At 36.7% G+C, this 50,546-nt stretch overlaps 5 protein-coding genes across 5 annotated transcripts; 3 read left to right on the top strand and 2 right to left on the bottom strand.

Moving 5' to 3' along the window:
• Positions 1 to 6,394: 6,394 nt before the first annotated feature.
• Positions 6,395 to 11,990, top strand: LOC126795991 (protein SET DOMAIN GROUP 40). The gene is made up of 6 exons (XM_050522769.1): positions 6,395 to 6,607; positions 6,675 to 6,825; positions 6,949 to 7,080; positions 7,173 to 7,313; positions 7,891 to 8,181; positions 10,563 to 11,990. The coding sequence occupies exons 1-6, from the start codon at positions 6,411 to 6,413 to the stop codon at positions 11,199 to 11,201; spliced, it is 1,551 nt and encodes a 516-aa protein (XP_050378726.1). The 5' UTR covers positions 6,395 to 6,410; the 3' UTR covers positions 11,202 to 11,990.
• A 448-nt stretch (positions 11,991 to 12,438) lies between these two features.
• LOC126782275 (polyamine oxidase 5-like) lies at positions 12,439 to 17,829 on the top strand. Its single transcript, XM_050507493.1, has 10 exons — positions 12,439 to 12,942; positions 13,077 to 13,201; positions 13,313 to 13,401; positions 13,844 to 13,957; positions 14,194 to 14,281; positions 14,382 to 14,467; positions 14,548 to 14,650; positions 15,440 to 15,537; positions 16,412 to 16,841; positions 17,209 to 17,829. Exons 1-10 carry the CDS (start codon positions 12,903 to 12,905, stop codon positions 17,521 to 17,523), a joined length of 1,488 nt encoding a protein of 495 aa, XP_050363450.1. The 5' UTR covers positions 12,439 to 12,902; the 3' UTR covers positions 17,524 to 17,829.
• A 6,641-nt stretch (positions 17,830 to 24,470) lies between these two features.
• Positions 24,471 to 26,322, bottom strand: LOC126790635 (trans-cinnamate:CoA ligase, peroxisomal-like). Its single transcript, XM_050516961.1, has 2 exons — positions 26,113 to 26,322; positions 24,471 to 26,032 (listed from the first exon to the last, which is right to left on the bottom strand). Exons 1-2 carry the CDS (start codon positions 26,320 to 26,322, stop codon positions 24,521 to 24,523), a joined length of 1,722 nt encoding a protein of 573 aa, XP_050372918.1. The 3' UTR covers positions 24,471 to 24,520.
• A 7,454-nt stretch (positions 26,323 to 33,776) lies between these two features.
• LOC126789579 (trans-cinnamate:CoA ligase, peroxisomal-like) lies at positions 33,777 to 36,025 on the bottom strand. The gene is made up of 2 exons (XM_050515781.1): positions 35,717 to 36,025; positions 33,777 to 35,580 (listed from the first exon to the last, which is right to left on the bottom strand). Exons 1-2 carry the CDS (start codon positions 35,924 to 35,926, stop codon positions 34,048 to 34,050), a joined length of 1,743 nt encoding a protein of 580 aa, XP_050371738.1. The 5' UTR covers positions 35,927 to 36,025; the 3' UTR covers positions 33,777 to 34,047.
• An 11,044-nt stretch (positions 36,026 to 47,069) lies between these two features.
• Positions 47,070 to 48,144, top strand: LOC126796699 (glutathione S-transferase F11-like). The gene is made up of 3 exons (XM_050523447.1): positions 47,070 to 47,216; positions 47,325 to 47,373; positions 47,696 to 48,144. The coding sequence occupies exons 1-3, from the start codon at positions 47,070 to 47,072 to the stop codon at positions 48,142 to 48,144; spliced, it is 645 nt and encodes a 214-aa protein (XP_050379404.1).
• The last annotated feature ends 2,402 nt before the right edge of the window (positions 48,145 to 50,546 follow it).

The raw sequence follows: 50,546 nt of genomic DNA, 5'->3' as shown, positions 1-50,546 counted from the left end.
TCGTGGCTTAATTATGTTGGTTGCACTATCATGGAGCAAATCAGAAGAAACTTCCTTCGGTCATGGCTACCCAGAAAATCTCAGATTACGAGTGGCGAATGAATGATAATGTTCGCTGTAATAACGAGTTGTTGGCTTCTCTGCACATCCCACCCATCAGTCCCCAACCCACTGCCCCATCCAAACGCCCACGGTTAAATGATGTTTCAAATTTAATGTTCTTTACAGTTGTTCATCAATCCTTCTTGATTCATATATTATTCATTTGCAGAAGTTCTTCAATTTCACGTATGGTCGAAGCTAATCGAGACACCACATGTTTGAATTTAGGATTTGGGATTTTGTTTCGGTTATTTGAATAACATCATATTGGTTTGACCTGTGAATTGTTTTTGATGATTGCCGACTTTAATTCATTGTTCTATTGTAATCGTTGTGAATTGTTTTCTTTTGCTTTCAATATCAAATTACAAGATACATATATACCTCTCTCTGTATATCTAGCTACCCTTTTAAAGATGTAAGGTTTCGCACTATGTGATAACTTTTGAAACTTGTGTATGAATTATATTCTTGTTATACACATGATATATAGCCTTAAACAAAGATAAATTTTCTTCTGAACACAAAAACAAAGATATATCATTGGAGAAATTGTATTAACAAATTGTCAACGAATAATAACCTACTGCGTTCAAACCACAAAGTTGTTAGAGATCAGATATTGTAGCGCTACAGTGTGCATCACTATGTCAAAAAGTAGTTAGTATCAATATTGTTAGATGAGTTATCTATTCATTGAAGCATATTAGGTGCATTGAACATGAGAAAGTAATTGGTTATGTCAAAAGTATGCATGAACAATGTTATTGGATGATTTACCTAATTTGAAAACCACTTGACGATGTATGGCTATATGAGATATACTTGGCTAGTTGTCTTTAGTCACTAGTGGTTGATAGTTTCCAGCATCCAACATTGTTTGCGAATTATACTTATATCAAGTTCATAAGAATATAGCCACATACCTTTAGTTGAGAGAGCGGCTTTTAGTAGCCAATGATGTCTGAATGCACTCCTCAACTCTGATATAGAATCTGCTTTCACGACCTACAAGAAAATAAAATAAAATGATGCCTTCTATCCAAAAATCATTCCATTTGTTTTGTTGTTTTGTTTTCTTATTATGAATCACCAGACTGCTTTTATTTAGTGAACGATAGTTATGTACCACTTAGAGTTTCTCTTTTGCTTTTAAATACAGACTATAGGCACATACACCAGAATTTTGACAGAAATATCTAGAAATTGAACCAGAACTTTGAAAATTTACTAGTATTTAGAGAAAATTGTTTTAAGGTGATTCCAAGTTTGAGAATTAATTTACTATGTGTTCTATAATTCTTCCTCAAAGTCTAAATCCAAACTGATTTGTTCATGAATAAATGTGAAAGTGAATGGTTCAGGTTACTGGAAGGTGTTTTTTCTGTTTTGTGTTACAGTTTTAGTTTAATGATTTATATAATACTGTAGAATCAGACGAAGATAATAAAACCTCTTTCACCATATACTTAAAATAATTTTATGATTTTGTAGTCATGACAAGGAAAGCTAGGGGAAAACAAATGGCGGCGAACCATTTATTTTCCCCTAGACGGGAAAACGTGTGTTTGAAGCTTATATCGAAAATAACTACAAAAATTGGATGAGTGCAATTCGGAATAGCGTTTGACATACATAAGAGTGTTGCAGCTAGATATGCCAACAACCTCTCGTATGTGACGCCTCATATCTGGACATTGATGGTTGATGACTGGCTTAAGCCAACTTGGCAGGTTATATTAAGTCTTTTTTGAAATCTGATTTTTTGCTGTAGTAATTTCAAAATTCGTAACATTGTTCTTCAATCATATTATATGCTTACAATGTCTGATGGAAATTCATTCTAATGTTATTATATGTATAGGAGACAAGTAACCAGAACAAGTTAAATCGTGACAAGCTAAAGTTAGTGCATATAACAGGTTCAATTCTGATGGCCAAGTACGTATATGAGGAGGTACGTGTACTGAAATTCTCCATGTACTGAAACATAATAAAAGTAAGCTATATCTACATAACTCCACTTAGAGCTGATAAGTATAATATGAGGATATATCTGCATAATATGAAAATGTTGCTTTCTGAGTTCAAGTTCCTACTGTATTAGTGTTGTACGACTAATTGTTTTTATCTTTCTCCATTGATAAGTAGCCTTGGTGTTTGAAAATGATAGAAATAGGAGACCGATTTGATTACTCCTTCATTGGTTTTATTTATTTATATGTGGCTAACTATGCCAGTCCTTGTTCATTGAAATTAGTTTAGATCTACTATGCTATCCTATTACATACTATATATATATATATATATATATAATCTGATAAGAATGATACTAGGATAAAACACATATATACACATACAATTGGGAGGTAATTGTAATAAACAAAATTGAGAAGAAGAAGATGAAGAACATATCTACAAGGCTTGAGGTGCGTATTGTTGTTTAGAAGCATAACCATTAACATGCACAAACTTCTACTTAGTTGTTCTTTGTCTTTTTATGGTTGCTTTGCAATATAAGAATTCCTCTGTAAATTCTTTTGGGGTCATGAATGAATATCACAACAGCCTTTTTGTCAATTACATTTACTACTTATGTTCTTTACTCTCAAGCTTTCAATTATGCAGATTACAATGTTATTGAACTAGAATCCTATTTAATTCCCCTTCGTACGTCTTCTATTATCATGGGTTAAAGCATAAATAATTGTGGCTATGAATGTTGTACTTATTATCATGAGTTTCTGTTGCAGGGTGAATCTTCAAATTCACCTCCAAATGATAGAATCATTTCACCTACTCATGGAGATTTTGAAGAGGAATGTGCACCTTGATTAGGAGTCGGTAGCTGTCGGACAACTTATATATCTATCTACTTATCACCTTTATATTTATCTAAAAATATTTATATGAGGCAATGTAGCCTCTAAGTGACTAAACTCTTTGCTATTGTTTTCTCATATCTCTTCACTATTTCTATTGTTATGGATGTTAAGGATGATGTCTTGCATTATTTGTACTAGTAAGGATATTATGGATAATTTGTTATGAATGAAATTTCGTTTGTCTAAATGTTCATTGTACATTTATTTTCTTCTTTATTTTGTTTGAAATATATTTATTTCAATATCATAATTAAAATTAATTGTAATTGAAAATAAGAAATCCATACGATCAATAGAGTTCCAACAATGCCGATCGATAAAACTGTGATCAGAAATAATCAGTGGAAAAAAGAATATCCGATGGAACACGGGGTCGGAACTAAATGGTCAGAAATAAATATTTTGATAATGGTGTGGTCGGAAATACTTTGTAGGAAATGATATTTTTCCCGACCATTTTCCGACGAGGGTTTTTTAGTCGGAAAAATTGACATTTACGACGGAGCTTCCGACCTTCATTTGGTCGTAAATGGCTATTATTTCCGACCAAAATGGTCAGAAAAGAGCATTTGTGACCAGGGTAGTACCGACCGAGCCTGACCAGATTTATTTGGTCGGAAAGAGTATTAACGACCAAATGAGAATTTTTTCGACCATTTTCAGAGTCGGAAATCATGTTTTGTGTTGAAGTGATTCATGTATTCATGTCATACTAATATTTTGTGAAGTTGCTTTACTTTATGCGGTACTTCGCAAAGGCAAAATATTAAAAATCGACCACGTATATCTCGATTAATATTCAAATTTTCTCATCATTTCATTAAGAAAAAGTCATAACCTTAATTGTATGTCAACGATTGCATCAAGGTCTTGTCCAATCCAAGTACTTCAATACCGAAGTTTAATGAAATTTTAGGCATATATAATAGCCATTACAATTATATCTTGGAAAATTAATGGCAGACTGTAATCGAAGTCTGAAACATTTTGAATTGACCTAGATTTGTACCGCTCTTAAAATTGAGAAGATGTCTCCTTATAGTTTGATATTGAATATACTTTTTCAAATCACTGTATCCTCATTATTCTATACTCTTTTTGTAAGAGGGTGTTCCATATTGCGCATGGTATATCCCCTATGCATATTTCAAACGTTACATTGTTATCAATTGTGATTGATCAGTTTGTATGAACCTACATGTTCATAATATTTTCCCTTTGCTTTAGGGTTATTACTTATTTATTATCCATAGTTTGTTATGAGAAAATTTCTTTGTCTTGAGAGACATTTCTTTGTCATTTAAAATTTTAAGTATGCTAGTTACGTGCATGAAAACATGTTTGCATAATTCGATCATGATTGAGCCCTGGTTCGCTTGTAGGGGAGGTTGGCACTCAAATTCTTTAGAGTCCAATATATGTTGTGTTGGTTTGACCAACTGTAGATATAATACGAGACTTATTAGTTTCGCAGTCTAAAATTCTAAATAGACTTACACAAAAATTAAACATCTCAAGATACATTATGGACACTATGGAGCTTTATGAAGTTAATTTTTCACAATAAAGATATACAATTTAATTAATTTCCAAGAAATACAAAGCGGATTGCAATACCAAAAATTGAAATAGTCGTATTTTTCGATGCTTCATGAAAATACTTTATCACAAAAATACGTTTGTCCTATCTTTGTTTTTTTTTTCATTATAAAATTCTCATGAAAATTCATTATCATGGCAATGCTCATATAATATGCTAAATAACATAATTGTAAAAATTATATAAATATAGCATATGCAACATAGAACATATCATTTAACATGGTTAAGCAATTTACAAAACTTAGGCAATTATCGTATACATGATACATGTATAAATATATAATGGTTAAAAATTTAAATCATAGCATCAAGATTGAATGACATGCTAAGCAATTAAATTTTGACAATAAGCATAACATATAACATGTTCAAAATTCGGAGAATACTTTACTCATGTAATATATATAATTTCATTTTATGAATCAAATTTAATAAAAAAGGACAACACTAATTTAGATCTTATTTGTAAGTTTGCCAAATAAATTGCATATTAAACGATCTTTGATCTCGTGATTTCATGTTGCTCGTCACATGGTTATGAATAAATCACATGCAGAAAACAACAATATTTACATGATTAGTCACTTTAATCATATGTAATGAAATTGTATTTTATTTTAATTTACCTTATACAAAGAAAGTAATAAATTATATATAAAAGGTAAAATAGATTTAATATTTACTATTTACGCAGTAATTGTTAAATTGTAGATCAGTAAATATGATTCATTGAGTAATAAAAGTAACAAAATAATTACATTTGACCCTTTATATTGACATAGGTAAAATTTTGGATTACCAAAGGTAAGATCCTCTTTTTTCGTGGGTTAGATCGACAAATCTGAGTTGGGAGTGACCAGGTTGAGGTTAGATCTACATTGGGTCGAGCTCGCGTTGCAGCATCGGGAGTCTCGACGAGGGTTGTCGGTTTCTGGCCCAAGAGGCTTCAGAGGCTGGTTTGGGCAAAAAGCACTCGACGATGATCTAAGAGTGGCTGAGACGCATTAGGTTGAAGCAGATATAGGGTGGCTGCGATTCCAAGCTCCCGATATGATGGCATCGCTTGATGTGCGAGAATCTGGGTTGGACGTCGTCGTTGCTTAGGATGATGTCGAGATATGGATCTAGTTCGGCGTCAATCGGTGTTCGTCGCTGGTGCCCTGGTCGGACGAGGAGGTGGCTTGAGACGCGTTGCCGACGATAGATCAACATCTGTAGATCTGGGAAGATTGGTCAATCCTTCGAACGCATGTCGATTCGACCATAGAGAGGAGCAGCAGTCTCTTGACAACAATCAAGACTGAGGCTAGATCGATTGGGGTCGGTGGCATCCGGAAATGACAATTTGATCAAGGAAAATCGGAGATGGGTGCCCAGATAAATTGTCTGTGTGCCGGGTATAATATTCTGTATTTGAGAAAAGAAATTTCTACTTTTTTCAATGAAACATAAGTTTTTCCTTGACCTATCAAAACAGTTCAATGTTGGAGCAAAGCGCTGATAACGTGTTGTCGGGAAAATGGAATGGTGTACTCATTTCATTGATAATTCACTTTATATAGGGGTCATGATTATAATAGAAGTAAATTGTAATTACAATGGTAATTAAGACTATATAATGGTGATTGATCAATTATATGCGTTGATCATAAACGTTATTAACTCATTCCGTTAATTACTTTAAGGAAGACACACTAATGATGTTTTTCCTTTAACACAAAATTAATAGAAATATAATTTCTAAATTGCCGGTATAACTGTACTAAATTATTTAAGTAGAATTTACGGTTTTCTGAGAGGTGGAAAGAGTTCATAAGTGGCATGTGTTTTGGGAACAAAAAAAGTGGCACCCTTTATTCATTTAACCACTTCCACAGTTTAACAATGGAGGAAGAAGAAGACAACCTCGAAAAGCTTCTGAAATGGGCAGCCGAGTTGGGGATATCAGACTCGAAAAACGGCGGGCATTCATGCTTGGGCCACTCTCTCGTCGTCTCCTACTTCCACGGCGCCGGCGGGTATGCACCTCCCTACTCATTTACCTCTCTTAAACTTGTATGAGTTTAACAATTCACGTTTCTGCAGGAGAGGTTTGGGCGCTGCTCGTCACCTTGAGAAAGGCGAGTTGGTTCTCTCAGTCCCCAAATCGGCTCTCATTACAACTCAAGCTCTGTTACTGAGAGATGATCGTCTCTCTCTCGCTGTCAGTGCTCATAGCTCTCTCTCTCCTACCCAGGTTTTTTGTTTTGCTCTGTTTAATATAAGGCTTTGGAACTAGTTACAAGTTACAACCCAGATGACCCAGTTCTCTGTTTTTGCTGAAACATGTGTTCGGTCGGTTTGTTTTCATTATGTGTAGAGATTGAGTGTTTGTTTGCTCTATGAAATGGGTAAGGGGAAGGCTTCATGGTGGCACCCTTACCTGATTAATTTGCCACGGAGCTACGACATTGTAGCAACATTTGGTGAATTTGAGAAGCAAGCTCTGCAGGTTCAAGTTTTTTTGTTTTGTTTCTTTGTTGGTTAGGATTGGAATTTGTGTTTGAAATGTTGGTTTTTGATGTATGTTATGTGCTTTTCTAGGTGGATGATGCTATCTGGGCTGCTGAGAAGGCCATTGCCAAGGCTGAGTTTGAGTGGAAAGAAACCAATGCGCTTATGGAACAACTTAAGCTCAAGCCACAACTTCGAACATTTAGGGCATGGCTTTGGGCTTCTGCAACTGTAAGTGAACCGTTTCTATTCTTTTGTGAATAATGCACATCATGCTTGTGTGCTTGGTCCTTGAACTTTATTGCACTGACACCTATGATGCTTACTTTTAAATTTAGTTTTTTCTATATTTGTCATTGTTTAATTACAATTTCGAGTTTCAATTATTAGACCATTGGTTCTAGTTATTCAAAAGTATGAATCTTTAATATTTATAGGTACTTAATGTTTTGGATAGCCTATTTGAGGAGTAATTGTGCATTGGGTTTGAGTTTTTCTATACTGTGTAGTAACAACTTTGACACAAAGTTGCTATAGTCATTTCCTTGTTGTGGGTCAGGTTACATATAGGTTAGATCATGGTGCTGACAATATAATGGCAAGATGACAAGAATTATTTTTCACAGTGATCTCGTACTAATAATCATTTCTTTTGTGCATCAGTTCTATTGCTTATTTCAGCGACTGGAATTTTCTACTTCCATTGTTTCTTAAATATGTTTTGATCCCCCCCCCCCTCTCCCCTCTCTATTATATAGAATATTTCAAAATATGTTTTTATGCTGTTAATCATATTTTTCCTTAATAGGTATCCTCGCGGACGATGCATATACCATGGGATAGAGCTGGATGTTTATGTCCTGTTGGAGACTTATTTAATTATTCCGCACCCTCAGAAGAATCAGATTTTGAAAATATAGAGCATAGAACACATGACTTGGCTTTAGAGGATATCTCTACAGTGAAAGAGGAAGCTTCGTGTATGCTTGATATGGAGCAGCTTGATTCTAATTCGGGAAGATTAACTGATGGAAGGTTTGAGGACAATCTTGGGGCGTATAGCTTCTATGCGAAAAAAAGTTACAGAAAAGGAGAGCAGGTATTATGGACTTTTGCTTTTTTATCTTGCATAAAATTTGTCTTTTGTTTTCATACGGTTGCGTGCTGGTTCCCATTTAATTAATCTAATTTCCGTAGCTTTATAGGCCACATCTATGAACACTAATGTCATACATTCTAATTCTTCAATGGAGTTCTTATCTCTAGTTTCTGGGTGTGGAGTTTGATTGTGGAGGAGAAATTCGTTGTATGATTGGGAAAATATCTTGTTTCCTCATGATTCTGTTCCAATAACTTCTGGGATTCAACTTCTATACCAATGAATCAAGAATTACCATAGTGACATCAACACTTAGGAAGATTCTGGTGGTAAAATATGATAATATCAATGCTGTTAAAAGGCTGTGCTGCTTTTTGAGGACAGGGTGAACCACCTGACGTGAGAGATATTCCGAACTTAAAATTTAAATATCCTACTGATGATCACATTTTGAAAAAGCAGATAGTATCTCACGAAGGAACTTTTGGAGGTAGGCGAGATAGAGGCTTTAAGAGGATGATGAGTTACAAGGAAGTTATGGTAGCTATACTGGAAGACTGGGAAGACAAAAAGGTGGGATTGATTAGATGTAGTCATACAAGGTTAGGGTTACCTTCGATATGTGGGGTTGTACACAGAAGAAAAATATGGTCACTATTACATGAGTGATAGAAGAAGATTTAGATGTAGGTTTCTACGTTTACATATAAATTTGACAGACAATAATGAGGGTAAGGTGAATAAAGTATGGAAGGTGATATCAGGGTACCGACTACCAAGTATTTTTTGTAATGATTAATATTCTTTAAGAGCATCGCATTCAAATAGATAGCCACTGCTTTATCTTTAGAAAAGCTCATTAACTGATCAGTGACCCACAAAATGTAAGAGAAATTGAATGAAGACTATTATGATATGTCGAATGAAGTAACAACTTGTAAGATATATCTAAGGTGACTAATAAATATTCGTCAGTTGCCTTCTCCTAAATGACATTACATTTTGAATTGATGTATGCAAGAGATGCATGGATTGTCTCGGTTTAGTACAATAAGCATTCCTTTTTTTTTTTAGTGTAGTGTCATTGATTGCAGATTTGGCCAACAAATTCAGGTCTTTGACTTCGAGAGTGGCTATATATTATAACAAAGCCATCCATCCTGCAATATGAATTAGGACTATTCTTGTTCCTTTATCTCTGATTCTTGTTTTCTTTCTTTAGAATATGTGCAACAGGCACTGGGTAATATGATTGCTCCGTTTAGGGTTGGTGAATTTCTTTGAAAAAGGTTCTGGTATTTAATCATCACTACATGTTGTTGTAGATAGATTTTTTTTCTTTGATTCTGCCATGATATACACAGGATATATTAGACCTATTCACAGGATATGTTAGACTGTACGTCATTTTCTTGTTAAGGCTCGGTGGTATGAGGTACCCAGGTGGTTATTACACACATAATCACCCTATTAAGTGAAGAGACGGATTTTACCGGGCAATGTAGGTCCCTGATCTTTGGATGTCCAAATGGCCATCTTTCTTGTAGCTATGCTGGCTGCATCCCATGTGTATTACAAATTTACAATTCAGTTGGTTTGACTGTTTGAGTTTCAGATTATATTTGGTACTGCTCTGTGAAAGACATTTTTTTATATGTGAAAAAACTTATTAAAGTCACTAAAATAGCTCTGTTCGGTGTTCTCTCGATTTATTAGTACCGATCTGTTCTGGAGATGGAGACATACCCTTACATCTCGATTCTGTACTTCAAATTGTATTCTCCTCAGAGTGCTGATATCGTTTAACTGGATTAAAGATGCATATTGACTAGTCCAGTGTAATTGTTTTAGATTCTGCAATGCTTTAGACATCTTTGTTCTTAACTGGTTGGCCTACCAACTTCTTGTGTGTGGGAAATCAATTATGCATATATTTATAGCAGCTCAAAGATAACAGTTTAGTTTAATGTATATTTGTTGAGCTATATAAAAAATTATTCCTAAGAAAATCTCCAACCTTATCATTTTTTTTTGTGATATCTAGTTGGGATTTCTGGACCAAGCTCTTCAAGTTTCATGGTCATGGTCATTTTTTGCGAGGCATGTGGCCCATAGTTTTTACATTTATATCATTTTGTTCACAATGAAATGTCCCTATACTGAATTCGCTTTTAATGTTGATTACTGTCAGTCTATTCCTGTTATTATGAGATTATGGCAGTCTATTCCAACAACCTTGTTGCAAGTTTCTCTATGCTGCTATATTTTAGCCATTTGATGTTTTGGGTACCTCTTAACTCTTAGGGTACTTAAATATTTTGAGCAACTTTTCATAAATTTGGAGAGCAAGAATGTATATAATTTTCGCATATTATTTGTAGGTACTTTTGAGCTATGGAACATACACAAATTTGGAGCTTCTTGAGCACTATGGCTTTCTTTTAATTGAAAATCCAAATGACAAAGTTTTTGTTCCCTTAGAACCAGAAATATATTCCTCTTGTTCATGGCCTAAGGAATCCCTGTATATCCATCAAAGTGGAAAACCGTCTTTCACTCTCCTCTCGGCTCTGCGATTATGGGCAACCCCAGTAAGCCAGCGAAGATCTGTTGGACACCTTGCTTATTCAGGGCACCAACTCTCAATTGAAAATGAGATGTTTATTATGAGATGGATATCAAAGAAGTGTGACAATACTATGAAGAATCTGCCTACAACTTTAAAAGAAGATGTTTTTCTATTAGCTGTCATTGACAAAATCCAAAATGTTGATGCTCCTTTTGAGTTTGGGAATCTTTCCTCTGTATCAGTAAATGAGATTTGTACTTTCAGGGCTACACTTTTGAAGAAGGGAGATTCTGAAGCACTGTCAAGGAAAACTATGCAGCGGTTGAGGGAGAGATGGAGATTAGCTATTGAGTGGAGACTCAGTCATAAGAAAATTCTGGTTGATTGTATGTCTTTCTGTGATGAAATGATACATGTTCTATCTTCTCAAATAGTCCATTCCCAAAGATGAAAAGATGTGATATCATGTTACTAGTGAAAACAGCGTATGGACTTGCTCTTTCACTCCAGCCATCTCATGTTTCTGTTATGGAAGCTATTATGGAGAATGATTAAAGGGGTATATCACTGAAATAGGTGTGGCATGCTTATATTCCAGCTTCGCTCATGTGATTGGAAAAGCACCTGATCAGTTCTTCCTAACTTGGCAGAAGATCCAGAGACTACTCTCCCTCCTTTGCTGCATTTATTTATTCATTCGAAAGATCATCACGGCACATGCAGAGCTTGCTCATAAGTGTTCCTTGAATTCAGTCACCTTCTGTTCATTTATGTCTTGGTTGTTATATTGTTTCTAAGCATTGTCAAAGGCAAGGTTCCAGTGTTCCATAATTTGGCGATTCTCATGTGGAGTATGGCCTGAAAGATATGCTCAAATTTGGGAGCATAAAAAACTACCACATGTGCTCTTTCTCATATGTGGAGTATGGTTATCAGTTTCCTCAGGTGAAACCTGAAGCCACATATCTTTGTCAAGGCTCATTTTGTTCGGAGTCTCCAACAGTCGGAACTAGGGAAGCTGTTCAATTGGTGCATGGAAACGGGTTGTCTCCAGTATGTTATAAAACTGATTCTCCTGACTTCAGCTACAGCTTCTAGCTCAAAGATTTGCCAACTACCAGGTGCATCTATCAGTTATGGGTTCACACAGACCATCAAATTATGGCTCTTGTTGAATGATATACAGATTTCATGAACTCTGCTCTTATCTTTTCTTTTCAATACACACAAAAGTTCAAGATATACTCTTCAAGTTCAAGTTCAAGTTCATAAACCCCTGGACTTCTTGAAGCTGAAAAAAACATAAACAGTCAAACTATCTAACAGGGTATGATTTCTCTTTAAAGTAAGCAACTTTTTCTGTTTGAAGGCTGAACTGTTGAGGAGTGTCATGTAGTGTAGGAAACTGCGTGGAAAAAATTAGAGGCTGCTGGCCAAAAGATATTATTGAATTCCGAAATGATTGAATATCACAAGAGGCGGCTGGGTTTGGGAAATCTTTATAAAAAAATAGAAAGAAAAAGGTAGGCATGACCATGCCAGCTTCACCATGAATCATTTGAATGTAAAACCAAATTGAAGAGACGTATTGGAATAGTTGATTACAAAATTAAATTAAATCAAATAATAATAGGGGTATATAAAATGTGTGAGAGAGAGTCTCACCGGGCTAAACATAGCAAGAGATAAACGGGTTGGATTCCTAAATAGGAGGAGAGGACATAGCCAAGTTGGAAATTGTTGGATCTGAGTGTTTTGGCAATTTGGCGACTTGGGTTTGAATCAAATTCATTAGCAGCTGTTTGTTGTTGTTATTCTCATTCCCTTATTCTTCTTCTTCTTCACCACAATTCCTGCAAGTGTGTTGTTTTGTTTTGTTTTGCTTTGTTTTGAGAGAGAGAGAGAGCATATGCGGCGAGTCTCATGATAAATGTCATGAAGAAACTGCCTTGCTATTCTTCTGCCAATCTCAGCCGCTTCATTGCTGGCCTTCTCATCTTCCTTCTTTATAATTCTTACCAGTTAGTCGCCAAGATTCCTATACACCCTTTTTCTTAGACCCATTTCAATTCCAATCCATTTTACAATCCAATCAAAACCCAATTCTTTTTCAACTGTTTCCTTTTAATCCTTTCGTTTTACCGAATTCCCAATGGACCCCAAAGATCCGTTCTTTACTGATTTGATTGAGGGTATGCGATCTTTGTCTCTGTCTGTTCGTTTACTGTTTGGTTTTATTTATTTATTTTTGGCTTATTGGGTTTCTGTTGTTGTTTTTATTCATGATTATTTATATTTATATATGTCTGTTATTTGTGATGAGCAGGCTCGGTCTCGACTTCTCACATTGAGAGGCAACACAATGCGTCATCATGGCCCTCTGTTATTGTTGTTGGCGGTGGTATTTCAGGTGTTGCAGCTGCTCGTGTTCTCCATGACGCATCTTTTAAGGTGAAACCACACACTTGTGTTGATATGTTGTTTTTTTGTTTGTTATGGTAATATTGTATTGAGGGGAATTCTTAGATTTTGTTTATTTATTTTATTTTCATTGTGTTTCAGGTGACATTGCTCGAATCACGCGATAGGCTCGGTGGCCGGATTCATACTGATTACTCGTTTGGTTGTCCCGTTGATATGGGAGCCTCATGGTAAACTCACATCTCTCGTTTACTTTGATTTGATTGATGTACATTGTAAACAAATCCTCATGAGCAGTTGTGTACATTTAGTTCCTGTTGGTTTTGTAGCCTTTTAAACTTGTTAACCGGTAATTTTAAATAGGGTGAATGCACTCGAGTCTTAAGTTGACAACTTATGCATATTTCATGAAGGATGCTTTGGAGTTGCATTGAGATGGCTATTAAATAGACACTTTCAAATTAATAAGATTCCCAAACCATAGTTAATTATTGTAAACTGGCTGTTAGACTACAGATGTTTGCTTTTGTTAATTCTGACAGGTACTTTCTTTAATGCCACAGTTTGTTTATAGACCTGTTACCACATGTAGTTTGTGCCTTGCGTATTGAAAATTAAAAGCAATCACCTTATCTTAGTTTCCTATTAATTAATTGTCTTGAAATGTTCCAGGCTACATGGAGTTTGCAATGAGAATCCCTTGGCTCCACTTATACGCCGTCTAGGACTCACCTTGTATCGCACTAGCGGCGACAACTCTGTGTTGTATGATCATGATTTGGAAAGGTACAATATCATTTCTTGAAAATGCATGAGGTTTATGTGTTTAATACTGTTCAACACATAATATTATTTGAGAAAAGAGTTGGGGTTTTAATATAAAATGTAGCACAATGAACTGGTATGCACGGTTTAATTCTTTTTTCATACTCCAAATTACAATCTCCTGATACATCCAGTATTGAGGATTGAAATATGAATTCAAATTTAACTGGTGTGCTGATTGTCTGAATGCTGTTTAGCTTTGCGCTTTTCTATATGGACGGAAAACAAGTTCCTCAGCAGATGGTCGTTGAAATTGGTGATGTATTCAAGAGAATTCTCAGCGAGGTACCTACCTATGAACTGTCCTCATGTATATTGTTGTTTTGTGAGTTATGAACTGGCTCTTTGGAGTCCTTAAAACTGACGTTTGTTTTGATCTCCGTAGACAGAGAAAGTAAGGAATGAAAATACTGATGACATGTCTGTTCAGCAAGCAATATCAATTGTGTTGGATAGGCATCCAGAGCTAAGGTATTGTACACATTTTTTCTGCATGATGTTTCAATTGTTGACCCTTAGTACAGTTGCTGATTATCATCCCAATGTTGCAGACAAGATGAACTTGCCCAACAGGTGTTACAATGGTACACGTGCAGAATGGAAGCATGGTTTGCTGCAGATGCAGATATGATATCTTTGAAAAACTGGGATCAGGTAGTAAACTATTTAAATTTTGTGGTTATTTCTTCTGGTGACCAATCAGGGAATATGTCTATAGTTCATAGAAATGCCTTCTAGCATGTTTTAGGATGTACAAGACTAGTATCACCCCAGGATGTTTAGAGTAAGCAAAGTGCTTGAAGTACAATTCCAGGAGGATATGCAGAAAAAAAAATGACCGCGTGTGTCCAGAACCTTACAATTCTTTTGAAACTAATTTTGTTTCTCTTATTTGCCCAAATTTTTCTTCTAGATTCTGGTACCAAGTATGAAATTGCATGGAATTGTCAGGCAGATGAGAAGTGTATACATTACTGATGAGCCAGACTTTCACTGAAATTTCTTTCATACTGCCAACAATACATCAATACTTTGGATAAAATACCCCCTTCTCCCTGATGGCACTACTGTCAAGGAATCATACCATAATGTATGAATTTGTGACAGTTTATCTTCTTAATCTCTTGAGATATAGCCTTGGAATGGGCCAAGCTTATTACATTTTTGTATCACACTGAGCACCACATGTGGCAGTAACGTGGCATTTCAAAATTTGTCTAATACCATATGGTCTCTTCAAAGTAGTCAGTTTCCAAAATCACATGAAATGACTTTTCAAAATGACATAAACTGCCCACCTAATATTGGTTTAGGGGTGCTACAAGGAAATAAATTATATTCCTGTTATTGGAAATTTCTGGTTGGATTTTAAACTGTCAGCTAGTATATTCAGTGTTCTATTAGTGAGGGCTTACACTGCTGTTGGTTCTTCTTGTCATGCAGGAGCACGTTCTTACTGGTGGTCATGGACTTATGGTGGAAGGTTTTGATCCCATAATAAAGACTCTTGCAAAAGATATCGATGTGCGGTTGAGTCACAGGTACTTACCCCTGCCCCATACTTAACATGCATTTACATATTCTTGTTTGGGCAAATGGAACAAGAAAGAAGCTAAAAAATACACCATTACAATCATTAATATTACATGTAAAGAGTGATTCCAATTTCAGAATATGAGCTATCATTGCCAAAAAGAGAGCCACAAACAGATTTTGTTTCAGAATATGATCTAAAATTTTAACCCAAGAACTGCCTCTTCATCCCTTGCTCCCTAAAAAAATCCTCCTATTAGCAGGCCAGACCTCAATACTACTGCACCGCCTCTATTTGCATAGTCATCAATACCATTTCTTGACTTAATGATCACATATAACTCTGGTTTGGCATTAACCCTCTTCCTCAATTCTGGGAATTATTACCATTCGTCTATTTCGATGTAGCACATACTGCTCATATGAAATTAATTAAGATAAAAGACAATTGGAATAATTACGTGTGAAATTGGCACTCCTGTTTTTACAAACTACTATCTCCTTGAGTTTTCTTCAGAATAGACGTGTGCATAACAGAAGACAGGGGCGTGGTTGTATCTGTGATGAAATATGTCTGGTTGCTTAACTTAGTGAAGTCATTTGTTTCTGATCTGTATTTTCTCTTTTTGTTCACAACATTTGGTTTCTCATAAAAAAAAAATTTGTAGCTGAGGTTGGTTTAATTAAGATGGCTTTTGTTGACTCTTATATTCAGTTTGAGTTCTGTGGTTGCAAGTTTGTATTACTTGTCCTATTGTGAACACATCCTTTTTGAACATCAGAGAAGGAAATAGACTGACAAAAGTAAATTTTGTGAAAAAGGTTTTGTTTGTCAGTTCATGTTTTCTGTTTGGGCTGAACTCTACTGTATATTTTGAGCAGGGTCACAAAGATATCAAATGGTTGTAATAAGGTGATGGTCACAATTGAAGATGGCAGAAATTTCATCGGGGATGCTGTCATCATCACTGTACCTCTTGGGGTTCTCAAAGCCAAGTTGATCGAGTTTGAACCTACTTTACCTGAGTGGAAAATGTCTGCTATTTCTGATCTTGGGGTAGGCAATGAAAATAAAATTGCCTTACGATTTGATAAAGTTTTCTGGCCGAATGTAGAGCTCTTGGGAGTTGTTGCACCTTCTTCGTATGGATGTGCTTATTTTCTTAATCTTCACAAGACAACAGGGCAACCAGTCCTTGTCTATATGTGTGCTGGAAGGTTTGCATATGACCTTGAAAAAGAAAATGATGTCGATGTTGTGAAATATGTGACAAAGCAACTCAAGAAGATGTTACCGGAAGCAACTGATCCAGTAAGTACATCTATCTGAAATTAGTTTCTTACTTTCAGTTAATCTATGCGTTATATCAATCTTGTACCTTCTATAAAATACAATTTAACCCTTACACCATAGACCATGTTGAAATAGATTTAAATAAACAAAGGACAAATGAGTAATATAAAAATAAATTTGTATTCCCCTAAACTCCCACTTTTTTCTCCACACCCACCCACGTTTTCTCCATTAAGTATTTTTTTTTTAAATTAATTGCGCACACATTGTGTATGCTTTGTTGCTAGTAATTATAGATGTAACAGGGCATTTTTGTCCATAGTGGGGATCACTATTTGTCTGATATTGGACTTATAAGACATACATTTGGTTGGCCGTGTAACAGGTTCAATATCTTGTATCACATTGGGGAACAGACCTGAATTCCCTTGGATGTTACTCTTTGGATTTGGTTGGAAAGCCTGCAGACATATATGAGAGGCTTCGAGCACCCTTGGGTAATCTTTTCTTTGGAGGGGAAGCTGTTAGCATGGACCATCAAGGATCTGTACATGGGGCTTATGCAGCAGGAGTAATGGCAGCTGAAAACTGTCAGAATCATCTCTTGGAGAAACTTGGTAGATTAGAAAAGCTGCAGCGGGCTTATGCCAGCGAGGAAGTGCCCGAAGCAATAATTCCATTGCAAATCTCAAGGATTTAAGTCCTTTTTGATAACCTGAGCACAGAGAAATAGGCATTGTCATTCGAATCTCCTATCCCTCTCCCTTGTTTCTACTCCTCATCAGTTTCACGATGTTTAGACTTGTTCTAAGTTTAGAATTGTTATCACCCTTGTTGAACATGAAAAAAAAGTGTTCTCAATCACTAACTATGCACCTTTATTTGCATCAAAGATGCAGTGTACCCTCAGGCTTAAGTTGTCAGCCAATTTCTTTATATCTTTTCGGCACAGTATTGGTGGCATTTCCTCTGATGCCTTTTTATTATTACTATTATTATTATTAATTCTTCCTCTAAATTCCCAAGTTTCATTTCTTTTTGAGATCAGATCACTTCAGTTCCAAGTAACAAACACTACTACGATGCCACCGACTCCCCTCGCCCAATTTTAGTTGAATGGATGTGGCCCTTGGCCGGTGTCCATAGCAGTAACACGGTTCAGGACTTGGACAAAAACGAGCTGCCATAGAACTAGCCTATAGTCGCCGGATCATTCTCGCCATCCTCGTCCTTTTTCAATCATTATGTAGGGCTGACACCAACGATGGTTTCCAGTCGTCCTCTCGGACTTCAAATTTCTGATGGGAATTCTCCCCAACGGCCTCTCTAGTTACAAGGTAATGGTGTGGACGACTGAAGTCGAAAGTTTTGGGAGGTGGAAGTGAATACAAGTGATCGATAGACATCGTATTATACATGCAACGTTGCATAACACGCATGTATAAAGACATCGTGATCTTTTGTCACACATCACCTTATAGGCAAGGTGCACCATTTCACACGTATCAAAAACATGCATCTGTCATGAGTGTCAACGACACACATTTTCAGTAGTCTTTCTTTCTTTCTTCAGATCACTCTCAAGGGTCTGAGCCACCCCGTTAGTCCGTTACTATATAACCATTATATCAACTTAGTAACCCTATAATCCATTTTATAACCATTATTTCTACATTTTATCACTGTATCACTATAATTCATCACCATTTTATTAATGAATTACAGTTGTGATCTTTTATTTATCACCTTCACTAATCATCCATATTCAATAGTCATTATTAGTGTGGGAGATAAAACGAAGTTATCAGCTGAGTCTCACATAACAACAATCACGACATCCTAATTGTGTTAAGGAGCTTCTATTCATACCTTTTAAAACGGCACTTATGACTTTTTTTTTTCAAGCTAGTTTTGACTTTATCAACACATGTTAAATTACAAAAAAAAACAAATAAAAGTAAACCATATATAGAAAAGAAAGAAATGATAATTCTCAACTTACGTATTTTAAAGTATGAATGTAGATGATTCTTCTTAATATTCATTGCAGCAAAATCCCAATTTGGAATAGTAAATCGAATATAATGATTTCAATAATTACTTTCTTTTAAAAAAAATATGTTATTCCTAATGTAACAATTTAAAAAATCTATGTAGAATTTTTCATGAGCTTCAGTTTGAGTGTAAGAAAACGTACAAAACTCGTTCATGAGATGGTAGAAACTTTCACGTTGATTCTACTGTTGGATATCAATGAATCCAAAGAAATTCAATTTTATTACGAATTAAGGGAATTAATGAAAGATAAAATTAATTTGAGGAGATAATCAGTGTAATTACCAAGCATTTTTTGTATTGTATAATAAATAAATTTGGAAAAAGTGTAGGAAAGACATTAATGAATAATAGTTTGATTGAATTAGAATATGGGCAATATAGAAAAATTAGGGAATTATAAATAGCGATTTAGTTTTTTGTAAAAGTAAAAAAGAGATTAATTGAGTAAGGAGGTACAAATAAAAGATTGTGTTAAATAAATAAAAAAGGCTAAATGATAATCAATGCCAGTTCCTCTCCTATCTTCTTCTTCGTCTTCGAAGTGCCATGCCATTGGTGGGTGATGATCCTTATATCCAATGTTTCTAACCCTTGTTTTTCACAGAAGCTATCTTTGGCAATAGTGTGTTCAGGTACCACATATACTTTGATTGCCACACTGAACGCCACTCCATTTGAGAATCATCTGTCTCTACTCTCTTGGATCTATGCATCCATACAATTTAACTCTAAATGATTAGTTCACCTATCATTATTCATGTAGTGGATGCTAGCACTTCTGTCCTTCATATTAGTACTTCTTTTTCCCCACAATCAGTACTGAAATCGATCAATCAATCTCGTGCAGCCTCTCATCAAATTAATATAACCCCCCTATATTCTGAAACTCCACAAGTTCTCTCCTAAAGAAGATAATAAAGTGTTAAACAGTGATAAACGTGATCCATGGACCAACTGTACCGATATTGTCTCAACTTAGCCACCTCACAATTGTTGAGTTTTAATCACAAAAGGCTTCGGTACAATTGTTCATTATCCACACATTTATAATCTCTATTTTATTTATCACTTCTTATATGTGAGATTTCTCTTCTCCAACACAAAGAACGAAAACAGATGACAATAATGTTAACTTAGTTGCACATGATGAGTGTAAGGGACCATTTCCATGCGAGTAATGTGAAAGATAATATATGTCAGATCGATCGCGATCACTTAATATGATGTTCCAACTTGCGGTACCATATATATCAAAGTATGATCAAACGCATTAAACGTGATCAATGTTTTAGAGAAAAGGTGCATTAGAACACATTTAACGTAATAACGTTTTAGAGTTTAAAACTTGCATTAGAAAATCCAAGATTTCTTCGAAAGTGTTCGTTTAGAGATCAAATCTCCTGGAAACTAATTATCTCCATCGAAAACAACGAACCGTTTGCTGCATTATTGAACCTATACAGCTGAGATGATGTGATGATGATTTGGACCTTGATCACATGCAAATAGCTAATTCTTGTCGATCAATGATGCAGATGGTTATACAACTAAGCCAGTTTAGGGAAAATGTCATTCTAAGACTGGGAAAATTTAATGTATTTTCCAATTTTACCTCAAATGGAAATAGTCTTTGAAGATTGAAAATATATTATGTGGTTTGCATGCATCGATCAGTGTTTTAGACATTTCTTTATCAACAAAAAGATGGTTACTTGTGAATTATATTTCGATCAGGATATGGCTACGAACCAAGTTAGCTTCACGTGTATCATCGGTGATGTATGTATTCTCACGTAGAAGTCGAAGCCGATTTTTCCACCATCTTTGGGCAAACACAACAACAAATTTAAGCTGGTTTTGCCACCGTCCTGTAAATTAAGGTTCGTCCAGTTCGAACCACACATTGATTGAAGGACATATATAACAGTTTCAGGTGTCCACGAAACCAAAAAGAAACACGGCGAGGCACCCAAATTAAACCCGCGATTGAAAGACACTTACCTGCTAATTAGGTTTCAATATATATGGATGATAGAGCAACCACTGTCGTAGTGATGTTTATTTCTACCAAGAAATGGAGGCTGGTTTTCCGCTCCAGGCTATTCTCTCCATTAATCTCTTTCACAAATTAGTACAAGCATATATAATCATCATATTGAATTGAGCACTCAAGCATAGTGATTAAGCTGGCTACTATAGGTCGTACGTGTGGTGTCGACATGCATTTTAAAATATCCTTTACTCGTAGTTAATTTGTGCCTCTGACATAAAGGCTGGTCGAAATTATTTTTCGCTTTTAAACTGGCCGGCCGGTCAGGATGGATGATCGCGATCGATCATGGAAATCAATTATTGGTTATCCATACTTGCATTACTGTGTCTCTGTTGGAACTTTTCATCGTTACAGATCACTATCGATGGATCAATGATTACCCGTAAGCAGATCCACAACTCGGAGAATAAAATCCAAAATGTCGATGAGTAGTAACATTTTGGTTGATGATTCGAATAATTAAGCAGCTATTAATATATGGAGATGGACATATTCAAATCTCATATATCATGAATGAGGTGAAATGAGATCACCTTATCCTTTTTAGAAAGATACGCATGTCGATCAACTTAGGTATGATCGGCAAAGTACGTACATAACAATCCCCTAAATAGAGTTGTCATAAAGAGCTGTTTGCATAACCTTTTAAGCTAACCAATGATTATTACAACTTTACAAGGTGGGATTCTGATGGTTTAATCTAAAACTCTCAAGATCGTGACATTATTCCGAGAGCTGTGTGTTTCATTCAGAGCATTGTTTTATGCATGTATGGCACGAGAACAATTTGTTGTTCAAGTACGTACACATTGGGGTTTGTCTGTTGTACAAACATGTATGTTATACACACACTTTTGTGTGGTGAAGGAGGGATTTGATAAAATGTACAGTGAGTGTGGGTGTGAGATTTGTGGTGGAAAGTACTGCTGCATACCATGCACCAACTTATAGCAGAATTTCCCTACACATTGTGGATTGTTCTATCTTAGCTTTCTTGCCCACTTCATCAGTATCGATCTAGATTTTTATATATAAGGCTAGGTTAGGATCAATCTTCAGCTAGTTTTCTGATGTTAATTAGAAGATTCCACATTTCCGCATTAGCCTATCATATATTTAGCATAACCCTATGATCCCTATCAACGGTGGACTAAATATATATGTGAGGCAGAAATCAATCATAACTTTTCGACCACAAGCCAAATTCCTATTTTGTGTGATTTATATATGTTCCCTCAAGTCAAATCATATGTTCCTTCAGTCAAAATATTTAGTAGCTAGCTAGTAGCTTCTCATCAAACCAAAACATATATATGTTTTATCGGGAAAAAAACATATATATGTTCTTTCTGACCAGAAAAGAAACTCAGGCTGAAACCACAGAAACCAAAAAAATATCTCCTGACAGTGTTATTTTTAGTGGGCCACGCAATGAACAACATGTTCACATGAAACTGAGCTCCACTCCTCGTACATCATGATCGACATCTTGAAAATTATGTTGCTAATAATTGATACAGAATGTATTCGCTCGATTTCTTCATGCCCAAAAGTTGTTTCGACTAGAATAACTATAGAGAATTCTCAGAGGGCTGGCCTGCTGAAATTTTGATTATCAGAGATTACTATTATATCAATCTACAATACGTAGCCTGATTCTGCGTTTATGAATCATGAATCTCCAATTATCCTGCATTCTTGCACGCGCGCATAAAAGGTTCTTGATCGAATGTTTTCAGTTTTAACCCAACACTTTTATTCAATTTCTTTATTTATCTTTTCTTTTGTGTTTTACTAAATTACCTATGCAACATGCTATTTTTTTATATATTATTTTCTTTTAATCAAAGAAAGGTAATTAAGTAATTATAGTACACAAAACAAATAAGGCAAGAAATAAAAAGATAAACCCTATGAGACCGCCGCTTTCTCTTTTCCTTGCCATTGGATTGATAATGGCGTTGGATTTTGTGAAATGAAGACAACAATAATTGCCTTCAGGCATCGGGATGGTCTTGGCCAGTCCCTCTTTCTTTTCTTTCCTCTCCCCTAGCGGTTGTTGAGGCAGAGATTGATCTTTTTCAATTTCGATTGAATAAGTATTGGGTGGAGGTTGGCTCCATGGCCATTGACGGTGGCGCGGCTGCAATTGAAGGTCTAGTTGTTGGGGTTTTGCCTAACGGTGCAGATTTACGTATTCAAACGCAACCTTGGGGGATAGGTGTGCTTTGTCAATGTCATTCTTTCTTGGAAGGTGGTTGATGGAATCTGGCTAATCCTCGTTGATGGGAGGGATCTGATTGACGACAACATGTTTTTGGCTAGCAGAGCTGATGGCTGGGTGCCTAGTTTGGGTGCCCCAATCAATTGAGTTTTGACCTTTTTTTTTTGGGTCCTGTTTAGTGCTTAGACTTCGGGTTAGCTAGTATTGATCCTAAAGATATACCGGCCCCTCTCCATAGGGTAGTTCCAGGTCTTTATTTAATAAGTGAGCGTAGTCTTGCAAGTTGAGACAATGTGGTTACTTGGGTTTTTTTGGATTCACGTCATGCTTTGTCGACTTAGGGACAACTACAATTTAGGGTCCAAGTTTTAGTTGCTTCGCATGTTTTTTTTTTTTCTCAAAGTCCTATGGAGAGCACTCAATGTTTTGTTGACATTCCTACTTATTGTTAATATATGACATTATCCTTGTTTAAAAAAAGTAATTATAGTGAATGACGGTTACGTACATAAGACAAATTGCCTCTTGATGAATAAGAGTAATTATTCTGTGTACCCGCCACACCACGTGGCACTACCATGTAGTGTACTCAGCCAATCATATTATCGCATGGTATAATTAACATGCACGTTGTGAAAATGGACTAATAACATTAAAATGATACGCCACGTGAAATATGTGGTAGACTTTTATATTGATTTTTTTATGAATAAATATAAAAAGATAGAACGAGCCATACATATTGTCAAAACTTGGTCGTTTTTATTATTTATAGTAAGTTAAATTGACAGGTCAGAAGTGTAATCAAATCAAATCAAATCATTGATACTTTAGACGTTAAGTTATGTAACGTTATAATTAATTTTTTAACTACACCTATATATGCAAGCATGTTTGTGGTTGGTGAAGCTATTTAAGTATTTATCTTCGACAGTTCAACTTGATATTGATTTTCCAGACAAGTTCTTTTGGAAAGATGACTTATATTACCAACAATTCTCCTAAATATACACAACATTGAAAGAACAACGATTTTTGTTGCAATTTCTCAGTCTGGTTAATTTGCATATTATCTATGAAGGAAAGGGAACCATCCAAAAATATATATATATAAAGCTAACCGAGACAATACCTTTCATTCAGCCTTTTTTGGTTTTTAAGATCGGCTAGCTTAGTGTATTATTTGCAGAAAGAGGGGGAACGTGAAGAAGCAGCAATTGCTGCAGGTCGGCCTTATATCATAAGAAATGACTACGTCTTTTTTCTCTCCTTTCTTTATAATACAAAGGGATAGGCTTACTTTATAACGAAGTTGACAGATAAATATATATGAAACGAGCTTATATGATGATTAAAAAAAATTCACAGACGGGACAAAGCAAGCATCTGCTCGTTGCAAAGAGGATCAATGACCTGTTGATTATCCGATGAAACAACGACGTTGAATGCCTTTGCCTTAGCCCTCAATTCGAATTTTTGAATCTTCCCGGTCGAAGTCTTGGGCAGCTCAACCACAAACTCAACCTTTTTCGGCACCATAAAGTGCGGTAGATTCTTCCGACAGTAGGCAATGATGTCTGCCTCAGTCACGATGGTGTTGTTGCTTCTGAGGGCCACGAAAGCACAAGGGCTCTCACCCCAGCGAGGGTGGGGCATTGCCACCACTGCCGCTTCCAGAACTTGTGGATGTCTGTAGAGCACGTTTTCAAGTTCTACACTGCTGATGTTCTCCCCACCGGAGATGATCACGTCTTTCGATCTATCCTTGATTTCTAGGTAACCATCGGGGTGTATAACACCGACGTCTCCGGTCAAGAACCAGCCGTTCTTGAAAGCCTTGTTGGTGGCCTCCTTGTCCTTGAAGTATCCTTTCATGATGCTACTTCCACGTAACACTATCTCTCCCATGGTCTTGCCGTCGTGGGGTACACTAGTCATTGTCTCCAAGTCCTTCACGTCCACGTCGGCCAGAGTCAGTATGCTTATTCCTTGCCTCGCTTTAAGCTTGGATTGCTCCTCCCTTGGTAGCTTGTTCCACTTGGCCTGCCACTCGCAAACCAGAGCCGGTCCGGTTGCTTCAGTCAGGCCGTAAGCGTGAGTGACTTTGAACCCGAGCGGCTCTATCTTCTCGAGCAGAGGAGCCGGTGGTGGTGCCCCGCCGGTGAGGATCTGAATAGGGTTTGTGATGTGGCAGCGCTCATGGGGCTTGGCTTCTAGGAGTATGTTGAAAATGATGGGAGCACAACACATGTGAGTGACGTTGTGTCTTCTTATGTTGCGGTAGATGTCGTACGCGGTGGTGTTGCGGAGGCAGACGTTGGTACCACCACGTGCTGCAACGCCCCAAGTGAAGGTCCAGCCGTTGCAGTGAAACATAGGGAGCGTCCAAAGATAAACAGGTTGGCTCCCCATTTCCCAACCCAGAATTAGGCTCAGAGTGCTCAAGTAAGCACCTCTATGGCTGTACACAACACCTTTTGGTTCAGAGGTTGTGCCAGAAGTATAGTTCAAGGCAATAGGGTCCCACTCGTCGGCGACGTCAATGGGGACGAACCGGGGATTGCCCTTGTGGATGAGCTGCTCGTACTCGAGTTCTCCTAACCGAACTCCTGTGGGAGAGTCAATGTCGTCGATCACGATGACCAATGGCATCATGGATGGCTGAGAGCCCATCATGAGGATCGTGAGAGCTTCACGCGCTTGACGGACAAACTCATAGTCGACGAAGAAAACCTTGGCGCCGGAGTGTTTCAGAATGGAAGCGATGTTTCTGGCATCAAGTCGAGAGTTGATGGTGTTGAGTACCGCACCAGCCATCGGCACGGCGAAATGCATCTCATACATTGCAGGAATATTGGGAGCCAACACCGAAACCTGCACAAATTAAGCAAACCAAAAGTAAGTATCTTCCTCTAGCCATCGTCTTGACATAAGCCGATCATGTTGCTACTTACCACGTCGTGTTTGGCAATGTTAAGAGAAACAAGGGAAGAAGCGAGACGGCAGCAACGGTCATAGGTTTGGCGCCATGTGAAGCGTGTTCCTTCGTAGATGAGAGAAGTACGGTTGGAGTAAAACGCAGCAGCTCTCTTCAAGAAAGTTGTAGGGGTGAGAGCTACGTAGTTGGCATCGCATTTGGGAAGCATATTCATCGGTGCACTCATTTTTTAAATAACTACTCGATTAGGATAGCTTCTCTGTTCCTCAAAAGTTAAGGTATATGAAACTGTGATATAGTTGGAGAAAGGGAGAGAGATCAAGAGAGGGATGGTGGATGTATGAAATTAAAGGAGATGAGAGACTGTGTGAGTGAGGGAGAGAATTTATAGGGGGAAATGTTTGGTTATGAGAAATGGGTCCTCGTTATTTTAGTGGGTGGAGAGTGGAAAGTGATGATAGGTGATGCGTGAAGCTTGTGTGGAAATTAAAATGAAATTGCTACGATATTACTCACTGACCTTTTTTTTTTGGTTGGAAATTGGAATAGACAAGACTTGGAAAATTATAATCTGTTGACCGGTCACCGGACCTTTTCTTTTGTTCTTTCTTTAAATTTCAGGTACGGACTGTAAATTAATAGATCTTGCTTAGAAAATGAGTATTATCGGGGGGAAAACAAGGTCTTGCTTGACCATAAAAACTAATGTGTGTGAACACACCAAGATGAGTTACACCAGGATCAGTTCTGCAGTTTAATTTAGTGCTGGATCAGAATAACGATAATGGTTGATGATATATTGATACCTTTCTTTTTAGAAAACAATAGTCACTGTTTTCCAGCACATGCCATGTCTCATGCATATTTGCATTGTCGTCCCAGACTCCCAGTCATTTTTAACGACTTATTTGGTTGCTGAATCAGCCACTTACTTGACTGAAAATCCGAAATTGTATCAAAAAAAATTCATGGTTGCTGGACTGAAAGTGAAACATAATCGATCATGAAATGATAACAATAATTCAAATAGTAAATAACGAGAAACACCTATTGATTCAACAATGCAGGTGTCAAATGGTTAAATTAAAGAAAATGGTTTAAGTATTTCGATCGCGATCAGAATAGATATAATTGATCACATACGTTCTGTTACTGGCATGGCTGCATGAGAGTTCTGTTAGGTTTTTATTTCTAAATCGAATGTAGCTGATCGACTATCTTGTAATCACATGGATTTATTTCCAAAACTGGTTCAGCCTATATCAACGAAATACCATAATTTCATAACTTCTTCTTTTGTCGAATTTACTAAATGCCACACATCCGGGCATCCACATTGGGTGAGTAGGAAAAAGTCAGACAAGCCTGTAAGAGCTTAAGACTCTGGCACATGTATCCTTTCAAAAAGACTAATGATATATTTAAGACAAAATATATGTTACTCCTTAAATTGTATCCCTAAAATTAGTTTTGTCTTCAAACTTTCAAATTGAACTGGTTAGTTTTTAATCTCTCAATTCTCAATAAGGTTCAGATCGTTGAATTGGCAAATGTAAGTACATTAAAATCACCAAAAGACCCTCATTTAAAATCAAATTTTCTTTTCACTTTTCCTTTTTTTTTATACTCTTTCCATCTCTCACACACACCACTCACAAACGAGTGACGAGTATTAACAAACACGTAGCTACCTCTTTGTGTTCCTTTCTAGGTTTTATTTTACATCCATCACCTCTCGCTCTCTCAATCCCTCTCTACCTCTTTGTTGGCCTGAGTTTAGATGTGTCATTTAGATGTGTTTTGGGACACCAGGAAAGATCTTCTCTCTCTTCTTTTCATTAGATCTTTCTTTCATTGAGAGTACACAATTGTTGCCCTTGTTTTGATGTCTTTGTTTTGTCTTGAGCAGAGTTTAGAGAGAGTTACCATGCTTTAGTTTTTGCTTTAATGTTTTATGTTTCGTTTTGATGTATTTAGATTTTGGTTTATATAATAAGCGTATTTTTGCGCATTTATTTGCTTTGTTTAGGTTTAACTTGTATGAAAGGTGACATGTCACTTATTGTATTTGGTATTTCTGGCCGTGTATGGCGTTGGTGCCAAATGAAGTCAATTCATTTCCCTAAATATATATATATATGTTGAAAAAATGGTTGATAAACCATTTAAAATCAAATTTTAATTGATTAGTTAAATTAAGTTAAACTTATAATTATTCAAAGATGAACATAGATTTGAGTTCTCCATAATGAGGGCTACAAGATCATATGTTTGCTTGTGTAATTTGATTTGTGAGTGAATAAGAAATTGTCACTCAAAGATGGCTACTTAGAATGAGGGAAATGTGTTTGTCCCACATTAGAAAAGAGAAGTGTTGAAAAGACTTTATATAGAATCCATTGTGTATGGATTGTAAAGTGTGTAAGCCCCATTATACCCTCTCGCGCACGCGCAGGGGGGAGTGCAAATCTCAGGTCACAAGGGAAACTCGTGTATGCTCGTACAACCTACGGACAAGAATACAACACCGAATTAAGGGTCGGAACGCAAATTCTTTTTGTATTTCCGAAAATTCGGTTTGGACGTTTCAAATTCTCTTGACTGTTCAAATTCTTCTTTTGTAACAACTATGTTATTGTGTGTTATGGAGAATTATGACAGATTGAAATCATTGCTTGTAACATATGTAACTCATATATGTTATGATCTTTTGATTTCTATAACGACAATCTTATTCATTCCTGTTTGCAAATCCTCACTGTATAAATAACCACAATCCTTTCTTTGTAAATCATCCATTCGAAACACAATCTGCTCTCACATTCTCAAAGTTCTTAGTTGTTCTCTGGTGATAGAAAGAGGTACATTTCGAATTCGTTGAGGGTTCTAGTTAGTAGTGCAACTTTCTAGAACTGTTTAGTCGTTGTATCCTGGGAGACAAGTGCCAAGCATCCTTGCACCGATAAAGGAGGCGTAAATGTCTTAAGGACAGTGTGGTATGACACACGTCTCGACTAGTTCTTCCATCACCAATCGTTCGGTATTTGGTTGAATTTCTTTTCGTGTTCTTCGTTATTAGAGCTACATGTTTAGTTTCTGCTTTATAATTATTTATAATTCAGTTTATTAAATTATATATGCAATATATCACCGATAATTCTAACAATATTAAGACGTTTATTTTTTATATTGCTTATATAATTTGTATTTGATCTTTTTCTACAGATTTTCAAGAAAACTTTCACTTTGTGTGTGTGTTTCAGTTTTCGAAAATGACTAACGGAGAAATTTCTAGAAATGGCAAGGGACATTTGGTGCCAAATGTGCATGCTGCCCCCGTTGTACCTATCTCAGTATCCCATGAGGAAAAACCTGAGAAGTTCAACGGTTTGCATTTCAAGAGGTGGCAATAAAAGATGATGTTTTATCTAACCACTCTGAATCTGGCAAGATTTCTGACGGAGAATGCTCCTGAGCTCAATGAAGATGACCAGGGCGATCAAGCAAAGATTGCTGCTGTGAATGCATGGAATAATTATGACTACTTATGTATGAATTATATCATGAATGGTCTAGCCGACTCATTGTACAATGTGTACATTAGCATGTGAACGACAAAGGAGCTATGGGAATCCTTGGAGAAAGAATATAAGACCGAGGATGCCGGCGCCAAGAAGTTTATTGTGGGCCGCTTCCTTGATTATAAAATGGTAGATTCCAAGACCGTGCTGAGTCAATTCTCTGAGATTCAGCTAATCCTGCATGAGATTCACGCTGAAGGAATGCAACTAGGTGAAAGTTTTCAAGTGACATCTGCTATTGAAAAGTTACCACATGCTTGGATAGACTTCAAGAATTATTTGAAGCACAAGCGAAAGAAAATGACCATGAAAGATCTAGAGGTTAGGCTTCGCATTCAGGAAGACAATCGAGGATCCGAAAAGAAAGCATGGATCAATGATGTCTCTGCCAAGGCAAACATGATGGAACATGGTCAAGGTTCCAAAAAAAAGAAAGTCAAGTATCAAGGGTCCAAACTGGGGCCGAAAGGAGGCATCTCCAAGAAGCCAAGGTTTGAAGGCAAGTGCTACAACTGTGACAAGACTGGTCACAAGTCTGTCGACTGCAACAAACCAAAGAGGAACAAAAAGAAGGAGCCAAACCTGATTGAAGCCGTCACTCAAGAGGTTGCTGACATGAACCTCTATTGTATGATATCGAAGGACAACATGGAAAAAGTCAGTGATTATGACTGGGGACTAAATGACTTAGAGCTATGGTATGACTAAGCCAAGTTTTTGGATTGATCTATAGAACGGAACTAAAATTATCGAATAAATTGATGTATGTTCTTAAGGTTTTTATGAGTATAAAACTCAGTGTTGACAAATGTGTTTTGTCTGAAATTGATATAGAGCCATGGGTGGTGGATTGTTTAAAATGACAATTGTCAAAAATTAGTTTTTTCACCTATATGGATGAGTCTTCCTAATTTATGGTAATGAAGAATATAATATATGTCAATTAACATGCATAAGTGTGAACTTGTGTAGAGAAAAAACTGACTATATCATCTTTCCAAAGTGTTGAAAGAAACAGTGAACCCCTTGATCTGATTCATACAAATGTGTGTGATTTAAAATCAACTTTATCTAGAGGAAATAATAAATATTTTATTACCTTCATAGATGATAACACGAAATATTGCTATGTGTATTTGTTAAAATGCAAAAGTGAGGCTATAGAGAAGTTCATTCTCTATAAAAATGAGGTTGAGAACCAACTCAACAAGAAAATTAAGGCACTAAGAAGTGACCGAGGGGGGTGAGTATGAATCGCCATTTGTTGAGATTTGTGCTCAGAATGGGATTATATATCAAATGACTGCTCCATACTCACCACAATCCAATGGTGTAGCAGAACGCGAAAATCGTACTCTAAAGGATATGATGAATGTTATGCTACTCAGTTCTGGGATGCCACCCAACATGTGGGGAGACACAATTCTCACGGAAAATTACCTTTTAAATAAGGTACCCAAAAAGAAAGAAGAGAAAACTCCATATGAGTTATGGAAAGGGAGAAAACCATCATACAAATACTTGAAAGTATGAGGATGTTTAGCAAAAGTGAAAATTCGTAAACCTAAAAATGTGAAGAATGGGTCTAAAACAGTTGATTGCATCTTTATTGGATATGCACAGAACAGTTCGGCTTATCGATTCCTAGTCCACGATTCCAATATTCCTGAAATCCATAAGGATACGATAATGGAATTGAGAAATGCATCATTCTTTGAAAGGTTACGCCAGTTCATAGAGGACGTTCCTAGATGGACAAAACATGTGCCTGTGATTGGTATACATTGTGATAGTCAATCTGCAATTAGCAGGCACAGAGCAAGATGTATAATGGTAAGTCTAGACACATTCGTCAAAGACATAATACCATTAGACAACTACTCTCAACTGGAGTTATCTCAATAGACTATGTAAAGTCTAAAGATAATATTTCTGATCCTTTAACCAAAGGGTTAAACAGAGAGTTAGTTGAAAAATCATCGAAGGGAATAGGACTAAAGCCCATTGGAAATTAAAAATCACTACAGTGGATACCCAACCTAACTGACTGGAGATCCCAAGATCTAGGTTCAAAAGGGAAAACCAAATTGTAGAGATTAGTTCGGATCACTGTGGGGAGTTCCCCAAGTCCATTCCTATGATGAAAAACAGTGATACCCGTAAGGATGAAGTTAAGCTAAAACTTTTAATGATTCTTATGCGTCGAGAAATCGAACAGAGTAATGCGGGTTACTCTTAATTAAGAGATCACCTATGCAAGAGAGAAGTGGGGCCGCTTCTAGGGGAGTTAATGAGGGCATAAACTCTTATCAAACTACTTACAAAACCAGGCGTGTGTTCCATGGCCAAAATGAGCACAAAAATGAGAACCGAAGTATACCAGGGAGACTCATGTGTGAAGTATGTCATCATTTACACAAATGACGAATAGTTTAAAGACATCGCGTCTACTATTTAGTTAGTAAAGTAAGCATACTTTCATAAGGGAAGGTTCAAAGAAACAAACCTACCTATCCTATGCAGGTTTCAACCGTAGAAATCTATCACCAAATTCTATTGAGTCTTTGGTGGCCAATTTCATTCATGTGGGGAATTGTTGGAAAAATGGTTGATAAACCATTTAAAACCAAATTTTAATTGATTAATTAAATTAAGTTAAACTTATAATTAATCAAAGATGAACATAGATTTGAGTTCTCTATAATAAGGGCTACAAGATCATATGTTTGCTTGTATAATTTGGTTTGTGGGTGAATAAGAAATTGTCACTCAAAGATGGATACTTAGAATGATGGAAAGGTGTTTGTCCCACATTAGAAAAAAGAAGTGTTGAAAAGACTTTATATAGAATCCATTATGTATGAATTGTAAAGTGTGTAAGCCCCCTTATACCCTCTCGCACACGCGCATGGGGAGAGTGCAAATCTCAGGTTACAAGGGAAACTCGTGTATGCCCGTGCGACCTGCGGACACGAATATAATACCGAACTGAGGGTCGAAACACATATTCTTTTTGCATTTCCGAAAATTCGTTTTGGACATTTCAAATTCTCTTGACTGTTCAAATTATTCTTTTGTAACAATTATGTTATTGTGTGTTATGGAGAATTATAACAGATTGAAATCAGTGCTTGTAACATATGTAACTCATATATGTTATGATCTTTTGATTTCTATAACAACCATCTTATTCATTGCTGTTTGCAAATCCTCACTGTATAAATAGCCATAATCCTTTCTTTGTAAATCATCCATTCGAAACACAATCTGCTCTTACACTCTCAAAGTTCTTAGCTGTTCTCTGGTGATAGAAAGAGGTACTTTTCGAGTTCGTTGAGGTATCTAGTTAGTAGTGCAACTTTCTAGAACTGTTTGGTCTTTGTATCCTGGGAGACAAGCATCAAGCATCCTTGCACCGGTAGAGGAGGCGTAAACGTCTTAAGGACAGTGTGGTATCACACGCGTCTCGACTAGTTCTTCCATCACCAATCGTTCGGTATTGTTTGAATTTCTTTTCGTGTTCTTCGTTATTAGAGCTACATGTTTAGTTTCTGCTTTATAATTATTTATAATTCAATTTATTAAATTATATATGCAATATATCACCGATAATTCTAACAATATATATATATATATATAAAGCACGAAAGACTTTACCACAGCGCCTTAAGGCTTATAAGGCTTGAGGCTTCGACAAAACACCTCCACCCCTTGGCCCTTTTAAACCATGATCTAAAGATGTATACTCTTTGAGAAAAATAATGTAGCGTGTTTATATCTAATTTTTTCATGGACTACATCAAGGTTAAACCTGGCCGTGCTATTAAAATATAATTATACCAAAGATAACCCAATTTAGTTATATAGAAACGTAAGCTGTTATCATGATTCATTTTACAAAATTGTCATTTAGATGTGTTTTGCGACCCCTCCACGACATCCACGATATTTGGTTACTTCCTTGAGTTACTTCAATTTCCTTCACGAACCCTTACATTTATTTGCAAAGCCGGGCATTGTTTGATGTGCATAATTGCCAATTGATCTGACTTGTAGTAATTATGAAACGATGTCAATTTCCTTTTATTGACCACAAAAATAGAAATATCTTCTCAAATTAGGTTCCGAGGGTATGCAGTTACATCATATTGTTTGTTGAGACCAACCAGCTGGGCCATATCATAGTATAATACAACAATAAAATCATAGTGCTTCGGCAGTAGTTGTAGTTGAATGTTCTCCCACTACTAGTACGTTTGAGTGTGAATGTGACAGCAACAAATTACTTTCGAACTCTCACTATTTCATGTCCCCGTCCCAACTTGTGTACCAAGTTACCTCAGTTCTTATTAAGCAAAACACAAATATCTTTAAAGCCGAGACATAGCCAGAATATGCTCGTTACAGCCAGACGGTTGAGAATTCACGACGAGTCGCTGCTGGTTTTCCGATACGTCGACAGGTTCAAAGGCCTTAGCTCGCTCCCTCAGCTCAAACTTGAGAATCTTCCCGGTTGAGTTCTTCGGCAGTTCAGGCACAAACACCACCTTCTTCGGGACCATAAAGTGCGGCAAGTTCTTCCTACAGTAATTGATGATATCAGACTCTCTTATGTTGACGTTGGAGTTGTTGCTTCGGAGGGCCACAAAAGCACAAGGAGTCTCTCCCCACCGTGGGTGAGGCATTGCCACCACGGCTGCTTCCAAAATGTTCGGGTGTCTGTAAAGAACGCTCTCCAATTCCACACTACTAATGTTCTCACCTCCGGAGATGATCACGTCTTTTGATCTGTCTTTAATTTCCAAATAACCATCTGGGTGGATTACACCAACGTCGCCAGTGAAGAACCAACCGTTCTTGAAGGCTTTGTTCGTGGCTTTTGGGTCCTTGAAGTAACCCTTCATGATGCTACTCCCGCGCAGCACAATCTCTCCCATCGTTTTGCCGTCATGAGCAACACTCTCCATTGTATCCGAGTCCTTCACGTCAACGTCAGCAAGAGTCAAAATACTTATTCCTTGCCTTGCTTTAAGATTTGATTGTTCCTCCTTGGGCAGCTTATTCCACTTGGCCTGCCACTCACAGACCAAAGCCGGTCCGGTTGCTTCAGTCAAGCCATATGCATGTGTGACCTTGAATCCCAACGGCTCGATTTTCTCAAGCAGCGGAGCTGGAGGCGGTGCGCCACCGGTAAGTATTTGGATTGGGGAGACGATCTCGCAGCGCTCGTGGGGTTTAGCTTCGAGGAGAATGTTGAAAATGATGGGAGCACAACACATGTGGGTGACCTGGTGTCGTTTAATGTTGCGGTAGATGTCGAACGCGGTGGTGTTACGGAGGCAGATGTTTGTTCCACCACGTGCCGCCACACCCCAGGTGAAGGTCCAGCCATTGCAGTGGAACATAGGCAGTGTCCATAGATAAACAGGCTCGCTCCCCATTTCCCAACCAAGGATTAGGCTTAAAGTGCTCAAGTAAGCACCTCTGTGGCTGTACACAACGCCTTTGGGTTCAGAAGTCGTTCCAGATGTGTAATTCAAAGCGATCGGATCCCACTCGTCATTAACCTCGACCGAGGCAAAACCCGGGTTACCGTTGTTGATTAGTTGTTCATACTCCAGTTCACCCAACCGAACTCCGGTAGGTGAGTCGATGTCGTCGATGACGATGACCAAGGGCATCATGGAGGGCTCGGAACTGCTCATAAGGAGTCTGAGAGCCTCTCGTGCCACAGGGACGAACTGGCAGTCTACAAAGAAGACCTTGGCGCCTGAGTGTTTGAGAATGGAAGCAATGTTCTTTGCATCTAGGCGGGTGTTGATGGTGTTGAGGACCGCACCAGCCATAGGCACGGCGAAGTGCATCTCATACATTGCCGGAATATTAGGAGCTAGGACTGATACCTATATAACACGGCAAGCAAACGAAGACAAAATTCAGTACGTACTCTGCATATACTTTATAAGTTTATATGACTAGCTTATATATGGACATATTGTGTTGTCTGTAAATGAACGTAAAAAGAAAGTGGATACTTACAACATCGTGCTTGACAATGTTGAGGCATACAAGAGTGGAGGCGAGACGAGAGCAGCGGTCGTAGGTTTGGCGCCAAGTGAAGCGAGTGCCTTCATAGATGATAGAGGTGCGGTTAGAATAAAACGCAGCAGCTCTCTTCAAGAAAGTTGTGGGGGTGAGAGCAGCGTAATTGGCTTCACATTTTGGAAGCATATTCATCTCCGTACCCATTGTTACAATGATATGGCTGGATAAGCTGTGGAGGTGATATGCGAGCTAGTGGGAGAGGAAGAGTGAGATAACTTAGATCTGTGAGAAAAGATAAAGATTTGTGTGAGGACCTAATTTTAGTTTGTGTGAAAGATGTTAGACTCAGTGTGGCCATTTATAGGTGAACTGTCTGGAAATGCAAGGTTACTGTAGATGGGCCGAGTGGCAAGTGATGGTTGGTGATGCTTGTGTACGTGGAAATTAATATGAAATTGCTACGACATTACATAGGAATTAGAGGGGGACATGTATGAAACTATGAATGACTAGCTAGTTTGAACTTTGAACAAGAATTATGAATCAAGTCAGTTTGACCTGACCTTTATTTAAACTTCAGGGACAGTACATATAAAAAACTAATTGATTGATAGAGTTTCATAACAACCATGGGCTGCTTGACTTCTCCACTTTGGCCAATCCGGTCTCGATTTATTTCGTTCCAGCGACTGTTTAAAGAATCACTCTTAAACTATACATTGCTTGTTGAACAAGGGAGTTGGAAAGTTTTTAAACGGGTTGTCATATTTACTACTATAAATTGAATAATTAAGTACTACTAAAATACGAATTTTCGAAAATATTATTTTTATATCTCACACTGAAAAGTAAATAAATAAGAGTATTACGGTCAAATTTAAATAAATTAAATAAAAAATATTATTTCTTTTCAGATTTTAATCAACTATTTTTCCAAATTACATACGGTTTGCACGCCCATAGTGCGGCCCGTTTCTAGTATAGTAATAGGGGATTACGGAATAGTGTGTGGTTGGTGTTCTAATCACCCATGCCACTAATATTAAATTATTAACTACTGTATCTAGTGTTAAATTTTGTATTTTTTTCCCTGAGGAGGAAATAGTTTCTATCTAGTATTTTGATAGAATCAGATGGAAAGGGAAGGAAAGAGAAGAAACGCACGCATGCATGAAGCATGATTCAATATTAATCTAGCTAGTAGCTAAGACATGGATGTGGGTTTCGTCTGTGTGAAACTTAATCTCTTTGGGTCATATTAAGCCCCCGTCGCCCAAATTAAGTAAATATACAGGTAAGATCAATTATGATCATCTCGATCTGTTTTTCTAGTAGGGGTGGACTCGGTTCCATCGGTTCGGTTTAAGAGCACTAACCGAAAATCGAAACCGAGGTCTCGGTTTTGTATTTCTCAAAATTGAAACCGAAAAAAATATCTATTAATCACGGTTTCGATTAACCTATAATTCGGTTCGGTTCGGTTCGGTTTCGGTTAATAACCTATCATTTGTAATAACTTTTCACACTTGACTTAAAACTAAAGTTAAAATCAAAATAAAGTAGTAAGCTACAGGTTTAGTACTTCAAATTAGTAAATAAGTAAACTAAATTGCAATAAGTTAGAAACAACAAATAAAATCAACAAAGTTATGATAGAGTATTAACCAAACGTAATATTTAATGAGTTAAAGACTGAGCAATTAAGTTAGACATTTCGAGGCTATTATCATGTAAAATCATGTATATCGTATGTAACTCTTAGTCAATAAAAACATGATATACACCTATTACTATATTAAATATTAATGATTAAATACATATATGTCGATTCAATTCGGTTCGATTTGATCGGTTTTTTACACTGACGAAACCGCAAACCGAAACTGAACTATTCAATTTGATGTAAAACCGGAACCGATAAATTGATTTTGTTCGGTTTCAATTTTTCGGTGTCGATTCGGTACGATTTTGGTCGGTTTTCAGTTTTTCGGTGTTTAAAAGTCCGCCCCTACTTTTTAGTTCGTCAACAGAATTAAGTTTTACTGTTTTACATCATATCATGCAGGATTCAACGGCCGCGGGCCCGCGGCACCAATAATTTTGAGACATCAGACATCTCGTACGTGTGTACGATCATCATGTGTAGTGAGACGGCTATACGTGATAATTGACAATGTAATTATGCATTCTATATTAACAATATTATACCAAACAGTACGTGTGTATATAGATATATATATATATATATATAAATCTTTATAATTCTTATGTAAATAGGAATAGATATATGCTGTGTTTGGCCCTGAATTTGATCCAGATTATGGACTTAAATTCTCAAATATCTGACTAATGTGTTTGGTGAATTAGCTTATTTTCTAATTTCACGAACTCTGATGCAACTTTTAATCAAATTATGAAAATTATAAAATTTGACTTTTAAAAATTACTGCTGATTAAATCTACAAACGCATATTTTTCTAATCTCACGTCAGTAACAAACTGGACAATAAAAGAAAGAATTGTGCAATTAATTAAGTGTATGCAAGTGACTGGGAAGTACTATAAAACAGTAGATAGCGCGCATAGGTAGCCTAGCTAACTCCTTAAGATCGACCACAGTGTACGTACACAACACAACATGTTGATTCGTTGAAAGTGTAATAAATTTTCATAGACATGATTTACATTAATTTGTGAAATCGTATATGAGACTATATATGACAACTAGTATGATCGGATATGATCGAGTTTGGAAGTAGCATCGATAAACTCATCCTTAGAAAACATATACCCTATATATACATATAAATACAATTTTATAGAGATCGTCGATCTATAAATTTTATTACATATATATATTTATGCTAGTATTACATTTTTTTAAAAAAAACTCGCGACACCTAGCCTGCATGCATGAACGAATTTATTTACTTAGGACTTCGCGATTTGGTTTAGAGAAGTTTCCATGCATGCATGAATATAGTCTCTGCATGTTCAGGCCAGTACATGGCACAGCGGGATGTACGTACGCCAGTCACTTAATTTCTGGGAAATTAACAAACCTCTCCCACCTACGGCGCAACGACGTAAAGAAAGTTTGTGCACGACAATGGCGAAGTGATAATAAAGAGGATCCACGTTCAGATGTGTGGAAAGCTAATTGATTCCTAATGATTTCATGTGGAAATTAGAGTTATCTTTGATGAATCATGAGGAAGGTAGTCAAATTTAGCTCTGTATCAGTTGTATCAAGACCGATATGTCACTATATGGTCCGTCTGAAAATGAAGTTGCGGCTTTCCACAAAAGAGAAGTCATGTACAGAAGTGATAATAACATCCATCATGCATCTATCGATCTATTGTTCGATTTCATGTGGTCTAACATGGAACTAGACTACGATTAATGTTCAAACTGAAAGAACTTAGAAACTTGGATTGAACTTCCCAAACAGAGACTCTAAGAGTGTAATTTCCGGAACTTTAAAGAAATGAGAATTTTGCAGATTTCTCATCATATATATATATAAATCGAAAAAATATGCTCAGCTGGTTCTCCATTTGAACAGTGTGCCTTCCGTTTATGGGTTACAAGGAAACTTAGTTCACTTTATTGTTAGAACTGATATGGACTGCAACAAAGTATTATGCATAAACTAAGGCTTGTTATATAAGTAAATGAATTAACAAGAGATGTTTGTATTTGATTATATTTCAGATAAGTAATTCAAGTAGTATATCAATTGAATTACATAAGGGTTCATTATCTAAAGCTTGATTAATTGTGAATTAGTATTGTGATAGAACTAAGAGTTTGGTTAGGATACACTTATGGGATTGTATCCAGATTAAATCACACTGGCCATTATATATACAAGGCTTGAGTCCATGTGTTCAATATCGTTTAGCATAAACAGTCCCATTCTGTGCTAGTATTCAAACACATAAGATTTCTTGTTTGTACTACTGATATCTCTAGTGTTTGTGCAAAGAGCTCTATGGACAAGATGGATATAGCTAGCAGAGAATGTATACGGCTGAGTTAATGTTTGATGTTCTCGATTATATTGTTTGTGTTGTTGTGATTACATGATTAAAGATCTTTAAGTATTGATGAATTGATTATTGAGTGGTTATTTGTTTGCTTAAGTTACCGAACCAATTCATCATTTACGTCTTTGTCACATAGAAAGTTTCTAGTCTTTTGCATGTTAAAGATATCCTAGTATTGTCGAGAGTTACCTTAAAAACTTGATTATTGTGTAGTTAGTGACTTAATTATTCAATCATATTCAAATGTACGTACCACGTACTTGTTTATTGATTGGAGTCCACTGTTTTAGGTAATTGCAACTCATTTTCAGTATCTTAATTAGATGTGCTCAACCTCGATCTATGTCCTAATATACGATCACAAATTCCGATTCTAAAGGTTGGCCGTCCGCAAATTAACGTGTGCCGATCTGAGATCCGAATTCGGACCCTCGCAGTGTTGTTTGACGAACTTGATCACATCTTAATAAGTAGGGTTCAGATTGATTCAAATTCTTAGGTATACGAGAATTGTTATATAATTTTGTTTTCTTTCTAATGAAAGATTTTAGGGCTTCGGTGTCAGCTGAGTTTTGTATCCAAATGCTCCACTGCTAAACCTAGATCGAGTTCCCTGGATCATGATAGAATGATAATTAATATAAAGTTTTAACTGTTTAAAAACCAATTGACCATCCACATTTTATAAGTTTTAAATCATGATTGAATGAAAAGTAATATAAAGGTCCGTATGTAATGGTGATAGAAGTTGGGAAATTGTAATAATCTTGGACTAGAAACACTTTGAAGTATCGATGATGGCTCTCGATCGAGCACTAGCATGATTACAGTGGAAATGAAGAGCAGCCATCCCAGTCAATTACGCTTGAAGTGATTTTCATGATCAACTTCATGAAGGTAAGACTACTTTACTTTTTGCTGTAATCTTTAACTTTTTCCTTTCTCTCCATATATAGGTTATTGACCCAAAAACGTACCAAAGTTACTTTGTGTGATTTCTCCATCTTTTCTTGTACATCTGTGATTCTTATTGGGATTTGTTCGATTCTTCCGTCCTACTCGTTCACTAACAATTTCCAGTTTCAATGGGGTCCCGTCCCTCCCAAACCAATTTTTTGTTTTGTTATAGTTAACTGCGTAAGTCGAACATTATCCTTCTGAGATTTATATATATAGAAAACAGTAATGTTCCATGTGATACGCAATTATATCGAACAAAGATTTCTTAATTCGACCCGTTCCTTTATTAGGAAAATGTATTATTTGAACTGGATGAACACTACGAACCATTATATTGGACCATCCACATTCAAAACATGTAATTAATCCACGAGATCTAATATTAATACAATTCATTTGGATAGTACTATCGTTTCGATATGGATTCATGTTATCTGATTATGTACACACAAAACATGTTATCCATGATCTATAAACTGAAATTTATATATCCATTAGTTTGAATATTATAATATAAGCTCAAGATTACATCCAGCGGAAAGCAAAGGGGTGACTCCAAAAGCAACATATTTCCGATATTCGATCACTCGTCAGATTGTTGGCTATGAATTAATTAAATTATTGCATATCTTTCTAGCCAATTTAATTAGTAGTACAAATTAATCAGAATGCCATTTTTGTGAATACAGATTTAATTGGTAGTAGTTGAGCTAGGAAAGTGGTGAGTCGTCGTCCGGATCCTCTCGTCTAGACTTCAAAATTAATATTGTAAGATATATAGGGCTATAGGCAATTGGCGTGGATATAGAACTAGCTCAATATATGTAGCTAGCTATCGCCTATCGGAGGAGTGCAGTGCATGCCCTGGAAGTGAGCTCGATACGTAGCTGTAGGCTGCAGCGCGCTTCCGGCGTCCACGTACGCTTCGAATATTCAATTCACTAATCTGTTGAGTTCTTTGATCGACGTACATGCTCAGTTTTGTGAATAATTTTCAACAAAAAGGTTGGCGATAAACATGTACATGACTCTGTTGATCTTATAGTCTTAGACTGTTAGCTAGGATGTGGCTTCGTTAACCACTACTACACGTACATATGCACATCAATGGCATTTTAAGGATGGCGTGGCGTTTTAAAAAAAAAGGCCATTGAAAATACCATTTCACGACGTTTTTTAAACAAAACGCTATAAATAGCCAACTATGTGTAATATGAGTTTACAAACACCATGAAATTTATGACGTTTATCAAAACGTTGTTGTGTATAGTTTTGCTGGAGTTTTCAAACGTCATTAAAATATTTGAATTTTGATGACGTTTTCAAACACCATGCCCAAAGTGAGTGTTTATTTCACCCTGGCATCAGACCAAAATATTTGGAGATCTTATTTCATTTTAACGAACTCATACCAAAATGGTGTCGAAAGGCGTTTAAAAGGTTTCCATGACGTTTTTGAAACGTCATTGATGATGTTATGTGTAGTAGTGAACTAACAGTATAGCATCCTTTCAAAAAAAAAAAAAAACTAACAGCTCTAGCAGCTATCTTGGGTGTGTCCTTCGACACTACGTTGTACGTCCCACAATACCAAGATCTTGCAATCAACTAATTATGTACGAGTCCGGTACGTACTGCATGCACCCGCCATTTCTGCATTTGAATAATTAATAGAGCTGTACGCCTACGTACGTTTGTACGTTTAATTAGGCTAGGGTTTCTCCTTATAAAACAAATTGAACTAACCAGCGTTTGTCATATATGGCCTCGACCGCAGGAGCTGAGTAAAACACATGGAAATGGTTGTTGAATTATTCATAGTCTGATTGACTTGCATATTCCGCGCGCGGGTCTCGTTCAATTGTTTTAGTTTCTGGTCAGGTTTTGATGAGGTATCAATTTATATAAAAGGAGACCTGGGTAATCAATTTAGAGTCCATATAGGTTGTTGTAAACTCACAGAAATGCTTTGCTTGTCCTCTTGCTAATTGCATGTTCACACTCAACCGTGACAAATGGATGGATTCAATTCCGATCATCAGATAAAATTTAAATAATCGCTCTATTTAATACGTGATCACCTGTTATTATCAAATGGGTGATGCGAGTATACGTACCATGCCAGTTTTATGGTTGATCTATCTTTTAGTTCCTATATATAGAGTAAGGTACGTATTCATCTCATTATAGGTTGAAATGAGTGAAGAACTTAATTAAGCTTTAATTAATTAACTGTGCATTAATTGGCTTCGAAGATGCCCACTGAATGATTTTGAGTCGAAATCTACTTTGATCTGCATTCTGTAACCGGCCACGTAATGTATATTTGAAAACTAGCTAGGTCTATTATGAGAGCTGAATATAATAATCTTCTAGCTAGCAGTTAAGCCTCATCATTTAGCACGCAGATCTGAAAAGCCTGTTGAGGCCCGCAAGTCTGATAGGCTTTTATCGGAACCGGCCCACGAGAAAGCCCGTAAAAGCCCGATTTCGTGAGTAGAGGGTCGGGCTTAGTTTAGAGGTGTGAATCCCGGCCATCCAAAAGTCCGCAAAGCCCCATCCGTAAAAACCCGTCAAAAAATAAAATATTATTAAAAAAATGCATATAATATATTATACATATATCAATTATATGTCTTTATTAGTAATAATTATATATATAATATTATATAGGTTAATAATACTAGATTTGAAATTTTATATTTCTTTATATTATAATTTTATACTAGATTTAAAATTAAATTGTAGCATTATAAAACAACTATATCAAGTAAATTTCTCGGGATTAATCGACACCAGCTGATGTTATCGGTACTAATATTTAGGGATCATGTTAAAACTTCAACTAATTGGAACTCGTTTGACCGTCAGAATTTCCAGTAAACCGAAAACACCACTAATATGCCATAAAGGAGGACCCATTACCAGGATGCGAATGTCGAAAGCAGTTAGCATATATGAAAATCATCTAATTTTTGTCACCAATTGTGTGCGGTCGCATCGAGAAAACTTATTTGGCAAAGCCCCGGTCAATGGGGTTTTAATATGTTAAAATGCTTTTTTTACGGTAGGTACATACAGTCAAACTATGTCCAAAACGGACAAAATTTTTACTGGGTCACTAAATATATATACCGATCACATCTCCTGGTGTCGATCCACCGTATTTAGAACCGGAGTTGTCGATCGCCGAAGTGTCCACTAATGTATCATAACCTGTATACTAAGTTTAAAATAAAACTATCGCATTATGAAGTAACTATATGAAGGAAACTTATCGGGATTAATCGACACCAGCCGATGTGCTCGGTACTTATATTTAGTGACGCTGTAAAAATTTCATCCAATACGAACCTCGTTTGACCGTCAATATTTCCGGTACACTGAAAACACTATTAATATGCCCTAAGGGAAGACCTATTACCAAGAGATGTCAACATCGAAAGCCGTTTGCATATTTGAAATCACCTATTTTTCGTCATCGTGCGTGGTCGCAATAAGGAAACCTATTTGGCAAAGTCCCGGTCAATGAGTTTTATTATGTCAAAACGCCTATTTTTTAGTTGACTGTAGGTACGGACGGTCAAACCATATTCAAAACCGGACGAAATTTTTACAGTCTCCCTAAATATATATATCGATCACATTTATTGGTGTCGATTGACAATATTTCAAAACTAGAATTTATTTGTGACTTTTTTTTTAGAATTTTATATAAATAATTCTTTTATTGTTCAAAATCCTTAAATAAAAATATTATATTTTTTTCTTATGTAATTCCACAAGGCCCGGCCCGCAAAAACACGCTTTAGGTGAGCGGGCTTAAATCTTCATATTTGTGAAAATACCCGGTGTAGCCCGTTAACGAGCCCTACTAGCAGGTGCTGAAATTAGCCCTACTTCTTGGTTTTGTACTTTTGTATATGTACTTGTATATCTAATATATATATATATAGTCTCTATCCAGAGTGAAGCTTCACTCTGAAATTACAGAGTGAAGTTCCAATTTTGGCACACTTTTCGGTTAAAATTTTTCACCAAAAGCTATTCAATATTTAGGTATGCTATTCAAGATCATCTTTACAAAATTTCATTTAATTCGGACATCGTTAAGGTATTGAAATTAGATCAAATTAGTGAATGAATTAAAACTGTTCAACGTGAACCGTTCGTGTAAATCTTAATTTTGAAAGCTCAAACCATTATCAAATTGGATGAAACTTTGTAGAGATGATCTTAAATAACATATCTAAATATTGAATCGCTTATGATGAAAAACTTTGACCGAAAAATGTGCCAAAATTGAAACTTCACTCTGTAATTTCAGAATGAAGCTATATATATATATATATAAACTTAATCAATTGCAGCATTATCTTTGAGCACTTAAAGTGAAGCTTATTTGATGCATTTAGCTACTTAATTATGAACATTCTCCAGATTTTCGCAAATTCCAGGTCCAGGTGCTGAATTCTAAATCTCAAGTATAACGCAGGAAAGAAGGACTAAAATTTTTAATTACAGAAACTAATCTCATATATCGATCTGATTGTGATTTGGCAGCACAATTGTCGCACAAAATGCAATTTGCATCACACTCAAGTGTAATTTGCTTCTTTTACATCGTCACCGAACAACACACGAAACACGATTTTGACATTGTCAATGATGCACAATGAGTATCGATTCCAATAGACTTGTGCTTGAACAAACAGAAACTTGTGGTTGGAGAAATGGCGAAATGGGTGGTGAAGAAACAAGCCAAGTGTCATAAGGCTTCAACGCATGTTTTGTGCTTCATAAGGCATGCATGTGCTAACCCCCAAGGCTATATATGATATGTGAACTACCAAACAATCTTCTTCGATTACAAACTTTACCATATATTCATCCATGTCCAACAATACCATCCACTAGTGAGTTGAAAATTCTCCTTGATGGCTCGACGGGATGAGTTTATTTGAACCTTTTTTCGTTCTTTGATCGTCAAGCACGTACTTCTTTTATGTTTACGTACTGTGTTTAGATATCAGCAGTTATAAAAAATCCCACCAAATCCTTTTGTCTAAATAATATAATAATCCTTTAACTTCTTAACTAACAGTGAGAGGATCCGTTTCTTAACTAACAGTCTCCTAGAAAACTCGGAAGTGTTATAAGAAGCAAATAAAACAACATCATTTTACTCGTAACATTTTGCAGAGGACAGTGTCGATCTTGATAATTAACTTATGAGTTATCGTTATATGTCCAAGCATATTACAATTTCGATGAATCTAATATGATAATATATCATTATCTATCATATGTTGTATGATAATAATCTAATTTTAGTGGTCCAATCATGAAGTTATGTAAAGAAAATAACACACACACACACACACACATATATATATATATATATATATATATATATATCAGAAAAGAACGTTTGCATAGCCCTTAAAGTGCGGACGTCTCTGCGTTTTCAGCCGCCCGGGGCCGACGGCGGTGGTTCTTTTGACGGATGAACAACAAAGGCATGTCAGACTACATTTCTATGAAGATGAGCGCGAAAAGATCGAGAATCAAAGGTCTGGGCAATAATAATGGCAAAAACTTAAAACTCGATTGAGTCGGTTGCAAACTAGTTTTGCTGCGACTCTACCATGGAGAATAAGCTATATATTGATGGTTGTTGTTCATCCGGCAAGAGAACCGCTGCCGTCGGTGCTGAGCAGTTGAAAACACAGAGACGTCCGTACTTTAAGGGCCGTGCGGACGTCCGTTCTTTAACCAACATATATATATATATATATATATATATATATATATTAACATATAGGTTATGTGCGTTTAACTAAATTTATGTAGCGAACTATATAGCTAATAGCTTATGTAACTAACATAACTAGCTAACACTAACGTATAGCAGCACATTTCACATATTGATAATTTCTTGTTTATCTTTGGCATTCTATACATGCATACTTCAACCTATCAAAGAGATTAAGTAAAACAAAATGAGTAAATATACTACCAGGCATTTGTATAGGAAATATGGCTAGCTCAAACTAGTCGATCACGTGGCAGTCGTGGCTGGTGGTAACCCCCGGGTTGTTCATCTTGGTAATAAGGTCACATGCATGCATTCAATAATAGTGGCCAATTGACATGAAATCAACTACATGCATATACCTTCTAATACGTTTCTCTATATAATGAAGAGTTCTCTTGACTAAACCCCCCGAACAATCCCAAGACACAACTACTGATTTCTTGTGCTCTAATCGTACCATATATATACCTATTTTGTTCAGCTCGCTGGGTGGAACTGATCGATCGATATCGAGGAGATGGTAGTGAAAGTTTTTGGTCCAATTAGAGCAGCCTGCCCCCAGAGGGTTATGGCTTGTCTTTTGGAGCTCGGAGTCGAGTTTGAGGTTGTGCCTGTTGATCTTCAAGCAGGAGAGCAGAAGCAACCTCACATTCTTGCTCGACAGGTAATTACTAACCATAAACAATCTAAACAACCTAGCCAGCATATTTAAAATCACACATACCACTCTGAATATATAGTATAATATGTCTGACTGTTTTCATTTTTGCAGCCATTTGGGCAAGTTCCAGCAATCGAAGATGGCAATTTCAAGCTTTTTGGTATGAAGAACTAGTATAATTTCTTTATTACATTAACTCAGGAACCTTGAGTATCTTTTTCTACTTTCCTTTTGTTTTTTTTTTGTGTATCTTGGTCCAAGCTCATGGAAAAAGACAGAAGGTAGTACTTACAAAAATGGCAATAACAAGATTACTGGTAATACTAAAAATGGAATCATCAACCGGAATATTGTTAATATCGTGTTCCAAGTCTAAAATGCATGGTGAATAATGCATTACAAAATTTTCATGTTGCTAATTACATGTCGATATTTTAAAATTTGCCTTCACTAACTGGGATGTGTTGCTCGCTCTGCTACAGAATCTAGAGCTATTGTAAGATACTATGCAGCCAAGTATGCAGCCCGTGGTCCTAACCTGTTGGGAAAGACATTGGAGGAGAAGGCTCTGGTGGACCAATGGCTCGAAGTCGAATCACATAACTTCAACGATTTGGTTTTCACTGTGGTGCTTCAACTTATGATCCTTCCCAGCATGGGCGAACATAGCGACTTTGCATTGGTGCGCTCTTGTGAAGAAAAACTGAAAAAGGTATTCGATGTGTATGAGGAGAGACTTTCAAAGAGCACCTATCTAGCCGGAAGCTACTTTAGTTTGGCCGATCTGAGCCATCTTCCGGCAATACGGTTTCTGGTTGACGAGTTCAAAATGGGACATTTGGTCACGGAAAGGAAGAATGTCAATGATTGGTGGAAAGATATTTCCAACAGGCCTGCATGGAAGAAACTTATGAAGCTTGCTCAGTATTAGTTAACTAGCTGGCTACTGATGGATCTCTATGGTCATATCACACCCGGCCTGTTTGAAAGAAAAAAAAAACAACCGGTGCAACAATCAATTTGGAACATATATCGCCTGCCTAGCTACTAAGTATATTAATGTGTTTTTGAGTCTCTTTATGAAAAATAATAAATAAAAAAGAAGAAGAAGAATAAGGATCTATAATTATATATATATATATATATATATATATTGCAATATGTTGCTAAAGTTATGGTGTGTTTGAATGAAAAAAATTGTGAAATCCGTAGGAGTTTAAAAATGATGGTATCATAAACTCCATTAATCTGAATTTTTTCAATCAGTATTTTTTTTCATTTTAAATTTAATTTGTTCACCCCATTTCAAAACCGAAAACACCTTTTTTCTATAATAAATTTCACCCTACATAACTATTTTCAACTTTAAACTTACTATATTTCCCAATTTGCTACTATTTTAATTCAAATTTAATTTAATAAGAGAATATTAGAGCATCTCCAGCAATGGGTGCTAAAATTCTTGTTAAATTTAGCAATTTCTTACATGAGCTCTCTCTTCTATCAAGGATTGATAAATATATTACTAAACATATGAACGTTAAAAATATTTGGCTTAGGTTATATATAAGAGAGAGAGAGAGAGAATTGACAAATTAGTCAATTTGTTTAGCATTGTTAAATTTAGCCTTTTTTTTGTCAATTCTGTTGGATCTGAATTTACCAAAAAAAATTTGCTAATAATAATTCTGCTAAAGATGCTCTTATAAGCTATATATTAAGTTTGGCTTAATTTGGTGTCATATCATATACCAGACGGATGAAACTGACCTGACTATGTTAATTTGAAGTACACATTCATTATTAGTTATTAGGAAGTAACTTCCTCATACCAGGAGAAAGCCCGGAGTTTCATTTTTTTCATGAACAATATTTATCCATGAGTAGTGAATTATTGTAGACAAAAAATAATAGGTTTGATGCAGGATGAAAATAATTGTGTATTATTGAATGATATGAGGGCCTATATATATAGACATTACATCACCTGAATCCCGTAGGATTCAGAGTCCTAATCTATTACAAAGATGTGAATCTATCTCTAACAGGAAACCTAATAAGGCTAAGACACACACGAGGGTAGAATAGTAATTCTCCTGCAACACTCCCCCTTGTGTCGCATGCCTAGGTTGCATGGTGCACACATCGTTTCATCGGTAAAAACCTTGTCAAGCAAAATAAAAACCTCTTGGGTAAAAACAAAAGCTTGATCGAAGGAAAAAAGAGCACAACGCACCGTCTACATTTGATAGCATCATATGAGGTAGACTCCCCCTGAAGTCTAACAACTCCCCATGATTTGTGCTATTACGACCCGAATCTTTTACGATTCGTTGCGAATAGTTTTATCTTTTACTCGGAACGAGAGTCGTACTACGTGTGACGACTCTAAAAGTTGACTTTTCGATGCATAAGTTTTCGGGAAACATCCCTTCACGAAAGTCGTAGAGCTCGTCGGTACGAATTTGTGGACACGCGGTACGCCTAAATCGAAGTTCGTATGTAGGAGTTACGAATCAAGAAGTGTGTTGGGCATTTTTGGAAATTAGTATAAATGGGGGGTGAAAATCAGAAAATGGGGAGAAATTCGAAAAAGCCCGTTCGCGCCACTGTTCATCGTCCAAAACCCTGTTTTTTTCCCCGGCGGCGATCTCCGCCGTCCGGCCACGGATTGGGACGCCACCGGTTCTGTTAGCTTCGTCTCGCCATTCTCCGTCGATCTACATCGGAGTTACACTGCGTCGATCGCCGTGCGAGAAGCAACAAGGGCCGGAGGTTCCTGCAGATTACGCGGTGGCCGTGCGAGCTTTTCCGGCGGCTCTGGAGCTCAGGGCCGCTGCAAGTCAGCGTGATCCTCCCTTCTGGGTATGATTCGACCGGAGTTAGATGTCGAATCAAGCTGCATCATGAGATCGAATTCGGTGCACTGTTCCGAGCTTCAGAGGCGTTTTTGGGCCACTTCCTAGCCGATCTGGGCTTCGACTCCGTCGTGAAAAATGTGTGTTTTCTTGTGATCTATAACTTTCATATTGGAGTCAAGTTGATTTGGAGAGGTTGGAGAGGGGTGGTGCGTGGGGCCCACGCGCAGCCACTGTGGCGGCGCGTGGTGTCATTTTTGGGGCAGTAGGTTGCTCCTTTGAGTAGCATTCGTCGATACGAACTTATCGACATATTAATCGATGTATTTGGTTGTTGTATGATGTTGGTAAATTAGATTATTGTATAAAAGATTAATGTGATTGTCGTGTGTTTGATGGATGATGGTTATAGTGATGGTTGCGTATGTCGAATGTGTTGTTATATGTGATATACGAATCAGAATGGTTAGGAGTT

Source organism: Argentina anserina, chromosome 1, assembly GCF_933775445.1.
Source record: "Argentina anserina chromosome 1, drPotAnse1.1, whole genome shotgun sequence".
NCBI lineage: Eukaryota > Viridiplantae > Streptophyta > Magnoliopsida > Rosales > Rosaceae > Argentina > Argentina anserina.
This window is presented reverse-complemented; position numbering and strand designations above follow the sequence as displayed.

Coding starts and splice junctions, on each gene's coding strand:
- LOC126790635 (XM_050516961.1), bottom strand. CDS start 26,322: ATGAGTGCACCGATGAATATGCTTCCCAAATGCGATGCCAACTACGTA. Junction 26,033..26,112: donor ACATTGCCAAACACGACGTG/GTAAGTAGCAAC, acceptor TAATTTGTGCAG/GTTTCGGTGTTGGCTCCCAA.
- LOC126789579 (XM_050515781.1), bottom strand. CDS start 35,926: ATGGGTACGGAGATGAATATGCTTCCAAAATGTGAAGCCAATTACGCT. Junction 35,581..35,716: donor ACATTGTCAAGCACGATGTT/GTAAGTATCCAC, acceptor CGTGTTATATAG/GTATCAGTCCTAGCTCCTAA.
- LOC126796699 (XM_050523447.1), top strand. CDS start 47,070: ATGGTAGTGAAAGTTTTTGGTCCAATTAGAGCAGCCTGCCCCCAGAGG. Junction 47,217..47,324: donor CTCACATTCTTGCTCGACAG/GTAATTACTAAC, acceptor TCATTTTTGCAG/CCATTTGGGCAAGTTCCAGC. Junction 47,374..47,695: donor TGGCAATTTCAAGCTTTTTG/GTATGAAGAACT, acceptor GCTCTGCTACAG/AATCTAGAGCTATTGTAAGA.
- LOC126795991 (XM_050522769.1), top strand. CDS start 6,411: ATGTGTTTTGGGAACAAAAAAAGTGGCACCCTTTATTCATTTAACCAC. Junction 6,608..6,674: donor TACTTCCACGGCGCCGGCGG/GTATGCACCTCC, acceptor ACGTTTCTGCAG/GAGAGGTTTGGGCGCTGCTC. Junction 8,182..10,562: donor GTTACAGAAAAGGAGAGCAG/GTATTATGGACT, acceptor TATTATTTGTAG/GTACTTTTGAGCTATGGAAC.
- LOC126782275 (XM_050507493.1), top strand. CDS start 12,903: ATGGACCCCAAAGATCCGTTCTTTACTGATTTGATTGAGG. Junction 13,958..14,193: donor TATGATCATGATTTGGAAAG/GTACAATATCAT, acceptor AATGCTGTTTAG/CTTTGCGCTTTTCTATATGG. Junction 14,468..14,547: donor GATAGGCATCCAGAGCTAAG/GTATTGTACACA, acceptor CCAATGTTGCAG/ACAAGATGAACTTGCCCAAC.